Genomic DNA, 72089 nt, shown 5'->3' with positions numbered 1-72089 from the left:
TTAAAAGTCATGTTCCCAAGTTTCTACCACCACCTGCAGGTTCTCTCCCAACTGGGAGGAAGGAAGAGAAGAACAAGAGCAAACAGGGCAATCCTGTAGGAACAAGCTTTGCTTAAGCCTTCTGTTGACATGTCCCCTCCCAAATATCATGCCCCCTGTCCTCATACCTCCAGCTGTCCGATGAAATGGGAGGTGTGGGATTTAGACACCCCTGACCTCTTACCCTGAAGCCTGGCTTCCTGGACCCTTGCCTCACTAGAAACTCAAAGCCAAGCAATAGCTTTCTCATTCTACCTACTATCTGGCCACAGGACAATGTAATTTAGCAAGAAACAAAAATGCATTTGTTGCAATATTCTGATGAGCCACCATTCACCTTTCATGCCACAGCGGTCACATGCAAAAGGGGTCTCTGATCCTTTCAGGTTTTCTGGGGAGCTGGGGATTGCAGAGCTAAAGAACAGGAAGGGGTTAATTAGGCCAGGAATGAAGGGATAGGGAACAGAAGGTGCAGGTGGCAGAGGACAGGTTGTCCTTCAACATCCCCGCTATACCACAGACCAGTCCTCAGGTCGAATGTGTCAAATATTGGGGCTTCTACTCAATCAGAATACAGAGAGTGACTGTCTCAGGGAGCAACAACAGGTATCCAGGACACACTTGCAGACTTGATGTTTGAAATTTGTGCTCAAAGTGGCTGCACCTCAGCTTGTAGGCACTACCACCCTTCAGGCCCTCAGCAGGACAGGCTTCCTTCCTATGTCCAGGCCAGGAATCATGGGGTCATCATGCACAAAGGCACCAAGTCAGACCATCATCTTTTCCCTCCAACCTGGTGCCCTTGCACTGACCTCAGCAGAGACCACACCGTAGTTGTATCATCAGTAGACATTCTCCTCAAACAGAAGGTCTCAAGGACACCTCAGAAGACAATAGAGGGAAACACATTCCCCAAGTGACCTTCCTCTACCATGTCCTATACAGTGACAGGCATGAGAGGGGCTTTCTGAATGATATCCTTTAGTCTTAGGGGAAAGCACATTCAGTATGGTCCCATGGTCAGGCAAAGGAAATCCTGCTGGCTAATGTCTTGGTGTGTTTTTTTTTTTTATTTCCTGTAGGTTCTTGGAAGTCCAATGTCAAATTGTAAGCTTAGAAGCAGCTGCACCTGACAATCACATTCTGTTCCAGAAACAGCAGGTTCCGACCCTCAGTCCTAGATAAAAATCCTATCACTTCTGATAGCCACTTGTCAACTCAGGTGCTTGAGAATGCAGCCACAAAATGCACCCAATGACCTCCAATCTGGATCTCTGGTCTAAATCTCTCTCCTAAGATCCATATTCAGATATGTACCTTTGGCATCCCAAACCTAACGTGGTGAGAGCTGCACTTATACCAGAAGGGGTTAAAGAGACTTCACAGATGAGAAAGTCTTTAGACTGGGGCCTTGGAGGAAAATAAGAGACAGAAATAGGAAAAAGGATGTAGAGAAAGTGGGAATACATGTGAAATAAACTAAATGGTAGAGTCCCTGAAGATGGGTTGAATATAGCAGTGGGGGGGGGGGATAATACAGGAAAATTCAAAAGGATCCAGACACATATTTAAAGTACTAACTATTTTTTTGAATAAGTAATACATATAAGTATTCAAACCTCATGGTTCATTGAGTAAAATACTCATAAGAGTCTAACCTCAGTGGTGGCGGACAATTGGCCTTAGACTGCTCTGGTCCAGCCTAGCAAACCTTAAAAGCAGAAATTCTCTTTGCTTCCTTATTTGCTTCAGTTCCATGAAGATAACCACAACCAAGAATAAGACTCAAGATTACTTATATGAATCCAAAAATATCCAGAACCAGAAAAATAACACTCACAATGCCTGGCATTTAGTCAAAAACACCAGGCATAGAAAGAATATGGCTTATGATGAAGAACAAGTAAACCAAAACTAACCCAGAACTGTCACAGATATTAAAGTTAGTGACAAGAACATAAAGGCCTATAAACAGTTACTATAACTACGTTCAAAAACCAGAAGAAAAGTTTAACACAAAAATAGAAGTAGAAACACAGAGTAATTTTTAAAAGGACCATGGAGAAAAAAAAACTTCTAGTGATGAAAACTATAATATCTGAGAGGAAAAATGGGTCACATGAGATTAACAAAAGGTTAGACACCAAAGTAGAAAAGAGAAAAGAATTTGAAGACATAGCAATAGAAAATACTCAAAATGAAATGCAGAAAATACTCAAAAAGTGAACAACACCATGAACGGGGAACAACTTCCAGTGACCTAAAAGATATCTGAGGCCCCAAATCAAGAGGATATTGAGATGTAGTGGCACCCCCTCTTCCCAAAAAAATCTTAACTGGGCTTCTGCAGAAATCTTCACCATGGCTGATTTTAGGACTGTCATCAAAAGAATCTCTACAAAAGAGTTCAATGTAGATAAACTTCCTATTTTCATGTTGCCCTATTTTACTTAGCTGCTGTCCTGGAAGAAATTGGGACTCCAGGTGCTGGACACCCCTTACTAGTTTTTTCACAAACATTTATCCAGCATGGTTGTTTGTAGAAATATGCAAACAAGACCTCTGGCCTTGAGTTGGATTTCACAGAGATGTCTACGTTTCTAAGATAAGAGAAGTTACCAAATGGGCTCCATGGTAATAACTCGCAGGGGGAGGAAAGAGAGAGGAGAAGAAGCTCTCCTTCTCAGGTGTTGTCCTTGAAGGGTTAACTTGCCCAGAACAGTGAAAGAATAAGCTGCTTTTATGTGAACTTCTGCAGACTGTGAACTTCTGAGCCCCTCCCTTTACATGCTGGGCATAAAATTCCAAAACTACTTGAACTCGGGGTTCAGGGGATTGATTGACTACAGCAAAAGCTGTGCCCTCTGAACCTGGCTGCAGCCAAATAAAACTGTTTCCTGCTGTCCTGGGTGCCTTGCCTCGTCTGTCCCTACAACAGAAGGGGGTAGACAGAAAAAAAAAAGTTTGAAAAAACAATGGCCAACTTTTTTCCAAAATTTAATGAGAACTATAAGCTCACAGATCCAAGAAACTCGACAAGTTCCAAAAAACATTAATACACACAGGAATATTATAATCATAATGTTCACAACTAGAAAATCTTAAATATAGCCAAAGGAAAATGATATGAAACACAGAAAGAACACTCACTGAACTTTGGAAAAAAAGCTCAGAGGGACAAAATCCCTATTCTGGGTAGTGCAGGAAGATGATGAGTCTCCTTTTTCCCCCACTTCCCATCTAGGGCTACATTATTCCCTGCAAGGAACAGGTTATTGATATTTCTCATTCTCCTCACCCTAAATCTGTGTTAAAGAAGCTCTAACGAATGCAAATGTGGTTAAGTTCTCTAGGGATCTCTTATTCCACCACTCCCTGTTCATAGGGTAGAAGCTCTACCCAAGTGCAGCTGGCTGAGAATAGTGGACCCAGTTGTCCTCAACCCAGTTTGCTCTAGGGCAGAAGTTCAAAACCAGGAAAAGCAAACCAAGACGACCAGAGACTACTGCCTAATGCCCATCACTCTAAACGCAGAGAGGAATATTACTCGAAGAGCAATGAGCCAGTGTCCTGACTCTGGCATCAGAGCACTGGCACAGAGCTTCTTTTCAAAGACAGAGAAATAAGTAACAAGAACAGAGCTCTATAGTTCTCCCCAGTATAACCAACTTCATTGAGAATGTAGCATGGGAAAGTTTGAGCCTAAAGGCACTGTCGAAGACAGATTTGAGACAATTGAGATTCATGGAGAGTAATTAAGAGGAGGTTAAAAGCCATAGCATAATACCTTTATCAATATAGTAGACTATATTATCTATATTAATAGAGTTGCTATAATATATTACCTAAAATGTCCAATATTTCACAAAAGAAGTAAAGAAACAGGAAATTGTGGTACACACCAGAGAGAGAATGAGCAAGCAAAAAAAACTACTCTTCCTTTGAGGGGTCCCAGATGTCAAAGTTAGCAAAGATATCAAAGAGACTATTATAGATACATTGAAAAACCAAAGGAACCATATTTAAAGAATTAAAAGAAAATACCATCACAGTGACTTACTAAATACAGAATATTAATGAAGAGACAGATATTATAAATAATTGTTTAAGATAAAGAATCCAGGGCTGGGGATGTGGCTCAAGTGGTAGCGCGCTGGCCTGGAATGCGTGCGGCCCGGGTTCGATCCTCAGCACCACATACAAACAAAGATGTTGTGTCTGCCGAAAACTGAAATAAATAAATAAATTTTAAAAAAAAAAAGATAAAGAATCCAATGGACAATTATCAAGAATACAAGTAACAATAAATGTTGGTGAACATGTGTGGAAAAATATACACTCGTACATTGCTGGAGGGACTGCAAATTGGTGCAATCAGTCTGGAAAGCAGTATAAAGATTCCTCAGAAAACTTGGAATGGAACCACCATTTGACCCAGGTATATCACTACTCGGTAATTCCCAAAGGACTTAAAATCAGCATACTACAGTGACGCAGCCACATCAATGTTTACTAGCAGATCAATTTACAAGAGATAAGCTATGGAACCAACTTAGGTGCCCTTCAAAAGATGAATGGGTAAAGAAATGTGGTACTATATACACAATGGAATATTACTCAGTCATAAAAAGAATGACTTTATGACTTCTGCCAGTAAATGGATGAAACTGGAGACTATCCAGTTTCCAGATTATCCAGACTATCCAGAAATAAGCCAATCCCAAAAAAATAAAGGCCAAATATACTATCTGATATGCAGATGCTAACACACAATAAGGAGAGAAGAAGAAAAATTCAACAGATTAGACAAAAGGGAATGAAGGGAAGGGAGGGGAAATAGGAATAAGAAAGACAGTAGGATGAATGGGACATCTCTTTCCTATGTTCATATGTGAATACATGAGTAGTGAAACTCCACATCATGTACAACCACAAGGATGAGATCCTACTTAGAATAAGTTATACTCCATGTATGTACAATGTCAATATATGCTCTACTGTCATGTATATCTAAATAGAACAAATTTTTTAAAATAATCCAGTGGAAACTCTGGAATTGAAAATTACCATAACTAAAATGAGATTTTCAATAGAAATTTAGTAGCATAGGTGAATTGGCAGAGGAGAAATATCAGTGAGCTTGAAAATATATCAGTATAGTTTATGCAATCTGAAGAACATAAAGAAAAATGAAGAGAGCATCAGGAAAATGTGGGACACCATTAAATACATTTAAAAAACTTGGAATATCAGAAGGAAATGATGGAGGTGAAGTTACAAAAATAATTATTTGGAGAAATAATGACTAAAACTCCCCAGGTTTGATGAAAAACACTAATCTACACATACAAGAAGTTCAACAGACTTCACGTGAAATAAAAGTTCAACAGACTTCACGTGAAATAAAAGTTCAACAGACTTCACGTGAAATAAAAGCTAAGAAAACCATACTTAGACACATCATAAGCAAATTGTCAAAAAACAAAGAGAAAATATTGAAAGGAACAAGTGAAAAAATGACTTGTTCTGGACAAGGGAATTCCCTACAAGATCAACAGTAGTGAGGTCTCATCAGAAACCATGGAGGTCAGGAGACTAGGGGATGACCTGTGCATAGTACAGGGGAGAAACTGCTAATCAATTAAAACCATTTTTCAAAACTGAAGATGAGAAACAGACATTCTAAGATGAACAAAACCAAGTTAATTCATTGCCAGCAGACCCACCTTACAAAAAATGCATGCAGGAAGTTCTTCAGGCTAAAAGGAAGTGATAGCAGGAAATAATCTCAATACACAGAAAAAAAAAAAATCAAAGAATTCCAGGCGAGGTACTCACAGAGAAAATGATGAAACACATCCTAAGTACTATTATATTTCTTCTCTTAGCTAATGAAAAAAATTGCAAAAATATCTATAAAATTGAATTGTCAGACCTGTAGCAAAAGGAATGTATAGTAGTTCCCCCTGCTTGGACACATAAGAGGATAAGACCACCAGGGAATACCTAAAACCAGCAATACTACCAAAGTCTATACATATATGATACTTTTTCTAAGTATCTATGATAAAGTTGAATCTATAAATTAGGCAAAGAAAGAGATTAACAATGATAACCAAAAATAGAATGATACACTGTAATAAAAATAGAACAATACACTGTAATAAAAGTAATGTGAATGTGGTCTTAAAATAACCTATTGTACTAGGCTCATGTTTTTTCTTCTGATGACGTAGGACAATACTTAAATGAAGAACTTTTTTACTTCTTTTCAGCATATCTGAATTGCCATTATCACTACTCCTGCACTTTGGGGCCACTAGGAAGTAAAATAAGGATTACTTGAACACAAGCATTGCAAAACCAGGACAGTTGGTCTGATAACCTAAAGGACTACTATTATAGATTGGATCTGGAATGTCCCCCAGATGCTCACATGTTGAAGGCTTGGTTCTCCAGTGCAGCAATGTTCAGAGGTGAGGCTTTGGGGGAGTGATTGGATCATAGGACTCTAACCACATCAATGGATTAGTCCACTGATGGGTTCATAGCTAAATGGGATACTGGGAGGTTGTGGAAACTGTATGAGGTAGGTCCTAATTGAAGAGAGTGGGTCCTTGGAGGCATGCCATTGAGGACTATTTATCTTGCCCCTGGTCCATGCATCAGTCTGTCCCTCTGCTTTCCAGCTGCCATGATACAAGCAGTTTTGCCCTGCCAGACTCTCCCTACCATGATGTTCTGCCTCACCACAGACCCAGAATTAACAGAGCCACGTGACCATGGACTGAAATCTCTGAAATTATGAGCCAAAATAAATATTTCCTTCTTTAAGTTGTTTCCCTCGTATATGTTATCACAGCCATAGAAAGCTGACTCATACAACTACTGAGAGACTCATGGGCTGGTAGTGTATATAGTATGGAGACGCTGTGCAAAGGGACGATTTGTGTCCCAGGCAGGAATGAGCAGGATGGCCCAAGATTTCATCACAATACTCAGAATGGTACCTAATTTAAAACTCATTAATGGTTTTCCTGGAATTTTCCATGTCATTTTCAAACTGTGGTTGTCCACATGTAACTGCAATGAAGTATAGGAAGTGAAACCTCAAATGAGGGAGGACTACTGTAATATATTTGGCAATAACCATGTAAAGGAAGGGTAGAAATCAAACTATAGTGGTATAAGGAAATGAGAACAGATAATAACTCCAATCCATGTGGGTAAATGAAAAGAACCAGAAGTAGTACATCATAATATTACTATTTTTTAAAGCCTCTGTAAAAATATTGTATTCCCCTTTCATATCAGTTATTGCAGGGATAGGTATTTTATAGGTGGGTTTACAAGAACAGTGACATCATTAAAGTGCTTTGCCCCAGCATTCCAAGGAACTTGGCCTATGCACAAGAAAACAGTTTCTACAGATAACACAAGTTTCCTCTAGTTTCCAGTGCAGGAAAGAGAGACAGTCCGTGTTCTTCAAGATAATACTTACTCTGGACATTCTGTTCCAGGTCCACTTTCATCTTTTCCTTGACTTGGCTAGGTTCTTGTGAATAGAAAGAGGTGTTTCAGGGACAAGACATTTTACTGTCATTCTTTTTGGGGGATGATACCCATGTCAGTTGCTCTTCTGGCTCCCCCAGTTTCTTGAGTGTTTTCATTCCCACTTTTCTCTGATATTTTGTTCCCACTCCATCAGCAACTAGTGTCTGCAGACAATTCTGAATGTTTACATCCACTTCTGCCTCAAGTTCTCTCTAGGACAGAACTCTGATCCACCCATGCCTTAAAAAAAAAAAAAAAAAAAAAGCTGTTCTGTGCCAATGCCCATCACAAAATGCTGAATATTCATCCCCTGGGGGGGATGTATTTCATGATGGTAAGGGTCAAATTTCTACTTTGTGTTAGAGAAAAGTATAGTTTCCTTATGATTTTTCCATGTCTAGTTATTGCTTTGAAATTTAAAAATAACTGAGTTAAAAAGAGGAAGAGATGAACTCATAAGTGGTCATCCGCATCACCTTCTGAAAGTCACTTTCCTGTACATCTCAGACACTCTGAATGTCCATGCGCCAGGCATGTGTCAGTCCTTCCAGGTTCAGAGATCATCAGACCCAGGCCCCACTGTGTTCCTTGCAGGAAGCTCATATCCCTGTCCAGTTGGAGCCTGGGGACGCTGGGGGAAAGTATCTCCATGATGGGGGGGTTTTGCAAGCAGACCTGCCCAGAATGACTACAAAGGGAAGGGCCAAAATGAAGAAGATTCAAGGAGGAAGAAAACTGGGGTCTGCAGGGCCTGGATAGCCATAAGCACCAGGCAGGAGCAGGAACCAGGGCAAAATGCACAGAGCAGGAAGGTACAGATATCAGCACCTCACCAGGTTGGCACCAGAAATCCAGAACATCTAAGAAAGGAGTGTCCCAGTCACCCTATGACACGTGGGTGAGCTGGAAGCAGGGGACTGCTGAGGCCAGGGCACAAGCAAGGAGCCCAGCCAGGTCCTTCAGAGTCACAAATCTCCCTCCACCGCTGCTGCCACCTTCTCCTTCCCAGAAAAGGAAAGGAGCGCTTATCGCACAGGATGTGTGTCTACTTCTCTGACCATGACCCCAGCACGGACCTACCATGAGCCAATGTTCTGAGCTCTCCTCGAGAACTAATTCAGACCATGTTTTCCCATCCCAGGCAGTGACTTTTCTAAAAGTATCATGATATATTTAATGATGTGACAAGTTGGGCTGGGGAAGTGGCTCAAGCGGTAGCGCGCTCGCCTGGCATGCGTGCGGCCCGGGTTCGATCCTCAGCACCACATACAAATAAAGATGTTGTGTCCGCCGAAAAACTAAAAATAAATATTAAAATTCTGTCTCTCTCTTTCTCTCTCTCTCTCTCTCTCTCTCTCTCTCTCTCTCTCTCTCTCTCTCTCTCTCCTTCCATCTTGAGAGAGAGAGACTTGTCACGTCTCTGGCCTACCCGAGGCCCCAGTTTCCACCTCCCCATCCACAGCTTATCCGGGCATTGAATCAACTATCCATCAGCAAAATGCCCTTCAGTCTCCAACAATCTTGTGTTCTTTCACCTTAAAATATTAGCAGCTGCTTTACAGATGGAGGTCAGCTCTGCCACTTCTCAGACAAGTTAGAAGATCTAGTTGGAAATGATGACTGAGGAGGAATAGCAGGCCCCCAATAAGCCAGAGTGGCCAAGAGCATCCCATCTGATCCTACTTTGGGGCCTTTGTCCCCCTAGGATATAGGGTCCCTGCAGAAGTCACAGGTCCATCCACCATACTGGAGGGGAGCAGGCCCTCAAAGGGATCCCCAGACCAATCACGCCAACCCTTGATGTACAGTAGTCAAGTCGTGACCACCAGCCCACACATACAGGTTCCCGAGCCAGGGAGCAGCGGGCTTATTTACATCCGTAAATGGGGCTGCTGGACAGCCTGGATATTCTGATCTCAGCCAGTACATTCTGTCCCTTGAGGAAGGTCTAGAGGAAGCTGACACTGTTCTTCAAGTTGATTGTGGAGTCCAGGGAACAGGTAGGGCAGAGGCCATGGCCAGAATCCCTGAGTGCTTGCTGAATCTCTCAGGGAGAGTCCTGCCAAGTAGACAGTGTCTGCTGGCTCACATAGTCTGGCTTGCCTGAGATCTTTTGCCTTGAAACCTAACAGAGACTACTCTGCTTGCTTCCCACAATGAGGACACACCCTTCTATTTCTAGTTTGCTTGGAGTTTTGTTTTCCACATCAACTTGAACTCTCTCTCCTTTAGCCTGTGAATGGGCTGATTTACAGGGATTGAATTTTTAATGTAAAACCAGCCATGCATTCTGAGAATCAAACCTACTTGTTAACCTGTATTCTCCTTCCTATTCGTTGCCAGATTCAATTTGCTAATATTTTATTAAAGACTTTTACGTATATGTATATGACAATCGGTCTATAACTTCCTTGTAATTTCCTTGTCAGGTTTTGGTATTAGACTTATGGTGATCCCATAAAGTAGATTAGAAAGCATTTCTTCCTCGTCCATTGTATTAGTTTGTTTAATACTGGCATGATTTCTTCCTTAAATGTTTGACAGAATTTATCAATGAAAGCCTCTAACTCAGAATCTTCTTTCTTGGAAGATTTTTTAATAAGAATTCAATTTATTTAATAGTTATTGGGCTATCATGATCTACTACTTCTTTGTCTATTTTGATAAACTGTTTTTCTTTTTTTATTAGTTGCTCAAGACAATACAATGACATATCATACATTTGATTCAAATAGGGTATGAATTCTCATTTTTCCACATGTACAGATTGCAGGATCATATTGGTTACACAGCCATATGTATACATACAGCAATCCTAGTGTCAGTTGTATTCTGCTGCCCTCCCTATCCCCCCTCCCCTCCCCTCCCATCACCTCTCTCTACCCATTCTACTGTGACACTTATCTCTCTCTCTCTTTTTTTTTCCTTCCTTCCCCCTCACACCATCGTATATGTATTTTGTGTAACCATGAGGGTCTCCTTCCATCTTCCGTGCAACTCTCCTTCTCCCTCTCATTCCCTCCCACCTCTTTTCCTTGTTTCGTGGTAATCTTCTTCTCATGCTCTTCCTCCCTATCCCATTTTGAGTCACCCCCCTTATATCAGAGAAGACATTCGGCATTTGTTTTTTAGGGATTGGCTAACTTCGCTTAGCATAATCTGCTCTAATGCCATCCATTTCCCTGAAAATGCCATTATTTTGTTATTTTTTAGTGCTGAGTAATATTCCATTGTGTATAAATGCCACATTTTTAATCCATTCATCTGTTGAAGGGCATCTAGATTGGTTCCACAATCTAGCTATTGTGAATTGTGCTGCTATGAACATTGATGTGGCTGTGTCCCTGTAGTATGCTCTTTTTAGGTCTTTTGGGTATAGTCCGAGAAGGGGAATAGCTGGGTCAAATGGTGGTTCCATTCCCAGCTTCCCAAGGAATCGCCATACTGCTCTCCAAATTGGCTGCACCAATTTGCAGTCCCACCAGCAATGTACAAGTGTACCTTTTCCCCACATCCTCGCCAGCACTTGTTGTTGTTTGACTTCATAATGGCTGCCAATCTTACTGGAGTGAGATGGTATCTTAGGGTGGTTTTAATCTGCATTTCTCTGATTGCTAGAGATGGTGAGCATTTTTTCATGTACTTGTTGATTGATTGTATGTCCTCCTCTGTGAAGTGTCTGTTTAGATCCTTGGCCCATTTGTTGATTGGGTTATTTGTTTTTTGTTGTTTAACTTTTTGAGTTCTTTGTATACTCTGGATATTAGGGCTCTATCTGAAGTGTGAGGGGTAAAAATTTGTTCACAGGATGTAGGCTCCCTATTTACCTCACTTATTGTTTCTCTTGCTGAGAAAAAAACTTTTTAGTTTGAATACGTCCCATTTGTTGATTCTTCATTTTAACTCTTGTGCTATAGGTGTCCTATTAAGGAATTTGGAGCCCAACCCCACGAGATGGAGATTAGGGCCAACTTTTTCTTCTATTAGACGCAGAGTCTCTGGTTTGATTCCTAGATCCTTGATCCATTTTGAGTTAACTTTTGTGCATGGTGAGAGATAGGGATTCAATTTCATTTTTTTGCATATGGATTTCCAGTTCTCCCAGCACCATTTGTTGAAGATGCTACCCTTTCTCCATTGTATGCTTTTAGCACCTTTGTCTAATATAAGGTAGTTGTAATTTTGTGGATTGGTCTCTGTGTCCTCTATTCTGTACCATTGGTCCACCTGCCTGTTTTGGTACCAGTACCATGCTGTTTTTGTTACTATTTCTCTGTAGTATAGTTTAAAATCTAGTATCCCTATACCACCTGTTTCACTCTTCCTGCTTAGAATTGCTTTAGCTATTCTGGATCTTTTATTTCTCCAGATGAATTTCATGATTGCTTTTTCTAGGGTGGTAGCTCAGTAGTAGAGTGCTCGCCTAGCATGCATGAGGCACTGGGTTCGATCCTCAGCACCACATAAAAATAAAAAATAAATAAATAAAATAAAGATATAAACTGTTTTTCAAGGAATTTGTCCATTGAATCTAGATTTTTTAATTAATTGGCACAAATTTATTCATAATATTGCTGTATTATCCTTCTAATGTCTGTGGGATCTATCATGATGTCTTTTTTTAATTGATATTGTATATATTTATGAGGTAACATGATATTTTGAAATATGTATACATCGTGGAATAGCTAAATCAAGTTAATTAACAGATCCATCACCTCACATACTTAAACATATATTTGTGGTGAGAGTACTTAAAATCTACTCATTTAGCAATTTTCAAGTATATAAGACGTTGTTTTTTTTTGTTGTTTTTTTTTTGTTTTTTTTTTGTTGTTGTTCAACATCATTAGTTTTTAGTAGTCACAAATCAAAATCATTGAAATATCTAAGACGTTGTTATTAACTATTGTTACCATATTATACAACATATCTTTTGAGCTTATCCTTCCTATATAACTTAAATTTTATCTTTTCACTAATATCTCCTCAGTGTACCCTTCTCTACAGCCTCTGGTACCCACCATTTTACTTTCTGTTTTCTAAGAAATTCTATATATAAATAAGATCACGTGGTGTCTGACTTTCTGAGCCTGGTTTATTTCCCTTAGCATAATGTCCTCCAAATTCATCCATGTTATTATAAATGGCACAACTTACTTTTTATGACTGAATTTTCTTTATCTACTTGTCTGTTGATGGACACTTAGATTGATTCCATTTTTCTGGCTTCTGTGAATAATGTTTCAATGAACACAGGTATGCAGATCTCTCTCTGACATGCCAATTTCATTTCCTTTGGAGATATATATGTATATATACACACACATTGCTTTATTATCATATATATATATATATATATGTACATTCTGTTATATATATATATATGTGATTGCTGGATCATATAGTAGTTCTGTTTTTAACTTTTTGAGGAACTTCCATATGGTTTTCCATAACAGCTCTACTAATTTACATTCCTAACAATAGTAGAGCAGCGTTCCCCATGCTCCCTATGTTCACCACACTTGTTATCTCTTGTCTTCTTTATAATAGTCATTTGACATCTGTGAGACATCTCATGGTGGTTATAAATTTAATTTATCCAATCATTAGTGATGTTGAGAATTTTTTTCATATACCTATTGGTCATTGGTCATTTGTGTGTGTTTTTTTAAGATATGTTATTTGGGTTCTTTGTCCTCTTTTTTTTTTTTTGCTTTTTTTAATTACTTCTAATCGGTTATACATGACAGTAGAAAGCTCCTCAATTCATTGTACACAAATGGAGAAGAAATTTTTCACTTTTCTGATTGTACATGAAGTAGAGTCACCATTAGTGTAATCACACATGCACCTAAGGTAATGATGACCATCTCATTCCAACATCTTTCCTACCCCCTTGCCCTATGCCCACTCCCTGTTGTCCCATTCAAAGTTCTTCCACTCATCCATGCCCCCTCCATTATGGATTAGCATCCACTTTTCAGAGAAAACCTTCAGTCTCTTGTTTTTTGGGATTGTCTTCACCCATTTTTTAATCAAGATATTTCTTTTCTTGTTATTGAGTCATTTAAGTTCTTTGTTTACTTGGTATTCCTCTTGGCATCAATAACTTTTAGGGTTTGTTTATTTTTTTTCTTTTCATCAATCATACTAGGGTTTTGTCAATTTAATTAATCTTTCCAGACAGCCAGCTTTTAACTTTGTTGATTTCCTCTCTTTAAAATTTCCTTTCTTGGGGCTGGGGATGTGGCTCAAGCGGTAGCGCGCTCGCCTGGCATGCATGCGGCCCGGGTTCGATCCTCAGCACCACATACCAACAAAGATGTTGTGTCCGCCGAAAACTAAAAAATAAATATTAAAAAAAAAAATTCAAAAAAAAATAAATAAATAAAATTTCCTTTCTTGGGCTGGGGCTGTAGCTCAGTGGCAGAGCACTTGCCTAGCACGTGTGAGGCACTGGGTTCAATCCTCAGCATCACATAAAAAATAAATAAAATAAAGGCATACATTCTAGCTATAATACAAAAAATTAAATAAATAACTAAAATAAAAATTAAATTTCCTTTCTTCTACTTATTTTGGGTTTATTTTGGTTTTTTCCCCTAGCTTCTAAACATGGAATCATCATTTATCAAAAATTGTACTTCTTTCTTAACATAAGCACTCAACACTACTAATTTTCACTAAAGACTTCTATGCACATCACACAAATTCTAATATATTGTGGTTTCATTTTTGTAAAATTGAGACTAAGAATTACCCTGTGGTTTTTCTTTGACTCATGGGTTATTAAAACATTTCTTCTCATGTACATTAAACAGGGATGAGAGGTGGGAGGGAAAGGGAGTGAGAAGGGAAATCGCATGGAAATGGAAGGCGATCCTCAGGGTTATACATAAGGACATATAAGAGGAAAGGAGGGGTAAGACAAGATAATACAAATCAAAGAAATGATTTACAGTAGAAGGGGTAGAGAGAGAAAAGGGGAGGGGAGGGGAGGGGAGGGGAGGGGGGATAGTAGAGAATAGGACAGACAGCAGAATACATCAGACACTAGAAAGGCAATTTGTCAATCAATGGAAGGGTAACTGATGTGATTCAGCAATCTGTATATGGGGTATAATTGGGAGTTCATAACCCACTTGAATCAAATTGTGAAATATGATGTATTAAGAACTATGTAATGTTTTGAACGACCAACAATAAAAAAAAAACATTTCTTCTCAATTTCTAAGCATTTGGGGGATTTTCTATGTATTTTACTGTTATTGTTACTTTCATGTGGGCACTGTCTCACTCTAAATTTTTGAAATGTATTGAGTTTTTTATTGATTTAAAAAAATGACAGTGGAATTCATTACAATTCTTATTACACATATATACCCCAATTTTTCATATCTCTGTTTGTACATAAAGTATGTTGACACCCAATTTGCGTCTTCATACCTGTAATTTGGATAATGATGTCTGAGATTTTTTTTTTTATCCTCAGGAAGAAAGTCTTACCTTTGTGAAGATGCCAAATGTCCTTGCAAATACATTTCTTCAGTTTCTGGGTATAGTGGTCTATAAATATCAATTAGGTCACCCTGATTGATGGTTAAGTTGAAATGTTCTATAGTTTTACTGATTCACTGGTCTAGTTGTTTGGGTCATAAATGAAAGAAGGGTGTTAAACTGCCAAACTACAGGACTCAAAATCTCTCCCCCAAACAATACAAAATAAGTCAACTTCATCTTGGCTGAGAATGTAGCTCAGTGATAGAATCCTTGCCTAGCAGGTAGGAGGCCCTGGTTAGAACCTTAGTACCACAAAAAACAATTAAGATGAAATTTATACAATACAATATAACTCTACTACAAAACATTTAGCAAACCTGTACCCTTTTTTATATTTATTACCTCAGATATTTTGTCATAAAGATGGAAAACTAACATAGGTAGATAGGTGATAAATATTAGATGTTATATCAAGTTTGTTTACTGTTATGCAAAACCTGTATATTCCTACATTTTGTTTGTGTTTAGTTGATTTTGATTTCTGAGTAAGATCTGCTCAAATCTCCCTTAATTTTTATTAACTGGGTGATTTATCTTCATGTCTTGGCTCATTCCTGCTCTGCATCCTTTGAAGCTATGATGTCATATGCAGCTGCTTCTCTGCATATTCCAGTTGCACCCATCATCCAAGGGCTGGCTGAAATACCACTTCCTCTGTGGGCTCAAGAGCACAGAGCGAAACCTAAACCCGTCCTTCTGGACACCCTTTCTTCACATACCTCTTTATGGATTGACCTCATTCTCTCTTTAAGCTGAGAAGGGATCCCTTAAGAAAAAAATGTGGTATCTTAGTGGAACCCTCTCCCTACAATTCTAGGCCCTATTTTTAAAAAGGCATTTATTTCCCAAATATCTTATTGCCATACCTATGTCTATTTGGTGCTGATCCCTTTATTGTGAATTCAGTCTTCCCATTGTAAAATTAAAACAATGCTCCTAGAGCAAAGTAAATCTCTGTAACAAAGAGGCTCCATGAATGTGCCATATTGTGGGCACAGTGCCCAAGTTCACTGTAAGAGCAACGATGTGCTTGTTGCATCCTGTCTTGATTGTTCCCCCATGAAGAACTGGTGCAGCTGTGGAACAGAGTCCCTTTCACAGCCTTCTGGACTGAAATACTCAGGGGAAAAAAAAACATGCAGCGTAGATGCTTAAGCTGAAAGAACAGCTTTCTCTCCATTTGGATCCATCAACATTTACTAATGTTTGATTTGAAGCAAAACCACAGAGGGGTTGGTGGGTGGAGGGGGGTGTTGGGAGAGGATTGGTGTCGAAATGGGCCCAGAGCTCAATCCAACACAATCCTAGCTTGAATGCATTTAAGTTTACAAATGTGTGTGAGGCTTCCTTGCAGCGGGCTGACTCAGGGTGGGGTTCAGCATATTTTGGTGGATTTTATTCCAGAATAGGACTAGGGGTATAGCTTGGTGGTAGAGCACTTGCCTAGCAGGCATGAGGCCCTGGGTTCAATCCCTAGCACCACAAAAATAAGTAAATAAATGTTTTAGCTTTGCACCAGTGTCACTGTGACCAAAATACCCCAAAAAAAATTAGAGGAGGAAAAATTTATTGGGGGCTTACAGTTTCAGACTTCTCAGACCATAAATGGATGACTCCATTGCTCCAGACCCATGTGAGGCAGAACATCATGGTGGAAGGGAATAGTAGAGAAAAGTTGCTCAGCTCATGGCAGCTAAGAAGCAGAGAGAGGCAAGTGGGGAAGGAGCTATAGGGAAGATGAACCTCTTCAGGGCACCCCATCTCCTCTAACCACATCCCACCTGCCTAAAGTTACCACTGAGTCCCTTCAAATTAGGATGGACTTATTATGTTACAGTTCTCACAATCCAATCATTTGACCTCCAAACATTCCTCCATTAACATAGGAGGTTTGAGGGAAATACCTCATATCCAAACTACAAGAAATAAATCAGAAATATCCTATAATGGATGTATGTTTCATTCACTGGGAGACCTAAAGGAATGTCCCAGGCAGCCTGGGGTTTGCACCACCACATGCCAGGTGCACAATCATGTTAGTGTGTTGAGGAAGACTGCCTTCGGTCAAGGGAGGAACAAGGACCAGGGCCCTCTTCTTATCCTTGATTTTGTGTTTCATGCCCTATCATAGACAAGGAAGAGAAAATCAAAATTAGAAACCCTAATTGTGGACAAGTATGACTTGTCTCAGGTGCCCATGATCTGCCTGGCAGCTCCTTACCATGTTCCTGACACCCACAGCCCCAAAGTCCCAAGGATCAGCTCTGTACGGGAGCATAGTTTGAGAGAGAGCTCTCAGATAAAGCAACCACTGAGGATTCCAACAGAAAGAGTGTGTGACCTGATAGAGAAGAGCAAGAAGGGCCAGTTCCCAAAATCATTCAGGCCACCTCACCAATCCACGCTAAGACCTGAGGCTAAAGCAGCCCAGTCCCCTGACCTCCCTAATGCAGGATCCCTTCAGGGGGATCAGGAGGGTCATCCACATAGCACCAGGACATACTTGGTGCCAGGGACATCAGAATCACCAAGACTGGCCTTTTTTGGTCTTTTCATCCATCTTCCTGGACAGTTCCTTCAGAAGACTTCTTGCCCTCTATGTTCATATCCAGATTCAGTACATTTTTCTCTAGTAAATGTTTCTTTGTTTTCCATGTAGCCTCAGGACAATTTTCAGAGACTTTAAATGTTTGTTTGTTTGTTTGTTTGTTGTTTCTGATTTGCACCAATTATGGTTGTTGGTTCACGAAGCTTCTCACTTCCTTTTGGAAGATATTTTCAATATTAGTTTATGATCTATAGTTTTACTTCCTTTATACTGGAAGAAAACCCAGGACCTCTTAAAGTCCTGCTAACCCACTGGGCCTAGTCATAAAACTTCATTCAATTTTATCAATTGAAAAATTTAAAAATCAATTTAATCAATCACTGCGTCCCCATGATGAACAAGGACATAGAGAGGAGTGGTCACTCTGGGAGAATGTCACTGACCATGTCCTCAGACAGGACCTCTGTTTGGACTTGAAGCTTGTTTCAGAGCATGCTGGGCCTCCAGAAGCAGGCCAGCAAGACATGCCTTTTCCTTCTCCATTCTGCACAATCACCCTTCAAGTGTGATACTGAGTCCTTGCTATCCTATCCACAATGCAGCTGCTCAGCCCACAAGCTGCCCAGTGTCCCCCAGGATATCCCCCAGGTGCCATAAGTGACTGCCAGAACTTGCAAGACTTGGGCCTGTCTGTTCTGGAAATCTCCCCTCTGGCCACGTGACTTCTGCAAACCCTTTCACAAGCCATTCCCTGAATGGTCAGCCTCAAAAGGCTGGAGTCAGGCTGCTACCACAGGAACCTCAGCAACAGGACTAACAGTCCCTCCAGAAGACATCCAGGCCAACGATAAGGGTTGCCACCCTCTGGCAGCTGCCCTGTTCTCCTAATCTGGTTTGCCAAGTGGTCAGGGGTGAGGTGGCCAGAGGGAAGTCTCATCTTCCATTGACAGTCCTTTCCAACCCCCGAAAGTACCTTCCCCAAGTCCACTGCAAAGATCTGGTGGCTGATTTTTCTCTCCCACCACCTCTCAGAATTTGCATTTCAATTTCATGCCTAGAGCTTCATTTGGGAAGATGTGTTTTAATATTAGTTTATATTCTATATTTTTATTTCCTTGATAATGGAAAAAATTCCAGGGTCTCTTATAGTTAGGCCAACCCACTGGGCTTAGTCATCAAATTTCATACAGCTGGGCATGGTGGCACACACCTACAATCCCAGCAGCTCAGGAGGCTGAGGCAGGAGGATAGTGAGTTCAAAGCTAGTCTCAGCAAAAGCAAGGTGCTAAGCAACTCAGTGAGATCCTGTCTCTAAATAAAATACATAAAAGGGTTGGGGATGTGGCTCAAGGGTCGAGTGCCCTTGAGTTCAATCCCAGTACAAAAAAAAAATTCATACAATTCTATCAATTGAAAAATTCAAAATTTATTTAATCAATCACTGCCCTCCCACTATGAGTAAGGTTATAAGGAGGAGTGGTCACCCTGGGAGAATGTTCGTGACCATGTTCTTCGACAGGACCTCTGTATGGACTTGAAGTCTGAACCAATTTGCAGAAAGGTTCTGAAATCAAAATGGGGCTGAAGAGGGGCAAACTACACAACAGCCTCACAAAAGAGGCCACCCTTCAGTGCCCTGAATAATGTACCTTTGCAAAGACTTCATCCCCTAACCACCCCTTCTCCCCTTTCTAGCTCCCTCCCTACTTATCCTTTCATTCCCAAATCTGCTCACACAGCCCAGGCTCCAACCATGCCAAGTTCTTGTATGTCACTGGGCTTTCACTCATGATGCTTTCAAAAGGGAAAACTACTCATTTTTAATGACCCTCTTCCAAAATCTCCTCCAGGAACCTTCTCCCAAATCCCCAGATGGACCCCCACTCTCTGTGCACACTGCATTCAGGGCTGGCGTATCTGCCTCCCCTACAAGTGAAGGGACTCTTGGGGGCTGGATTGTGCCTCATAGGTCTTGGTCTTCCCCATGGCTCTAAACACAGCAGTGCAAAAACCTCGGCTGACTGAAGTTACTAAAGACACACCCAACCATAAAAAAACTTTCAGACAAGACCTCAGAGATTTCAAAGATTTTTAGAGATTTTGGATATCAGCCACTAACTCTTTAAATACCCTGAAATAAAGTCAGAAATGCCAGACTTAGGGAGACTCTTTACTCAAAAATAGCAGACAGCAGCAGACAGAGAACATTAGCATGTAGACTTCCCTTTCAGGGTTCCTTACTCTTCAGGGAGCCCCATGGGAAGAAAGCCCCCCCACCCAGCCCCAGCATAGAAGGAAGGCCCTGTCCCCACAGCCCCACTCTACCCACACCAGCTTCAGAACCAAAACAGAGAAACAGGCAGATCTGCAGGTTGCACGTGGCTCCTGGGGATCCCCAGTCTCTCTCACTCCTCAGTCTTTCTAGCAGTGGATCTGTCTGGGCTCCCCACCAGGAGGGACTCAGGGTTCCACAGCACATAACATCTGCCAAATGCTCTCACCTACCCTTTCTATATGGGTATGGTCGGGGGCCAGGGTTGGGCAGGAGATGGGGTCAGGGTCACAGCTGAAGAGGAGTTAGGTCCAGGGCTGAGGCTGACATGGGGAGTCTGAGAGGAAATGGCTAGAGACAAGGTGACCTAGCACAGGGGAGTGAAGGGTTCAGCAGAGGATGATTTCCAGGCCCAGCACACAAGTCCTGGGTTTGTCACTTTCTTTCACTGGCCCAAGGAAGAGTGAAGAGCTTGAGAGGGCAGCCTGAGTCCCAGTCAGGCAACAGGCCAGTCACCAGGGACTATCAGTCAGAATGGAGTGGGATGCAGCCAGAGCAGACCAGACAGTAACGGCATCCATCCACCAGCTCTCGCAGCCCCAGGAACATTCTTCCAGCTTGTCTGACATGGTCTTCTGACTAATGGGCTCTCACAGGAGCTGGTCAGTGCGTTTGCTGCGCCACACCACCAGGCCAGCCATGGCCACAGTCAACAGGACAGGCACCACGATCAGTGGGATGAGCACCTCATCTGGGGGGTCTTCCCAGTGGGTCCTGTCCACTGTGCAGTTGGAAAAGAACTGCCGGTGGATGCCAGTGATGAAGCCCTGGGCCAGTGGATTGGGCCAGTAACAGCCCACAACAATAGTCTCCACCTCAGTGCAGTTGGTGAAACTCTCGTAGTACCTGCAAAGGCAGAAAGTGAGATCACAATGCTCCCCAGGCCCCCTCATGCCTGCCCTGACCCCAGGCCAACAGGACAGGTGGGAAATGTTCCAGGCCCCGTCCTACTTGGACAGCAACTCAAAGTGTGGCCTTGGAAGCCACTTCCATACTCCCAGCTACCTGGGTCATCTATATCTAGGCCCTTCTGTCTGTGTCTCCTGCCCCCTTGAGGACTTGAGCTCCTAGAACCCAAGGTTTGGGCCCAGCCCCCAACACCCAGCACCACCCTAGTCTGCCCAGAGGACATGCCAATTGCTGCTTTTCCAGGGCCAAAAGGTACCTGGGCCACAGCCACATGGACCTGCAAGGCCCTCATCATCCAGGGACACCCTGGGATCCAAAAGTAGGGTCTGTCTGAGGCCAGGGCCAGTAGCCTTCTCATCAAGTTCAACTTGCTCTCATATACCAAGTGGCAACTGGGAGTATCAGACCTGTGAGACCCAGCCACCTGGGTCTCCTGCTGAGAAGCTGCCTTTCTCTGCCCCCCCACCTGGCAGGAAACATGCATCTCCAGGGGGTTCCCTGTTCATGTGATCAAACATGGTGTTATGCTTTAAATGTGAGGTATTCCCCCCAAAAGCTCACATGTGAGACAATGCAAGAGGGTTCAGAGGGGAAATAATTGGGTTGTGAGAGCCTTAACCCAATCGGGGAATTAATCACTTGATGGGATTACTTGAGTGAGAACTGAAGGCAGGTAGGGTATGGCTGGAGGAAGTGGGGCACTAGAGGGATATGCCTTTGGGATATGTATTTGTATCTGCCGAGGGGAGTCTCTCTGCTTTCTGATTAACATGTGAGCTGCTTCCTTCTGCCACACTCTTCTACTGTGATGTTCAGCCTCACCTGGAGCCCCAAGGAATGGAGCCGGACTTCTATGGACTGAGACCTCAAATAAACTTTTCTTCCTCTAAAATTGTTCTGACCAGGTCTTTTAGTCACAGCAACGAAAAAGCTGACTAAAATACATGGGAATGGCTCTCAGCAAACCACCCATGATGAACCTTGCCTATCCAGTAGGCAGATTCTAGTCAGTTCTTGAGGGTGACTAAGGACCATGGCTCACTGGACCTAGAGTTCAGCCTGGTGTATATAAGGATTTTCCAATAGCCACCTGACTTGGAATTTGGTAAGCAGCCTCTGAAGGTGGTGACCATCCTGCTGTTAGGATCTTCAGGGCTGACAATGGCAGCCATCCATTCAAGATGCTCTGGAGGAAGCTGGGTGGACACCTGCCAAGAGCCGGCAGCTCCCACACAGAGCAGCACTTTCCCACGCCTGTGCTGCAGATGCACCACAGACACAGGAGAAGGAGGGTCCTGGCTCAACTTTCCCAGGGGGTCAGGCAACAGGAGGCCCACCTCCTCCTTTCTGTACTGTTCCAAGAGAGAGTGGCTGACCTGTCCCATCAACAGGAAGGGGCCTCTTCCTGCAAGGAGCTTCCTGCACAGAACAACATCCGAGTCTGCATCTCACAAAGGTCCCTCCTGAGCTACTCTTTCTTAGGCAGTGTGGAGAAACCTGGGTTGAGTCACCCAACCAGACTCCTGACTGATTCCACCAGGCTCCTGACTCATCCCAGGCTGAGTTACAGCACCAAGGCTGAAACACAAGCCATACACTTGTGCCTTCCTAGGTAACCCTCTGGAGCCTCAGACATAATGCAGCCCCTGGATGTGCCCAGGCTCTAGGAGCACCTCAACAGCCAGGTCCATGGGCAAATCCTTTGACACCCCCCCACAGAAGTCCCAATTTCCACTGCCCACCCACTCTGCTCCACCATGTGATTTGGGACAGGAAAATCATCTAACACTACTCTGAAAAAATCCTTTCTCTCGAAAGTGCCTGGCATCTTGATGTGATGAGAACAACATTCTGTAACTCTCAGGACTCCAGATCTGTCCATGGAACTGCTGCCCAGAAATACTGCCAACGACAACTGCCCGCAAACCTATGGGAGCATCTGCGAACCAGGCCTGTGGGTGGGCAGGGCCCTGGGCAGCTAGTGGACAGAGTGTGTAGGTGGGTTTGTGGTGAGCTGTGGGTAGGGCAAAGGACAGAGCCATGGGAGGGACTGAGGGCCAGGGCAGGGTGTAGGTGGGGCCATGAGCAGTGTGGGTCAGGGTACCAGACCTCTCAGGGCACTCACACTATGAACTCAGACAGGTTGCACCACTTCCAGACGTCCACCTTTTGCATCATGTCTGCGAAGGCCTTCCCACACAGAGGCAGCCGTTCCAGCATCCGGGTCTCATTGCAGCCGCACACTCGGGCACACCCACCTGGGAAGAGGACAGCATGAGAATTCAACTGGCTAACACGGGGGGTGCCCCAGGGACTCTGGCAAGCACAACCTCTCGCAGCACCTCCTGATGTCCCCTCATAGGCGAGCAACTCTTCTCTCTGCCCTGATCTCCTCTCTCCCAAAAAGGAGACCCACCCAGGAGGCAAGTCTGCCTCTTCATCACTGCAATGATGCAGGGAGCAAGCAGCAGTGAGAGTCCTCCCGAGGTGAGGAGGGGTCCTAGGCACATCAGTAATGGCCAGGAGGCTCCAGCTCCAACCTAGGCATGGTGGATACCTGTAACAGTTCTGAGAAGGGATCTGAGATATGGGGACCACCCCATGGCCTGTAGAAGCAGCAGAGTTCTGAGCTCATAAGGACCACCAACCCTGTACAAGCCCGACTCTGATTTAAGGAGACCTGAGTCTGAGGCAGCTCCTTACCCCAGGATTTTCCAGTTGGCCTTCCCAGCATCTTCCCAAAAAATATCTCATCCCCTCCAACTTTGCAAATTCAACCCACACTTTCCATCAGGAACATCCTCTCTTCCACTATGCAGGGACCTCCTATCCCCCAGGACCCATCCCACATCATGGTCATCCCACTTCCTGGTGAAGGACCTACCAGCTCCTAAACTTCCTTCACCTTCACCCAACCCTTTCTTTGCACGTTATCATATAATCAAAGGAGAGTCCACGTGTATGTGCCCTGGAGTGTGTGTGTGTGTGTGTGTGTGTGTGTGTGTGTGTGTGGCCCTGCTGTCTGTGTCCTGGCAACCAGTGTTGGGTTATAGGAGAGACCGTGGAAGGGAGCAGGAAAGAGACTCCAGACTGGAATGGGATAGATCTACCTCACACAGCCTCACTGCTTAGGAGCTCTACCTCAGTTTCCCCATCTCTAAAGAGGGAAACAGGCCCATGAGGCTGTTGAGTTTGCTAAATTAAGTGCTGTGCCCACAGAAGACCCATCTTTTTGAAGCCTTTGTTACTGGTGGTTCTGTAAATTTCTCACTGCTTTCCCCTCCTTTAGCAAAAACCTGTCAGGGGAATGAATGAATGTTACTTTCCCAGAAGGCAAGTATGTCAAGATCCTGTATTCTCTGTTTTGTAGCTCAACTGGGCACCAAAAGGGTGTTTGATAAATCACCTCTATATGGAAATGGGGGATACAGCCCAGATCATATTCTGTACAGCAACCTACTCCATCAGACCACAGTACCCCAGCCACCACAAAGGAGGCCACATCCCTCCCCATTTTCATGCCAGGGAAAGTTCTGGGACCCCCTAAGTTCTAGTACAAAGGCTTGGGACCACAGGTAGGGTTGAGGTGTTGGGCTCACAGACTTGAGGGAACTGGAATGCTCACCTCACCTCCACCCACAAGAGGAAGATTGCACAGGGGTCATCGTGAGTGAAAAACAACAGGCAGACAGGTACCAGTGGATATACCAGAGGGCCTGTGTGGGAATGCCCTTTCTGTCCATGGGAGCTTCCCTAACACCCACCACATCCCAAGACCCCAAGGAACCACAAGGTGGGGCAGGAGGGTATGCACACAGGCCTGGCTCAGCTGTGGGCCCCTGCCACCTGCAGGCAGACAGTGGGACAGAGACTGGCTGCATTTCCCCAGCACAGCCTATTGGCTTAGGGCTCGGCATCCTCTCTCTTCCAGAACACACAGCATCTTGGCCCTCTGTGTTTTCTTGCATCTAGATGCTCATCATCCCCATGTTCACCTGTCCCACCAGCACATCTGCAGGCTCAGCTCATGTAATAGCCCAGATATGTCCATGTCTACATATCTGTGTGTTTGTGACTGTATGTCTATGTGTGTCTATGTATCTGTGTTTGTGTGTCTGTGTATGTGTGTGTCTGCATAGGTCTGTGTGTATCTGTGTGTCCATGTGTTTGTGTCTATGTGTCTGTGTGTCTGAGCCCATGTGCATTTGTATATGTGTCTCTATGTGTCCATGTGTCTCTGTGTGTATCTATGTGTATGTCTGTGTGTCTTTGTGTGCATGTCTATATGTGTATCTGTGACTACATGTCTGTGTGTGTGTGTGCCAGAGTGTGTATCTGTGTACATGTCTGTTGTGTCTGTGTGTGTGTGTGTGTGTGCACGTGCACATGGTGTGTTTCTCCTCTATCCTCAGCTCAAGTGTGGCCCTGGGAGATTCCTGGCAGTGTTTACTCAGTAAATAAAAGGAGCCCAGGGCTGGGGTGTGGCTCAGTGGCAGAGCACTTGCCTTGCACATGTGAGGCACTGGGTTCAATCCTCAGCACTACATAAAAATAAATAAACAAAATAAAGATACTGTGTCCATCTATAACTAAAAAATTAAAAATATATATTTTAAAAAAGGAGCCCAGGATCCCAGTGGTCAAAGCAAAGTGAACTGTGGACAAAGTAGCTGATGCCCAGCAGAGAAATCAGTGCCCTGGACAGTCAGTCCTGCCCCTTTTTTCCTCCCCACATTTCACTGGCAGGAGCGGATAGAGAATGGCTTTCCCCCACCCACCAGTGGTCAGTGAAGTCCACACTGAAGTCACAGGAGTATGACCCAGCTGGTGTCACACAGTCACCTCAAAGTGTGTCTTTTTTTCCATAAAAACAAGATCAAAGAGGCCACATCATCCAACCAAAATCCTACACTTGTTACAGGCAGCCTGGATGACCCTGAGATCTGGCCATGACCCACAGCTTCTGCTGGATGCCATCTACAGCAGCAATATGGAATTGTTTAAAGCCTATCCAAGCCTCAACGTATCCTTATGTCCAGGTATATGGCAGCTCTGTAGACCCACTTCCTGCTGACAACAACCAAAAGCCCTGGATAAAATATAAATAGTATACTCATAAAATCATCAAAATGACGAGATGGGAAGAATCGTCAAGCCAAAGACTAGATGGAGTGGAACCCAGAACCATGGGATTGTTTTTGCCCTGAATGTGTCTGCCCAATCTAGAAAATGGGACAGATGAAGCCCGAGATGGAGGTGTAATGGAAGGCCCCCAGTAACTGACATCTAGCAGGAAATTAGCTAGAAATAACTTCACCTTCAGCCAACTTGGAGGAGTAGTACCTGGGCATGGGCAGAAAAGGAGGAACCCCCTCTGAGAAGATACAACGCAGACCAACCTTCTTGTGGATTCACAGCCCACATTCACATGACCTGGATCTACCCAGGGAAAACCCAACTTACACGTCGTCTTAAACTAATCATGGACAGGATCCAGCAGAAGCAAATTCAGGCCCTTTCTAGAGGGAGGAACCATGACTGAAGTCCTCATAAAATCACAACCCAGGGCTGGGGATGTGGCTCAAGCGGTAGTGCTCTCGCCTGGCATGCGGGGGGCGCTGGGTTCAATCCTCAGCACCACATAAAAATAAAATAAAGATGTTGTGTCCACCGAAAAAATAAAAAATAAATATTAAAAAATTCTCTCTCTCTCTCTCTCAAAAAAAAAAAATCACAACCCACCTTCCAAGAAAGATGGGTAGCTCACAACTAAGTATTGCCTCAATAAAAAGTGTCATCAAAAAAAATAAATAAAATAAAAATTTAAAAAATAAAATAAAATAAAAAAATAAAAAGTGTCACCAGCAGGTGCAGCCTTCCCATATGTGGCATATATCAAATGGAGAACATTATTTAGGAAAACCTTTACATCTCAGAACAGTGAGCCTGTGATTTAAGCCACAACCTGCTCCCACCGATTCTCAGTTCCAGTTATAAAGGCTCTGCTCCAAGTGGGTACAAATATGGTGGAAGAGGATCCTCTCTATTCCAGCTCCAAGTCTAGGGCTGCTGTTTCACCCTAAAAGGGGCAAATGCATATTCCCCTGAGCTCCATGTCATAGGAGGTCTCTTTATTATGGCAGATGAGGCCAGGATGACAGGTACTCCCTTCCTATCCAGTGGAGGCTCTGCCCCAGGCATGGCAAGCCAATGATACTACCAGCTCACAGGTAGGGCACAGAGTTCGCAATGGGAAAGCAAGCCAAGGAGACCAGGAACTACAATCCAGTGCCTTCTCATAGAACAGAGATGTCACTCTGATAGAAACAGGTTACTGTCTCAACCCCAAGTTCAGTATGGTAGCACCAAGGTCTTGCCCAGAGGTTAAGGACAGATTATCTCCACATCTCTGGCAAAGAGGACTAACTATATTTGGAACAGAGCACCAGCATATACCTAAGGTCATTGTCAAAAAACAAGGGAGTTTTAGTAATAAGGCATTAAGAGAGGCTGGTGGATCCACTATACAAAAACAACAAACGAAATGCTAGACCAAGTGGAAGTTTAACAGAAAGAACCAGGAAAGAACCCTCCTGGAACACCACTCATCCCCACAGGTCCTAAGAGGTGTGCACTGCATGAGCTGCACCGTTCAGGACCCAGCAAGGCAAGATGTGAGGAAGACAGGAAAGCACTCCCCAAGTTATACTCAGATCCACTGGCTGAAGGTAGGGCCTTACTGACTCATGGGGTATAAGCACAACTTCTAACTAAGCACTAGCTGACCTATAAGCCACACTGCTCCAAGGCAGAATCCAAGGAAGCCTGGCAGTTTTTTAAAATGCCATTCATTCCAGATAATCTGTCAGACTGTTCATATGCCCAAGGCTGCACCCCTCCAGAGAGACTGAAGAGGGAACTTTCCAAGGTTCTAGTCTTTGGCAAAACTTGGAGCAAAATTGTAAATTCATTAGACTGTCAACTAACTCTCTGCAAAGCCCAAGAAGTATAAATAGCAAAGTAAGAATAGTGAAGTATAAATAGCAAAGTAAAAAGCATAAATAGTAAAAATTTTGAAAGACATAAAAATATCTTGAGAACAGGAAAAAAGATTCATTCAAGGGAACCCCAACATGATTGACAGCTAGTTTCTTAGAAGAAACCATGGAGCCCAGAAGCAGTGGGGTGACATATTGTGCTTTAAAAAAACTGTCAATCAAGAATTTTATATTCAGGGATCCTAATTAGAATAAGTTATACTCCATGTATGTATAATGTTAAAATACACTCTATTGTCATGTATATCTAAAAAGAACACATCTTTTTTTAAAAAAATAACAGTAATAAATATGGGTAAATGGAAGAAAAATCAATAAAGAGAAGGGAGCAGGGGGAAGGTAAAGAGATAGGAAGGAGAGGTAATCAGATCTGAATTAGAATAAGATATGTTCCATGTGTGTATAATTATGTCAAAATGGATTCTATTATTGTGTACAACTAAAAAGAACCAATAAAAAATTTTCAAAAAAATTATATTCAGCTAAGTATCTTTCCAAAAATTAAAATGAAATAAAGATATTCTCAGAAAAACAAAGCAATAGCATCAATAACAAACTAATGTTACAAGAAATGCTAAAGGAAGTTATAGTCCAGTATAGACTGCTTGCCTAATATGCATGAAGTCCTGGGTTCAATCCCCAGCACCCAATTAAAAAAAAATACCAAAGGAATTTCTTCAGACTGAAAGAGAGTGGCAACTGATAGAAATTTGAATGCAAATGAGGCAGAAAAACAGCACTGGTAAAGACTGGGCCCTTATGAAACACAGGTTAAAGACCTAATTAATCTCTCTGCAGTAAAAGTAGAACAGAAAAACAAAAATGATGTGAAACTTATTTTAAAAATATCTAATAAATTTTAAAATATTGAAATCATACAATGCCTCTGACCACAACAGAATTAAAATCAGAAATCACAAACAGAAAGAAGTTGGGGAAATTCGCAAAAATATAGAAAATAAATAACACATTCCTAAATAACCAATAGATCAAAGAAGATTTCATAACAGGAACTAGGTAATACTTTGATATGAATAAAAATTAAGACACAATATACAAAAACTTAGAAGGATTCAGCTAAAGAAATATTTAGAGGAGAAAATGCAGCAGCAAACATCTACATTAAAAAAAAAAAAAAGACCTCAAATCAATTATGTGACCTTTTACCTTACCACACAGGAGAAAGAACAAACTAAGTCTAAAGAGAACAGAACAAAGGGGGGGAAATAAGATCAGAGGAGAAATTAATGAAGTAGAAAACAGAAAAATAATAAATGAAATCAACAAAAGGAAAGACTGGTTCTTTTAAAAGATCTGCAAATTGCCAGTCGCAGTGGCACACGCCTGTAATCCCAGTGGCTTGGGAGGCTAAGACAGGAGGATGATGAGTTCAAAGCCAGCCTCAACAAAAGTGATGCACTAAGCAAATCAGTGAGACCCTGTCTCTAAATAAAATACAAAATAGGGCTAGAGATGTGGCTCAGCAGACAAGTGCCTCTGAGTTCAACCCCTGATACCAATAAATAAATAAATAAATAAATAAGAAAGATCAGCAAATTGACAAAAACTTCAGCTAGAAAAAAAAGAAACAACAAATTACTAAATCAGGAATGAAAGTCAGATAACACCATATTAGCTACCTTCCAGAAACAACAACAACAAAAATAAAGAATTATAGGCAAATATTAATGAAAACTATATGTCAACAAACTGGCATACATGAAGTGGAAAATTTCCTAGTAAGACATTGTATTGGATCAAACTGTGTCCCCTGGGGGAAAAAAATGTTGAAGTCCTAACCTCCAGCACCTTAGAATGTGACCTTATTTGGAAATAAGTTCTTTGCAGAAATAATACAATTGAAATGAGGCCATTTAAGTAGGCCCTAATCCATACAACTCATATCAATGAAAAGGAGAAATATGAACACAGAGACAAACATGCACCAGGGGAAGATGATGTGAAGACACTCAAGAAGAAGATGGTGATGGGAAGATGGAGTCAGAGATCAGAGTAATGCAACAAATCAAGGAGTGCCTGGGGCCACCAGAAGCTAGGAATAGGCAAGGAAGGAGCACAGTATTGCAAGTCCCTTGAGTTTAGACTCCTAGCTGCCAGAACTCTAAGAAAAGAAATTATGTTATTTTAATCACCCAGTTTATAATGCTTAATGACAGCCCTAGGAAACTATTAAAGACATAAATTACTGAAATTAACTCAAGAATAAATAAAGTCTGAATAGATCTATAGCAAATAAAGAGGCTAAATCAGTAATTTTAAAACTTTCCACAGATCACTTCACTAGTGAATTCTACCAAATATTTAAGGAAGAATTAGTATAAACCATTCACAAACTCTTCAGAAAATAGAATAGGCAACCTTACTTTTCCACATTCCAACTCATTCTACACTGCCAGTTTTATCCTCATGTCAAAGCCAAAGATATCACAAAAAAAGTAAAGCACAGACCAATGTCTCTTAGGGACACAGATGTAAAAATTTTCAACAAACACTAACAGAGTGAATTCTGTAACAGATAAAAAGCACAGTCCCTGTAATATGCTGCTTTTAAGTCCAAGTATAGACTGAGGAGAGGGATAGCTGGGTCAAATGGTGGTTTCAATCCCAATTTTCCAAGAAATCTCAATACTGTTTTCCATATTGACTGCACTGATTTGCAGCCTCACCAGCAATGTATGAATGAACCTTTTTCCCCACATTCTCACCAATACTTATTGTTGTTTGTATTCATAATAGCTGCCATTCTGAAAAAAAAAAAAAGAATAAGAAGGTAGCTGGACACAATGGCACATGCCTGTAATTACAGTAGCTCGGGAGGCCGAGGCAGGAGGATCACGAGTTCTAAGCCAGCCTCAGCTCATCGGGTGCTAAGCAACTCAATGAGATACTGTCTCTAAATGAAAACACAAAATAGGGCTGGGGATGTGGCTTAGTGGTTGAGTGCCCCTGAGTTCAATCCCCAGCACCAAAAAAAAAAAAAAAAAAAAAAAAGCAAATAAGAAGGTAATTCAACATAATGCAGCATATTAATAGAATGAAGGGGGAAAAAACACATGATCATCTCAATTGATGCATAAAAAGCATCTGATAAAAATCAAATGATTTTTCCTTATAAAAATAAAATACACAACAAATTAAGGAAAGAATAGAATGTCCTCAACATGATAAAGACCATATGAAAACCCCAGAGTTAACATCATATTCAGTGGTGAATTTTCCCCTAAAATCAAGAAAAGACAAGGATGTCTGTTTTCACCACTTCTATTAAACATAGTACTGGAAGTTCTATCCAGAGCAATTAGGCAAGAAAAGAAATAAAAGTCATCCAAATTGGAAAGGGAAGTGTAAAACTATCTCCATTCACAAATATCATGATTTTATTTGTAGAAAATGCTAAAGGATCCACACCAAATAAAACTGTTAGAAATAATAAACTAATTCAGCAAAGTTGCAGAATACAAAATCAATACACAAAATAAATTGTATTTATATACATTAACAATCCAAAAAGTAAATTTAAAAATAACTTTATTATAATACAATAAAAAATTAAATTATTGGTTATAAATTTAATTAAAAATGGCAAAATCTATACTTTGTAAACTGTAAAACATTGTAAAGAGAAATTAAGTAAAGGAATGGGATTGTGGCTCAGCGGTAGAGCACTAGTCTAGCACATGCAAGGCCCTGGGTTCAATCCTCAGCATCACATAAAAATAAATAAATAAAATAAAGGTATTGTTTCCAACCACTTCCAAAAAATAAAAAATGTTAAAAATTTTTAAATAAGACCTAAATAAATGGAAAAATAGCCTATGTTCATGAATTGGAACACTTAGTGTTATTAAGATGTCAATATTACCTAAAATAACCCACAAATTTAAAATCACAGCTAGCCCTCTGCAATAAATTGATAAACTCATGCTAAAATTAATATGGAAATACCAGGGACCCAAAATACCCCAAAACAACCTTGAAAAAGAGGAACTTACAGGTACCAATTTCCCAAATTACAACAAAGCTATAGTAATCAACACAGTGTGGTACTGGCATAAGGCTACACCTATAGATCAATGAAATAGAATTGAGAGTCCAGTAATAATCCCATACATTATGACAAATCAATTTTCTACAAGGTCACCAAGACAATTCATTATGGAAAGAACAATCTTTTCAACAATGGTCCTGAAACAACTGGATATATACATACAAAGGAATAAAAAGTTGGACACCTTCTTCACATCATATGTAAAAATTAACTCAAATGGACAACAGACCTATATGTAGAGCTAAACTATGAAAATTTTTAGAAGAAAATACAGGAGTCAGTCTCTGTGTTCTTGTACAACACTGAGCTGTTTCGTGTATGACATCAAAAGAACAAACAACAAAAGAAAAAAAATAAAGGGGCTGCATCAAAGTTTGAAAATGTTTTGCCTCAAAGGAAGCCATCAAAATAGTGAAAAACAACTCACAAAATAGAGAAAAATGCATTAAAATCAAGTCTGATAGGAGACTTGTATATATAATAATATTTAAAGAACTTTAACTACTCCATGATATACAAATGGCCAAAAAGCACATGAAAAGATGATCTATATCATTATCACCAAGGAAACAGAAATCAAAACTACAATGAAATATCACTTTAGATATACAAAAATGAATATAATTTAAAAGACAATAACAAGTTGTTGGGTTAATCAGTAATGAGAACCTGAGAAAGCCTGCCATGAAATAAAATGCCTCTAAAAAGAATACGGCCCCAACTTCCTTAATAAGACTCCTATAGTGCAAGAATTAAAACCAAGAATTAATAAATGAAATGGAATCAAACTAAAAAATTTCTTCTCAGCAAAAGAAACAATCTGTGAGGTGATCAGAGAGCCTACATCTTGGGAGCAAATTTTTACTCCTCTAGGGTATATAAAGAACTCAAAAAGCTAAGCACCAAAAAAACAATTAACCCAATCAACAAATGGGCCAAGGACCTGAACCGATACTTCTCAGAAGAGGAGATACAATCAACAAATATATGAAAAAAAATGTTCATCATCTCTAGCAATTAGAGAAATGCAAATCAAAACTACTCTAAGATATTATCTCACTCCAGTCAGAATGACAGCTATTATGAAGACAAACAACAATAAGTGTTGGTGAGGATGTGGAGAAAAAGGTATACTCATACATTGCTGGTGGGACTGCAAATTGGTGTAGCCAATATGGAAAGCAGTATGGAGATTTCTTGGAAATCTGAGAATGGAACCACCATTTGACCCAGCTATCCCTCTCCTCGGACTGTACCTAAAGGAGTTTAAAACAGCATACTACAGGGACACAGCCACATCAATGTTCATAGCAGCAATATTCACAATAGCTAAACTGTGGAGCCAACCTAGATGCCTTCACTGGATGAATGGATAAGAAAAAATGTGGCATATATACAAAATATAATTTTACTCAGCAATAAAAGAGAATAAAATCTTGGCATTTGCAGGTAAATGGATGGCGATGGAGGAGATAATGCTAAGTGAAGTTAGCAAATCCCAAAAAAACAAATGCCGAATGTTTTCTCTGATATAAGGAGGCTGACTCATAGTGGAGTAGGGAGGGAGAGCATGGGAGGATTAGATGAATTCTAGATAAGGAAGAGGGGAGGGAGGGAATGGGAGGAGGCAGGGGATTAGCAAGTATGAAGACACAAATTATATGCTTTATATACAGAGATATGAAAAACTGTGGTATATATGTGTAATAAGAATTGTAATGCATTTTGCTGTCATATTTTTTAATCAATAAAAAAGAGAATATTTTTTTAAAAAGAATATGGTAATGAGGAAATGGATAGGGGGAGCTGGCCACTTCCCTTATATGCACTTCCTGGGAAAGAATATGAACAGAGTGACCTTGGTTGTAAAGTAAAAGAATGCACTCATAAAACATCTGAAGAAAGCCACTTGCACAGTGGGCATGAAATCCAGCCTACATTTTTTCCCCTGTAGCCCTCCACTGTTTCCTGGCTGGTCACTGCCAAGGAGTGATTAAGTAATAAAATGTCCAAAACCTCTCCACTGAGTCCTCCAAGTTCTCTCTTGGGGATTACTAAATAGGCGTGGATCCTTTACAGGCCTGGAGTAGAACACAAGTGTTGGTGAGAATGTGCAGAAATTGGAATCTTCATGTACTATTGATGAGAAAGCAAAATGATGCAGCCATATTTAAAAATGTTCTAGCAGTTTCTCAAATGTAAACATAGAGTTACGGTGATCTTGCAATCTACTTCTAAATGTATCTCACACATGTTCACACAACAGTTTTTATATAAAGGTTTAAGCGGCATTGTTTGTAGGAGCCCAAAGTGGAAATAGTCCAATGTCCATCAACTAACAAATAAATAAAATGTGGTATACGGACATAGATACAATATAGATAGAACTGCATAATATTATTTGTCCATGAAGTAATGGAAGTTTTTGTCCACAGAGAAAGAAGTACTGACGATGCTAAAACATGAATACCTTAAAAATATTAAGTGAGAGAAGTTAATCACAAAATACTATATCCTGATTCCATTTATATGAAATGTAGAGAACAGGTTAATATATAGAGAAAGAAAAATAGTGATTGCTTAAGGAGAAGGAGGTTCAAATAAATGGCTGCAAATGAATGTGGGAATTATTTGGGGAGGGTGATGAAAATGCCCTAAAATTTATTGTAGTGATGAATGCAAAATTCTATGAACGAACTAAGAGACATTGACTTGTATACTTTAAATGGGCAAATTGTATAGTATATTAATTACATCCCAATAAAGTTGAGGGGTTTTTTACAGTAAAATACAAAATTTTTTCAAACATACAAAAGTTAAAAGAATAACAGTGCCGTGGACCACACCTGTAATCTCAGCAGCTCAGGAGACTGAGGCAAGAGGATCACAAGTTCAAAGCCAGCCTCAGCAATGGCAAGGCGCTAAAAACTCAATAAGACCCTGTCTCTAAATAAAATGCAAAATAGGGCTGGAGATGTGGCTCAGTGGTTGAGTGTTCCTGAGTTCAATCCCCGGTAATAAAAAAAAAAAAAAAGTCAAAAGAAAACACCTAACCACAAATAAGGTTTGGAGTATTCTTCAAGGAGAAAAAAAAAAAACTATATAAGAAGAAGCAAATATAGACATATTCCAAGGAAAGCAGAGCACCAGAAATTGTAACTATGTAATATATAAATTTTGTATCTCAATATTTAAATATATTTAAGGGGGATGTGGCTCAAGCGGTAGCGCGCTCGCCTGGCATGCGTGAGGCCCGGGTTCGATCCTCAGCACCACATACCAACAAAGATGTTGTGTCCGCCCAGAACTAAAGAATAAATATTAAAAATTCTCTCTCTCTCTCTCTCTCTCTCTCTAAAAAAAAAAAAAAAAAAAAAAAAGCATTGTGTTGTGTCCATCTACACCTAAAAAAAAACAAATAAAATTTAAAAAAAAATATTTAAATATATTTAAAAGCTGACTGTGAAAACAAAAATAATAATGTATTGTAGGATTTATGACTTAAGTAAAAGGTATGATAGCAAGTGCTTCAAGTCAGGAGGGAGACATGTCAGATTTTTAGGTTATATACAAATTGATATATGTCACTTAAAGACAGACTGTGATAAGTTAAAGATGCATACCATAAACTCTAAAGCAACCACTAGCCAGGCACAGTGGTGCACATCTATAATCTCAACTACTTGGGAGGCTAAGGAAGGATGATTTCAAGTTCAAGGCCAACCTCAGCAATTTAGTGAGATTCAGTCTCAAAATAAAATGGAAAGGGCTGGGAATGAAGCTCAGTGGTAGATCACCCCCTGGATTCCATCCCAGTAACTACAAAAAACAAATAAATAAAGGTAAAATATAATAAATACAGTAACCGTTAAAGTAACAAAAAAGTTACAACCAATTTGCAATAAATAACTATACACTGTAATTGTTAAAAACAATAAGCCCAAAAGAGAAAAGGAGAAAAAGACTTATAGCATAATGATAAATTTAAATTTAACTATATTGGGCTGGGGATATAGCTCAGTTGGTAGAGTGCTTGCCTTGCATGCATAAGGCCCTGGGTTCAATTCCCAGCACACACAAAAAAAAGGTAAGTTTAACTATATTAATAATCAGTTTCAAAATAAGTTGTCTAAATAATTCACTTAAGAAGCAAAGATTGTCAGATAACATCAAAAAGCAACACTTAATTGTAGGCTGCTTACAGGAATTCTATTTGAAATAAAGACTCAAATAGGTTCAAAGGAAGAAAGTAGGAAAAGATAGACTATGCCACTATAAATCAAAAGAAAGATGGAGCAGCTATACCAGTAGTAGACAAAGAATACTTTGGAGCAAACAATATTACCAGAGATAAAGAGGGTCTTTTCTGGGGCTGAGATTGTGGCTCAATGGTAGCGTGCTCGCCAAGCATGTATGCGGCACTGGGTTCCATCTTCATTCAGCACCACAAAAAAATAAAGAGAGTAGGGCTGGGGTTGTGGCTCGAGTGGTAGCGCGCTCGCCTGGCATGCGTGGGGCACTGGGTTCGATCCTCAGCACCACATACAAAAAACAAAGATGTTGTGTCTACCGAAAAATAAAAAATAAATATTAAAATTCTTTCTCTCTCTCTCTCTTTTAAAAAAAATAAAAACAATAAAGTCCATCAACAACTAAAAAATTTTTTTTAAAAAAAGAGGGTCTTTTTATGACAAAAAAAGGCTTATTCAACAAAAAGACAGCAATCTAAAACATTTATGTATTTAATAAAACAGCATTGCAATACACTAAAAAAACAGAACTGTAAGGAGAATACACAAATTCAAAATTATAGTTGGAGAATTCAATATTCTTCTCTCAATAATTTACAGAACAAATAGACAAAAAAAATCAGGAAGACTTTAGAAAACTTAAGCAGCACCAGAGCAGAGGTGCCCACAGCAACAGGGTGCACACTGTATAGAAGAGGTAAGGTGTGCACAGTTGTTTGGGTAAAAGGGAATGAGAAATGACTTTTAAAAGTGGACCTAAGGCCAGGAGCAGAATGGACAGGTCTTTGGAGTCTATTTAAAGCTTAACAGAAAGGCAGAGTGAGTTTTCATCCACAGCAATCTCCCACTGAGCCCAAACAGGCCTTCAGAGCCTTCATACCATGGAGTCCCAGTCAAGCACTGCCAAGTCCAGGGCTGGCATCCCTTCAAGAGAATCCTGTGTCATCTCTGCAGCAAGAGGGTTTGACAATCTTCTGAAGCTTGACCATCCCACCTACCATCTGCCCAGTCTGGCTGGAAAATAGAGGGTGAGACCTTGTCCACACTCGTCCTCAACTCACTGTGTGACTCTGGGCAGGTCCCTTCACCTTGCTAGCCTATTATCACCTCATTTTTAACAAAGAGTAATTCTGATTCTGGGTGTTTCCACTGGTTAATAATTGTGTACCTACAAAATCTCTGTCAAGGCTTTACACCATCAGAATCCAGCTTTCTATTTCCACCACTGCTCCCCCAGCCTCCAGCTATCCCCCACCCTCCCAGGGGTGCCTACCATTCCTCCTTCATAAATCAGACTGCCTTTATTACAAACCCTTCCTGGGCTCCAGCAGCTGCCCTCTCTGTGCAGGTTGGTGACTCCGGGTTCTATTTTAACGCAGCTTTGGACTCTGAAAAGCTTTGAAGTAAATGATTATCCTGCATTTTGAAAGTAGAATAAAGCTATTCCTCCCTGAGACAGGTGGGGACCACATGAACAAGCCCATCCACAAAGCCCTGAGGCTATGGGACCCAACTCCAGCTCCTCTGGGCACTGCCATCTCTCTGCAAACACACAAGATAGAACAGAGATACCTACTAGGCTGCACACTAGACCCACTCAGGCCACAACTCAGGCCTGTTGTTTGAGAACCTCAGATAAGGACTCAAGAACTCACGTTTGTTAAGCTCCCCTCCAATTGACTCCCATGTTCCCAGACCGATAACGAGTGATGGATGCAACACATCTCCCATCACCTCCTTGGTGACCTTGTGCTGTACAGATTCTGCTCTAGCAGGCCCGGGGTAGGGCCAATGTGCTAATGTCAGAAAAGCTCCAGATGATGCCATGCCTGCAGGTCTGAGGACCACACTCTGAGCAGTAAGGGCAGAGAGGATGGAGAACAGCAGGCAGGAACCAGGCATCCTGAATGTTCACCTGGGCTCTGCCCTTCAGCCTTGACACACTCACTTCCATCTCTAAGCTTCCATGTCTCTACCTGGAAATGGAACCAGAGGCACCCAACTGGTAGCACCTTGTCCCATTTCCTTTCCCCTTCAGCTCTTGAGTCTCCACCTCCCTCAGCACTGACCAGTATACCCCAGGGCCCTGTTCTAAGTGTGTCCCAACCCACCAACCTACAACAACCAGAAGGAACAGGTGCTTAAGACAGGAACAGTGACCTGCGCAGTAAGACATGGTGGGGATCAAGATTCAGAGCCACGTTGACTTCCCACAGAGTTACCTCCAGGTGGACTGTCATCCCTGGTCTGGGCTGACACCCTCACCCAACTCCCATCCTTGATTTGTCAAGCAAGGGTCTATCCCAGGCTTGCCTCCTTGCTCTGGGTGCTCCAAGCTCAATGGTACCTGCTCATCTTCCCCTATTTTCATTTCCTTTTCTTCTCTCCCAGTAGACATTTCAAGTACCTGTGAAGGCTGGGCTGTGTACCAAGTTTCAGGATCCAGATCAGCATCTATCCTGGGAAGAACCTTGGGGAAAAAAATATCTGGCCTCTGTTCCATCCCAGTTAAAAGACAGGAAGACCAAAACCCAAAAGAAAAGCAACTTTCCCAGGACCAAATACAGAGTTAGCCTCTGAGCCAGAGAAGCCTTGAGCAAGTCTCTGCCCCCTGCTCAGCTGCATCTGCCAAGCCTGGTGGTGGAAAGGCAGCTCTGATCCACGTTGGGGCATTAGTGACTGAGAAGCGCAGTTCCCAAGGGCAACATGGAGGCAGACAATGGTGAAGGCAGCCTGTGCTCCTTTCTCCCTAAAGCCTCTTTGTTCCAAAAGCCTCCTTTCCCTGAAGGTCAAGGATGAGCTCCCCACCTCAGGCTTTCACAGTCCACAGGCTATTCCCCATAAGCAGCCCTTGTCCTCATTCCTGGCCTGGCTTCATCAGTCCCTGTTGGGATCCCTCTCAGCACCCTGGGTCAATCTCCTGAGCTCCACCTGCCATCCTAATGGGCACTGGCCAGACAAGTCCCACTTGTCACTCTCTGGTCCTACTCAATCTCCCTTTCCTCTCTCTCCCCTTCCCCTTCCTCCTCTTTATCCTGGAAGTCTGAATGAATCTGAATCCTTATAGGTATTTGCACAGCCAACCCAGATCATGGCTGTATCTGGCAAACCATTTCTCCAACATAGGGCCATATCTGATCTTTGCATGAGCCATGATGCTCTGAAACTGATCTCTGGGACAAGATACCATAAATACCAGTGACCCTTCAGTGACCATCACTCTCCCTGAGCTCTTGTTCTCCCCCTACCCCTAAGGGACTGATCAAAGACCGCACTGATTTTCCTCCACCCCCATGTCAGAACAGGTATTGCCCAGCACCTCCACCATGGACCTATAAACCTCAATTAAGCCATCTAGCTATCTAAGAAGATGAGGGATCTCTTACAATATGCCTGACTCAATTATTACCCTAAATCTTAATGTGCCCCAATTTTCCACGTGCCCCAGACCCTTCACGTGCTCCAGAATTTTGATGTGTTCCAAAACTTACACACCCCAGAACCTCCACATACCCCCAAATCTGCCTGTGCCCCAGAATCTTTGTGTACCCTAGGATTTCCTCATACCCCAGAATCTCTCTGAGCCCCAGAACCTCCATATGCCCTATAACTTCTATATATCCCAGAATCACCATACAACCCAGAAGCTGTATGTATTCCAGGGCCTTTGTATTCCCTGGAATCTCTCTTCCTGAATCCCTGCATGTCGGCACAGCAAGAGCCAGGCCCAGGCAGTTGTGCATGTGCTACTAAGGACCATGTGCAGGCAGGTATCTCAAGCAGATGTTCTGACATAACTTCCTTAACCAAGAGTGCTATGAAGATGCCCTAGGCCCACACAAGACAGGCACATGGGACACTTGTAGTACTCTCCACAGGGGCCCATTCTGACACCATATCTGATACACACAGAGTTTAAGGGGGCCCTTACACAACCCCACAACCCACCCAGTATAACAGTAACAGAGTAAAGACACAGGACCCTGAAACCCCATAAAACTGGGTCACTCCACTCAGGCTACTTGGCTGTGTGTCCTGAGAACCAGTGAAGTTCTCAGGAACTGAATCAAAATAAAAATCCATTTTGGTTAGGTTCATAGGGAAACAAAGAACACAGAGGCCTGTGCATCTTTTGGTCTCAGGGACTTCCAGATGCTGAAGGATGATAAACAGCCAAACAGATGCATTTCCAAGAGAAAAGCCTTTTGTGGTCAGTCATTTTGAAATGAGATCCAGGCGCTCTCATCCTCCTCTGCAGTAACCAGATGACAGCATCAAAGGTGTCTGTGGTCGGCCTTGGACATTGGCCTTAGGAGGCTATGATATATATGATATATGGGAAATTCTGCCCCCAGTACCTTTGATCTGGGTAATTCCATCCTTACCCTTCCACTTCAGTTTCCTTATCTATAAAATGAAAAGTGGGACCAGACGATTTCCAAGACACCTCCAGTGCTAAAAAAAAAATCGATAGCCAACCACCTCCTTGAAGACTTTTAAGTCCCCAAGGCTACTTGCTACCCAGAAGTGTCCTTGGATTGACTCAGCAGAAGTAACATGACCTCAGATGTCACAGTGATGTCATTACTTTTTTTTTTAACGTGTAGATGGACACAACACAATGCCTTTATTTTTATGTGGTGCTGAAGAAGGAACCCAGGTCCTGCCCATACCAGGCAAGCGCTCTACCGCTGAGCCACAATCCCAGCCCATTACTTTCATTAATGACAAAAGGGATGGTACCAAAAAAAAATGATGGTAATATGTCCACACACAGGGACATATACACATACTAGGTGTCCTATGTTCTAGTGCTGAATGTGAGCCCTCATGAGGGACATGTGCTAGGCACAGCCCCTTATTTAAGCATAAATCTTTTCTCTTCATAATCCCATGTCCAGCACAAGAGGATTGGGAAGAATTCAATCAAATCAAACTGATCACCACAGAGCCCTCTACAGGTTGCTATAGCTGCATCCATATTGTAGTCCAAGAAACTGAGGCTTAGGGCCAGTAAGTGTCTTATGATGTTGGAATTATGATGCAGGATTTTCACCCAGACCAAGAAAGTCCGGGCAAGAGCTGGGCACCATAGTAGCTACCTGCTTAGTAGACACCTCCTAGACCCCCCATGACATGTGCAGTGCCAACAGCTTTCTGAATAATGCTTTATAATTCTTAAAGAAACACTGCAAGTCAGCACCCTCCCTGTTCAGAACTGGTCTTCATGACTGGCTGGTCAATAGGAACTATTTATTCAGGCCCTAGTCCCAGCGGTGGGCAGGCCCCCAAACTCCTACTCTGTGCAGCCTAAAGGCAGCTCAGGTCACCAATGTGTCAGGATCCAGAGCACAGATGGTCACCATTCCTGGAAGTTGGGAAACTCAGCTCTTTCCTTCCAGAGGGTAGATTGAATTTTGGTCCCACCTCTGCAAATTACTTATGACCATGAATACATTTTGCCTCTCTCTGACTTTTGCTCAGGCCAGGATAATACCAGGCAGGTCTGTGAGAGGCTGGACCTGGCCCCCACTAGGGAACCTGGCCCTTAGGCAAGGTGGACAGTGGGAACCACCAAAACAGGACAAAAAGGTAGACCTTGGAGACTGGGTCCATAAAAGACCCAGATATATTAAAGAGGAAGATTTTCATAGTTTCTTACTGCACTCCTTTTCAATTTCATGCTGGAGGTGGCCTGGAGAACCTCAGGTTCCCTCAGAATGAACTGGGGATTTTCCTTCCACCTTGAAGATCAAGACTGCAATCAGAGGGTCCTTGCATTGAAGGCCTGCTGAAATCCCAAATCGGTATACTGATTTCTGGAAGTAGTCACATGCCTTCACCCTTTTAACACAAAAATCCACCCCAGCCTGGCTCCAACTCTGGATCATGAGATAAAGCCATTCTGAACAGAGACCTCTTCAATAGAAGGAAAGTCACCCCTAAGCCTGGTGCACCCTTTCCCACCTCACTTATTGAATCCCAGATTTTAAATGCTGGGGAAACAGGCCCACCTTTTCATTTTACAGCCAAGGAGGCTGCAGCCAGAAGAGAAAAGCAGAAAGAACCCAAGAGGCAACAGCCCTGGTGGATAGATCCTGAGTCACTGATACCCAAGCCAGGGCCCTCCCCATCACCAGCTTCCCTCTCGCTTGCCTAGAAGCTCCACCAAAGCCCTTAAATCAGACGCACACACACACACATACACACACACACACACACACATACACACACACACACACATATATATATATATACACATACATTACACACGCATACGTGTAAACGCACCCTCTTGGATAATTTCTTCAGTAAGATTTTTCAAAACAAGTTTTTCATTTAATCGATTCCCATTTTGTAAGCAATGTTTCTCACTGAGTCTGTTTTCTCTCTGGAAAAGAACTCGGGTAGAAGCTGTCAGAAAGGCCAACGCTACCAAGGTCAGGAGTCCTCCAACCCACACACTCTTACAGTGTGCACCAACTCATCAGGATGGGGAACTCACTACCTCCCCCTCAGGTAGGGAGATGGTACCCCAGGCCTGGGACGTCGCAGCAGCCCACAGGAAACCCCGCGCCTCCCCTGCTGCACAGGTCCTTAACCCTCAGATCCTCTGATGTCGGGGAGATCCAGGACCATCCAGCAGAACCTGGGGGCTGCTCTGGGATCACCGCACGTCGCTTCTGAGCTCCAAGGAAGGGGAGGTGCGCAACCTAGGCGCAGCGGGGGAAGGCGAGAGTGTGCGCGGCCCCGCGGCCGTGAGAGGCTGGAGGGCCCCGGGGCCCAATTTCCCCTTACCACAGAGCAGCAGCAGCAGCGGGAAAAGATGCAGCCGCAGCGCTCGCTTCTCCATGGCCAGCGGGACTCCGGACGGCTTGTCCGGGTCTGGGCTCAGTGGAGCGCAAAGGGGTGCGGGGCGGGGCCGCGGGAGCCCACTCCCTCAGGCCACTCCCACAGTCGCGCCCCCAGTCTTCGCCCTGGCCACGCCCCGCTCACGCCTGAAGGAGGAGGTGCAGCCCAAAATGCGCAAAGCACGATCCCTCCGACTGAGGGGCGGGGGAAGGCGAGTGCTCTGGATTCTGGGCTGGAGTCAGAACCAAAGTGAGAACCGGGTGTGGGATTGGACAGGGAAGGAGGAGGTGAAGAAAGGCTGCAATTCAGACCGGGGGCCCTGCAAAGTGGGGACAGACTTCGGGGACAGCCTGGGCAAAGGGTTGGGGTGAAGATGGGATGAGGATGGAGTGTGGACTGATGGAGAATTGGGGGACAGGCTGGTGGGGTCAGACTGGGAAACCACCAGGGGTAGACTTGGGAGGACCTGGAGTGCAGCCTGGCAAAGAGGAGGACAGAATCCTGGGTGGGAACTTGGTAGGGAAGAGCGTTTGTGCAGAGACAGATTGGGAAGTCAAGTCTCCAAGGAACAGGAAAGGGTATGAAGAAGGTTGCTATGCGACTGGGATTGGGGAGGGGGAATGACACATGTGAGCTTTCGAGCCTGAGGCAGTGTGTGAATTTGTGTGCACATGTGAGACTGTGTATAAGGGGGAGTGAGTGTGTGTGGCAGGAGCACACACAAATGGTTAAGCCAGGAATAAACTTGGGGGTATTTCAGCAACTGGCACCCACAAAGTCCTGGCCCTCTCAAGAGCATCAGGGACCCTGAGGACGGGGAGGACCTTTTCCTCTAGCCACAGGTCATTTAGTCATAGGATGGGTCACCTCTGTTACCCTCAGCCCCTACTCTGCACTCTTTTTCCCATGTGGACTTGGGAATGGTCATCTCTCCCACACACAGCTGTGCTGGGTCAGCTCTGCCTCCCCAGGCTAGGTGGGGCAGGGCCCCATTTCTGCCATCTTGTGTTCTTTAGGCTCCTCTCTAACCTATCATAATCCATAATTCTTTATACCAAAGTTCCTTATCCAAATGACTATGTGGTGTCTCTCTTGATCAAACCGTAACTAATACACTATTGTATGTATTCTGAAATTCTTAAATTGTTTTAAACGAAGTTTTCATTGACAATCAAGTAGACTCTAAATGAGGACCTTGTGATCAAATAACATGGTACTTCTACCAAATGAGAGAGACGCATGGCATCTCAGCCTGTATTATTTCTGGATAATACACTTCTGCTGTATGCCCACTTGTCCCTGCTGCAACAGCCAGTTGAGGACTCCAACCTTTTGCTTATTCTGGGTATTAGAATTTAAGAGGATTTGGCTTGATGTTGACTAGAGGAACTATTCCCAGATGCTTGGCTCCCTCTGCTGGAAAGACTTTTAAATGACAGTGCCTCCTCTATCTCCATTATGAGGTGCCTGTGTCCCTCAGATGGTACACAGCAGAGGTCCTGTCTCCAAAGAAGGGGTGATAGGGGAAGATTTTGGGAGAAGTACCGTTGGCCCCCAGATGTTTCTCACTTGCTCCCAATTTAATACATAATTTTCCATCATATATATATATATATATATATGTGTGTGTGTGTGTGTGTGTGTGTGTGTGTGTGTGTATACACTTTTTTCCCCTCAGTACTGGGAATGAACCCAGGGCTTCCCACATACTAAGCAAGCACTCTACCACTGAACTACATTCCCATTCATTTTTTTAAATTTTTATTTTGAAACAGAGTCTCCACTGAGTTCCCCAGGCTAACCTTAAATTTGCCATCTTCTTGCCTCATTCTCCCAAAGAGCATGCACCACCATGCCCAGCTACATTTTAATTTTTAATTGACATATAGTAATTGTGCATGTTTATGGGGTACATTGTAGTATTTCAATACATGTATGTAATGTGCAATAATCAAAGCATGGTAATTGGAGTCTCTGTCACCTAAGACATATATCATTTCTTTGTGTTGGGAACATTCAAAACTCTCTTTACTATGGTTGTTGTCAACCATAGTTATCCTCCTGTGCCAAAGAACATTAGAAGTTAGTCCTCCTATGCAACTGCACCCCTATACTTGTTAACTCTCCTCTTTCAATCTCTTCCTGCCCAGCATCTTTCCCAGACTCTTGTAATCATTGCTCTTTTCTCTACTTTGAGGTCAACTTTTTAACTTCTACCTTTCTATGCCTAACATATTTCACTTAGCATAATATCCTTCAGTTCCATCCATTTTGCTACAAATGATAGAATTTTATGGTTAAATAATATTTCATTGTGTATGTATTTCACATTTTCTTTATACATTCATACATCCATGTACAATTAGATTGATTCCATATCTTGACTACTGCAAATAGTGCTGCAACAAACATTATGAGCATAGATGTCTCTTCAACACAGTGATTTTAATTAATTCCTTTTGGACATATCCTCAGTAAAGGGATTGCTAGATCATACGGTAGTTCTATTTTTAGTTTTAGGGGACCTCCATTTTTTTTCATAATGATTGTACTAATTTCCATTTCATCAACAGTGCCCAAGAGTTCCCCTTTCTCTGCATCCTCACCAGGACTTTTTATTTTTCATCTTTTTGATTATAGTTATTCTGATTGGAATGAGACAATATCTCATTGTGGTTTTGATCTACGTTTTACTGAAGATTAGTGGTGTTGAGCATTTTTTCACCTACTTATTGGCCGTTTGTATATCTTCTTTTGAGAAATGTGTATGTAGGTCATTAGCCTGCTTTTGACTGGATTATTTACTTTTTGATTTTGATTTATTTAAGTACCTTAAATGTCTGCAAATTAATCCCTTATCAGATGAATAGTTTGCAAACATTTTTTTCTATTCTGTAGGTTGTCTCTTCACTCTACTGTTTCCTTTGCTCTATAGAAGTTTTTTAGTTTGATGTAATCTATTTTTTTAATATTTTCCCTTTGTTGTTGATAGATATTTATTTTATTTATTTATACATGGTGCTGAGACTCAAACCCATCTCACACATGCAAGGTAAGTGCACTACCACTGAGCCACAGTCCCAGCCCTTGATGTAATCTCTTCTGGTGCTTTTTGTTTCCTGTGCTTTTGGAGTCATAGCCAAAAAATAATTTGCCCAATGTCCAGAGCATTTTCCCCTATATTTGTTCTATATAGTTTCATAGTTTCAGTTCTTAAATTTAAGTTTTCCATCTATTTTTAGTTGATTTTTATATATGAGAGATAAAGATCTAGTTTCTTTCTTCTGCATATAGAAATCTAGTTTTCCCAGCACTATTTACTTGAGAAGATTGACTTTTCTATAGTCTTGCTGCCTTTGTTGAAAATCAGTTGGCTGTAATTAAGCGGATTTATTTCTGGGTTCTCAATTCTATTCTATTGGTCTGTGTGTCTGTTTTTGTGCCAGTGCCTTGCTGTTTTGCTTACTACCACTTTATTATATGTTTGAAAGCCGGGTATTGTAGTGCCTCCAACTTTGTATTTAGGGACTTTTGTAGTTTTTTACAAATATTAAGAGTGTTTTTCTATTTCTGTAAAGAATGTTTTTGGTATTTAATAGGAATTGCATTGAGTTTGTAGACCACTTTTGTACTATAGACATTTTTAAAATATTTCTTCCATTCCATGAACATTGAACATTTTGAGTGTGTGTGTGTCTTCTTCAATTCCTTTCATTCATGTTTTGTAATTGTCATTCATTTTCTTGGTTAAATTTATTCCCAGGTATTTTTTGGAGATATCATGAGTTGGTTTAATTGCATGATTTCTTTCTCAGAAAGTTTGTAATTGATATATAAAAATGTTTCTGATTTCTCTATATTAGTTTTGTATCCTGCAACCCTAATGAATTCATCTTAACATTTTTCTGTGCATAAATTCGTGTCATTTGCAAATAGGAATAATTTGACTTCCTCCTAAAGAGTAGTTTGACTACTCTTTATTTCTTTCTCTTGTCTCATTGCTCTGGCTAAAACTTCCAATATTATATTGAATAAGAGTGGTGAAAGTGGACAACCTTGTTTTGTCCCTTATCTTAAAGAAAGTTATTTCAAGGCTGGAGTTGTGGCTCAGAGGGAAAGTGCTCACCTGGCATGCGTGAGGCACTGGGTTCAATCCTCAGCACCACATAAAAATAAAATAAAATAAAGAAGGTATTGTGTCCACCTACAACTAAGAAATATTTTTTTAAAAGAAAAGAAAATGATATCTTTCCATTCCGTGTGATATAGGCTATGGGTCATCAAATGTATCCCTTATTGTGTTGTGGTATATTTCTTCTATAACTGATTTCTCAAGGTTTTTTAGCATGAAGCAGTGTTGAATATTAGTAAATGCCTTTTCTGCATCTTTTGAAGTGATCCTATGGTTTTGATCTTTTGTTCTGTTGATGTGATATATGTGTCTATATTCTACTTGATCCTGGTATATAATATTTTCAATGTGCTATTGAATTCAATTTTTTAGTATCTTGTTAAGAATTTTTGCATCTACATTCATCAGGGATACTGGTCTGTAGTTTTTTTGTTTTTTTTTTTTTGTGTGTGTGTGTGTAGTTGTTGTGCCTTTGTCTGGTTTTACTATCCAGGTAATACTGGCCTCATAAAATAATTTTAGAAAGGTTCCCTCCTTTTCAATATTTGGAAATAGTTTGAGAATAAAATGGTATTAGTTCTTCTTTAAAAGTCTGGTAAAATTCAGCAGTGAAACCATCCAATCCTAGGCTCTGCTTTGTTAGGAGACTTTCTTCTACTGAGTCAATCTCATTACTTGGGATTGATCTGTCCAGGTTTTCTGATATCATGCTTCAATTTTAGTAGGTTAGATGGGTTCATAAATTTACCCACTTCTAGGTTTTCTAATTTGGTGTATGGCTGTTCATGGTAGTTCATAGTAGTCCCTAATGATCTTTGGTTTGGTTTGTTTGGTTTGTGGTACTGGGAATTGAACTCAGGGGCATTCTACCTCTGAGCTACGTTTCCAGCCCTTCTTTTTTAATTTTATTTTGAGAAAAGATCTCACAAAGTTACCCAGACTGGCCTCTATCTTGCAATCCTCCCACCTCAGCCTCCCAAGCAGCCAAAATTACAGACATGCACTGCAGTATCTGTTGTAATGCCTCCTTTCTCATCTCTGATTTTATTTATTTGGGTCTTCCCTTTTTTCTTGTTAGTCTAACTAAAAACTTCTCTATTTTGTTTATCTTTTTTAAAAAACACCTATGTTTCATTGATCTTTCATATTTTTTAATCTCGATTTTGTTTTTGTTTTGTTTTCTGTTCTAATCTTTGTTATTCCTTTTCTTCTACTAATTTTGGTTTGGTTTGTTATTTCTTTTCTAGGTCCCTGAGTTACATCATTTGTCTCTTTATTTGTAATCCTTTTGTAAGTTTATAAACTTTCCTCTTAGTACTGCTTTTGTTGTATCTCATAGGTTGTGGCATGTTGTGTTTCATTTTATTTGTGTCAGCATTTTTTTATTTTCCTTTTGATTTCTTCACCAATTCATTTGTCATTAAAAAGAAATTTTTAAATTTCCATGTATTTGTACAATTTCTAAAGTTCTTCTTGTTGATTTCTAGTTTTATTCTATTGTGATGGGAAAAAATTCATCTTTGATTCATTGAGACTTATTTTATGCCATACTATATGTTCTATCCTAGAGAATATTACATATGCTGATGAGAAGAATGCATAGTCTGCAGCTGTTGGATGAAATGCTCTGTAAATTCCATTTGGTCTATAGTATAGTTTAACTCCAATGGTTCTTTGTTTTGTTGTTGTTTCGTATTGTTTTGTTTCGTTGGTCTGGATGATCTGTCCATTGACAAAAATGAGGCTTTGAAGTCCCCAAATTTTACTATATTAGATTCTAGGTAAATGTAGTACTGCACACCTGTAATCCCAGCCACTTGGAGGGCTGAGACAGGAAGATTGCACGTTTGAGACCAGCCTGAACAACTTAGTGAGACCCTGTCTCAAAATGAAATAAGAAGGGCTGGGGATATGGCTCAAGCGGTAGCACGCTCGCCTGGCATGCGTGTGGCCCGGGTTCGATCCTCAGCACCACATACAAACAAAGATGTTGTGTCTGCCAAAAACTGAAAAATAAATATTAAAACTCTCTCTCTCTCTCTCTCTCTCTCTCTCTCTCTCTCTCTCTCTCTCTTTCTCTCTCTCTCTCTCTCTTTAAAAAAAATGAAATAAGAAGAACTGGGGATGTAGCTCAGTGGTAGGAAACTTTCCCTGCAAATGCAAAGCCATGGGTTCAGTACCCAGTACCAAAAAAAAAAAAAAAACCTATTATTGTATTAAGTCCATCTCTCCTTTGAACTGTAATAATGTTTGATTTATTTAATTGGGTGCTCTAGCATTGAGTGCACGTGTATTGCAACTATGTAACTCTAGTTGAATTCATCCTTTAATCATTACAAAATAACCTTTTTGTCTCTTTTTGTGTCTTTTATTTATTTTATCTGGAGTAAATAATATAACTACCTCTGCTTGTATTCATTTTCTGTTGGCATGATCGTCTTTTTTCATCCTTTCACTTTCAGTCTATGCATACCTTTACTGGTGAAGGGAGATTCTTGAAGGCAGCATATCTCCAGGTCTAGTTTGTTTGTCCATTCAGCCAGGCTCTATTTGTGTGTATGTATGTGTGTATATGTGTGTTTCTCAAAATCAAACCAGGACTTCCTGCATACTAGGCATGTGTTCTCACTGAGGTATCTCCCAGTCCTTCTCCTTTCTTATTTGCAGAAAGGGTCCCATTACATTACCCAGGCTGGCCTTGAACTTGCAATCCTTCTGCCTCAGTCTTCTGAGTTACTGGAATTACAGGTGTGTGCCACTATGCTCAATTCAATCTATATCTTTTGACTGGGTATTTTAATCTCTTTGTATTTGGGGTTATTACTGTTAAGTAAAGACATATTCCTATCATTGTCGTTTTTTTAGTTGCCTTATACATCCTTTCTTTCTTCCTCTTTTATTCATCTTCATGGCATGATGGTTTTCTGAAAAAGTAAATTTTGATTCTCTTCTCATTCTCTTTCATGCATCTTGCTGTTATTGAGTTGTATGCTTTCCTGTGTTTTCATGATGGTACTTATTTTCTTTTGCTTCTAGTATAGGACTCCCTTAATCATTTCTTGTAAGGCCAACCTGGTAGGGAATAATTCTCTCCATTTTTGTTTGTTTTGAGAAGTCTTCATTTCTTCTTAATTTCTGAAGGATAACTTCTGGTTATTGAATTCTTAGTTTGCAGGGTTTTTTTATTTTTAAGGACATCCCATTCTCTCCTGGCCCTTAAAGTTTCTACTACCGAGGAGTCTGCTGTTAATTCAATGGATATTCCCTTAAATTTGACTTGACCTTTTTCTCTTGTCATGGGACAGCATGCCTCATAATGCAGGGGAGTGCCTATCGATGTCTGAAAGCTGTAGGAAGGTCAACCACAGCTGTGGGCCCAATGGAGCACCTATCAGTGTCCAAGGACAGTATGAATGACTGTATGGGACCTCCTGGGACTGACCTGAATAATAATCCATTGTACACATATGCCACATTCTGCTTATTCATTCCTTTTAAAGTGAACAAGGCAAGTTTACTTTCACTTGATTTAATTTTTATAAGATCTCAGAAAAATGTTTTGAGATAGATACACCAAAATGTCATCTGTGGTCCTTTATGGATCTGGAAATACATTTTTATTTGTCCTTTTTAGTTATACATGCCAGTAGAATGTATTTTGACATATTATACATACATAGAGTACAATTTCCCATTCTTCTGGTTGTACATGATGTGAAATTACATTGGCCATGTATTCATATATGCACATAGGAAGGTAATGTCCAATTCATTCTTCTATCTTTCCTATTCCCATTCCCCCTCCCTTCCCTTCACTCCCCTTTGTCTAATCCAAAGTTCTTCTATTCTTCCCTTACCCCCCACACCTTATTGTGAGGTAGCATCTGCGTATCAGAGAGAACATTCAGCTTTGGTTTTTGGGAATTGGCTTATTTCACTTAGCATGATATTCTCCAGTTCCATTCATTTATTTGCCATAATTAGTTTATCTTTATGTCTGAGTAATATTCCATTGTGTGTACATACCACATTTTCTTTATCCATTTATCTGTTGAAGGGCATCTAAGCTGGTTCCATAGTTTAGCTATTGTAAATTGAACTGCTGTAAACGTTGGTGTGGCAGCATCATTAGAGTATGCTGATTTTAAGTCCTTTGGGTGTTGGATCTGGAAAGACTTAAGTTGATCTTTAACTTATGTTCTTTTTGCTGTTGTCATTTCTGTACATGTGTGTGATAACAGTTTGAGTATGTGTGTTTTGTGTATGTGCATACATGTGGGTGTTGTGTGGTTCTTACCTACATATATGTGATTTGTGTGCACATGTTAAAAGTCTATGACGTGTGTGTATGGTGTATGGGTATGTGTGAATGAGTGGATGTTTGTATGTGTTTTATGTAGAGTGTGTGATTGTGATATGTGTGTAGTGAGAATGTCTATGAATGTGGTATGTCATGTGAGAGTACACATATATGAGGCATGTGTGACCACGTTCAGGCAGAGATTCATTGACCCTAGGTGGACAAAATTAGCACAGCTATTTCCCAGAGCATAACCTCGTTTTCCCTACATGCAACCTGACCCTACTCCAACCAGGTAACATGTGTAAAGGGTTAGTAATAGCACCAAGGCCAGTTTGTGGCCCTAAACACACCCTTTATTTCTTAAATCTTTAATGAGGGTCGCCACGGGCATCGGCGGAGCCACTTTCCCTTCGCACCTCACCCCAGGACATGGTCCTGCACTTGCTGACTTTGTTTTCAGGGTAATCCTGGCCTTATAAAGTGAGTTAAGAAGTATTCCCAGAGATCCAACATAGCAGCGGGCGCGGAGAGATCAAGTCTCTGACCTCTTCAGCTGCGAGGGCATAGGGAGTCGTAAAATGTCTAAATGCTGTTTGCTCAGGATCACTAGGCAATGCTGAGCTGACGTGGATCTGGAGCGAACAGTTTGGGCCTCTCAGAACACACACCGAGCCCGGATCAGCTGCATTCAAGCTCCGGTTCGCCTGCTTCTCGTGACTCAGCACTAATGATCCCGCTGAAATAACTGGTCGGCCCTTCTGAACTTACAGAGGTAAAAGCCAACCGAGCCTTCATAGGCAGTGGCCACAGGATTGAAACAGGGCTTGGGAGAGACAGTCAGGACCCACCCGTTGCATTGGTCACCCGGCAAAGGGAACGAACAGTCACCATTTGCATGGGATACCACCATGGCAGAGAACTGACATCACAGGCGGAGGAGATAACTTCATTGAAACCAGCGGCGACAGGTGTGTAATCCCCTAGCCATCCCTCTCCACACAGCGGGGAAACCTTAAGGGCCCCTCCCAGCTCTCCCGTGAGCACGATAGCCAGACCGAGGGAATCAGGAGTGGCACGGGACTCACGGCGAGGAACTCCTGGCTACCGCTCCCACCAATGCTGACAACTGAGGTCTCTTGCACCAGCTACCGGGGGCATAGCTATTGGAGGGCAAGCAAATTCGCTGGGGGTTCTCAGCCCCAAGCTCTACAAACTTAGGGTCTGAGGGAGGCAAACAGGGAGAGTGTGCCCAGGCGTTCATGAAAACACGGCTCCCAGGAGCAGCAGACCTGGCGTGCAGCCAGTATTGTGGTGAGCGTCACAAGTGAGCAGGGCCTGGCTTGAGGAAACACAATAGAAGGCCCTAGACACTCAGGATTGGAGACCCACCCAGTCTGGGAGGAAGAGCTGCTGCACAGTGATTGGTTCCCGCCTATTGAGAGGAGAAGCTTGGCCCAGTGGGCACAGCTCCACCTACTGGAAGAGAAGTTAATCGAACTCTATGACTGCATTTATTATTTTTTTTTTAATTTGAGAGTTTTTTTTTCTTTCATTTTCATTTTTTGTTATTGTTATTGTTCTTTAACTTTTTTAATGTTTTTAATTTTTTTTAATTTTTTAATTTTATTATTATTATTATTTTAAATCTTAATTTTCATTTTTTATTATCATTATTTTTTTAATTTTCTTTCTTTCATTATTTTCTATTTTTTTCTCTTTTGTCTTTTCATTTCTTTTAAATTTTCTTATTCCCCCTTCCTTGAATTCTACCTGCCTACTCTCATTCTCTTTAGTGACTTCTTCCCTTCCCTTCTAATATCTTTCCTCCAAAGCATCAAATAAATTCATAAGAGTAAACAGTAACTCAGCAGTCAAACAGAACAAGAAGTAACATGAGCAGCATAAAAAAGCAAGGAAGAAAAAGAGTACAAACAATGAAGGACAGCCTAAATATTCAGGAGTACCTAGAGTCATCAGAAAAATGGTCATATAAAGAACTCAAGGAATACCTTAGACAGATGGAATGGAACCTTAAAGAGGATACGAGACAACAAATCCAAACAGTGAAAGAACACATTGAAAATGAATTACATAAACAAATAAAAGAAGAAGTTAAGCATCTTTATCAGGAGATAGAGATTATTAAAAAATCAAACAATAATTCTAGAAATGAAGGAAACCATAAACCAAATTAAAAACTCAATTGAGAGTATCACTAACAGAGTGGAGCAAGTAGAAGCCAGAACGTCAGATAATGAAGACAAAATATATCATCTTGAAAAGAGTCTAGCCAACTCAGAAAGGCTGGTAAAAAATCACGAGAAAAACATCCAAGAGATATGGGATAACATAAAAAAACAAACTTACGAGTCATCGGGATAGAGGAAGGTACAGAGATTGAAACCAAGGGAATGAGTAACCTGCTGAATGAAATAATTACAGAAAACTTTCCAGAAATAAAAAAGAAAACGGATATACAAATTGTAGATGCATACAGGACACCGAGCACACAAAATCACAGTAGACCAACACCAAGACACATTGTTATGAAGATATCCAATATACAGAACAAAGAGAAAATATTAAAAGCTACAAGAGAAAGGAGGCAGATTACATTCAGGAGTAAACAAATAAGGTTAACAACGGATTTTTCATCACAGACACTGAAAGAGAAGATCCTGGAACAATGTATTTCAAACACTAAAAGACAATGGATACCAACCAAGAATTCTGTATCCAGCAAAATTAAGCTTCAGGTACGACAATGAAATAAAAATCTTTCATGAAGAACAAAAGCTAAAAGAATTTGCAGCCAGAAAACCAGCATTGCAAAGCGTCTTGAGCAAAACACTACACGAGGAAGCAATGAAAAAACAATAACCAAAACCATCAGTGGGAAGTGCCTCGGTAAAGACAGAGGACAGGGGGAAAGATAATCATGGAGAAACAAACTAAATTTTAAAAAAAGATAAATAATCAAACATGGCTGGAAGTACAAACCATATATCAATAGTAACTCTAAACGTTAATGGCTTAAACTCTCCAATACAGCAACATAGGCTGGTAACATGGATTAAAAAAAACAGATCCAACAATATGCTGCCTCCAGGAGACACATCTGATTGGAAAATACATACACAGGCTGAAGGTGAAAGGTTGGGAAAAAATATACCACGCACACGGTTCTTGTAAGCAAGCAGGGGTGGCCATCCTCATATTGAATAAAATCGACTTCAAGACTAAGTTAATCAAAAGGGATAAGGAAGGACATTATATACTGTTAAAAGGAACCATTCACCAACAAGACATAACAATTATCAATATTTATGCACCAAATAATGGTGCTGCGACGTTCATAAAACAAATTCTCCTCAAGTTCAATAATCAAATAGACCACAACACAATAATTATGGGTGACTTCAACAAACCTCTCTCACCATTGGACAGATCCTCCAGACAAAAGTTGAATAAAGAAACTATAGAACTCAATATCACAATCAATAGCCTAGACTTAACTGACATATATAGAATATATCAACCATCATCAAGTGGATATACTTTTTTCTCAGCAGCACATGGACCTTCTCAAAAATAGACCATATATTATGCCATAGGCAACCCTCAGTAAATATAAAGGGGTGGAGATAATACCATGCATTTTTTCTGATCATAATGGAATGAAACTGGAAGTCAATGATAAAAGAAGGAAGGAAAAATCCTACATCACATGAAAAATGAACAATATGTTACTGAATGATCAATGGGTTACAGAAGACATAAAGGAGGAAATCAAAAAATTCTTAGAGATAAATGAAAATACGGACACAACATATAGGAATCTATGAGACACAATGAAAGCAGTTTTAAGAGGGAAATTCATCGCCTGGAGGTCATTCCTCAAAAAAAAAAAAAAAGGAAAAACCAACAAATAAATGAGCTCACACTTCATCTCAAAGCCCTAGAAAAGGAAGAGCAAAACAACAGCAAATGTAGCAGAAGGCAAGAAATAATTAAAATCAGAGTGGAAATCAATGAAATTGAAACAAAAGAAACTATTGAAAAAATTAACAAAAGTAAAAGTTGGTTCTTCGAAAAAATAAATAAGATAGACAGACCCTTAGCCATTCTAATGAAGAGAGGAAGAGAGAGAACTCAAATTACTAACATACGGGATGAAAAAGGCAATATCACAACAGATGCTACAGAAATACAGAAGACAATTAGAAATTATTTTGAAAACCTATATTCCCATAAAATAGAAGATAGTGAAGACATCGATAAATTTCTTAAGTCATATGATTTGCCCAGACTGAGTCAGGAGGATACACACAATTTAAACAGACCAATATCAATGGATGAAATAGAAGAAGCAATCAAAAGACTACCAACCAAGAAAAGCCTAGGACTGGATGGGTATACAGCGGAGTTTTACAAAACCTTTAAAGAAGAATTAATACCAATACTTTTCAAGCTATTTCAGGAAATAGAAAAAGAGGGTGCTCTGCCAAATTCATTCTATGAGGCCAACATCACCCTGATTCTGAAACCAGACAAAGACACCTCAAAGAAAGAAAACTACAGACCAATATCTCTGATGAACCTAGATGCAAAAATCCTCAATAAAATTCTGGCAAATCGGATACAAAGGCACATCAAAAAAATTGTGCACCATGATCAAGTAGGATTCATCCCTGGAATGCAAGGATGGTTCAATATACAGAAATCAATAAATGTTATTCACCACATCAATAGACTTAAAGATAAGAACCATATGATCATCTCGATAGACGCAGAAAAAGCATTCGACAAAGTACAGCATCCCTTTATGTTCAAAACATTAGAAAAACTAGGGATAACAGGAACTTTCCTCGACATTGTAAAAGCAATCTATGCTAAGCCTCAGGCTAGCATCATTCTGAATGGAGAAAAATTGAAAGCATTCCCTCTTGGGGCTGGGGATGTGGCTCAAGTGGTAGTGCTCTCACCTGGCATGCAAGCGGCCCGGGTTCGATCCTCAGCACCACATACAAAAAAGATGTTGTGTCCACTGAGAACTAAAAAAATAAATAAATATTTAAAAAAAAAAAAAGAAAGCATTCCCTCTAAAATCTGGAACAAGACAGGGATGCCCTCTATCACCACTTCTATTCAATATAGTTCTCGAAACACTGGCCAGAGCAATTACACAGACGAAAGAAATTAAAGGCATAAAAATAGGAAAAGAAGAACTTAAATTATCACTATTTGCAGGTGACATGATTCTATACCTAGCAGACCAAAAAGGGTCTACAAAGAAACTATTAGAGCTAATAAATGAATTCAGCAAAGTGGCAGGATATAAAATCAACATGCATAAATCAAAGGCATTCCTGTATATCAGCGACAAATCCTCTGAAATGGAAATGAGGACAACCACTCCATTCACAATATCCTCAAAAAAAAATAAAATACTTGGGAATCAACCTAACCAAAGAGGTGAAAGACTTATACAATGAAAACTACAGAACCCTAAAGAGAGAGATAGAAGAAGATCTTAGAAGATGGAAAAATGTACCCTGTTCATGGATAGGCAGAACTAACATCATCAAAATGGCGATATTACCCAACGTTCTCTACAGGTTTAATGCGATGCCAATCAAAATCCCAATGGCATTTCTTGTAGGAATAGATAAAGCAATCATGAAATTCATATGGAAAAATAAAAGACCCAATTCTAAGCAGGAAGTGTGAATTAGGCAGTATAGCGATACCAGATTTCAAACTATATTACAGAGCAATAGTAACAAAAACATCATGGTACTGGTACCAAAACAGGCGGGTGGACCAATGGTACAGAATAGAGAACACAGAGACTAATCCACAAAGCTACAACTATCTTATATTTGATAAAGGGGCTAAAAGCATGCAATGGAGGAAGGATAGCATCTTCAACAAATGGTGTTGGGAAAATTGGAAATCCATATGCAACAAAATGAAACTGAATCCCTATCTCTCGCCATGCACAAAAGTTAACTCAAAGTGGATCAAGGAGATTGATATCAAATCAGAGACTCTGCGTCTGATAGAAGAAAAAGTTGGCTCCGATCTACATATTGTGGGGTCAGGCTCCAAATTCCTTAATAGGACACCCATAGCACAAGAGTTAATAACAAAAATCAACAAATGGGACTTACTTAAACTGAAAAGTTTTTTCTCAGCAAGAGAAACAATAAGTGAGGTAAATAGGGAGCCTACATCATGGGAACAAATTTTTACTCCTCACACTTCAGATAGAGCCCTAATATCCAGAGTATACAAAGAACTCAAAAAATTAGACAATAAGACAACAAATAACCCAATCAACAAATGGGCCAAGGACCTGAACAGACACTTCTCAGAGGAGGACATACAATCAATCAACAAGTACATGAAAAAATGCTCACCATCTCTAGCAGTCAGAGAAATGCAAATCAAAACCACCCTAAGATACCATCTCACTCCAGTAAGATTGGCAGCCACTATGAAGTCAAACAACAACAAGTGCTGGCGAGGATGTGGGGAAAAGGGTACTCTTGTACATTGCTGGTGGGACTGCAAACTGGTGCTGCCAATTTGGAAAGCAGTATGGAGATTCCTGGGAAAGCTGGGAATGGAATCACCATTTGACCCAGTTATTGCCCTTTTCGGACTATTCCCTGAAGACCTTAAAAGAGCGTACTACAGGGATACTGCCACATCGATGTTCATAGCAGCACAATTCACAATTGCTAGCCTGTGGAACCAACCCAGATGCCCTTAAATAGATGAATGGATAAAAAAATGTGGCATTTATACACCATGGAGTATTACGCAGCACTAAAAAAATGACAAAATCATGGAATTTGCAGGGAAATGGATGGCACTAGAGCAGATTATGCTTAATGAGGCTAGCCAATCCCTAAAAAACAAATACCAAATGTCTTCTTTGATATAAAGAGAGCAACTAAGAACAGAGCAGGGAGGAAGAGCAGGAAGAAAAGATTAACATTAAACAGAGACATGAGTCGGGAGGAAAAGGGAGAGAAAAGGGTAATTGCATGGAAATAGAGGGAGACCTTCATTGTTATACAAAATTACATATAAGAGGTTGTGAGGGGAATGGGAAAATAAACAAGGAGAGAAATGAATTACAGTAGATGGGATAGAAAGAGAAGATGGGGGGAGGGGGGATAGTAGAGGATAGGAAATGTAGCAGAATACAACAGTTACTAGTATGGCATTATGTAAAAATGTGGATGTGTAACCCATGTGATTCTGCAATCTGTATTTGGGGTAAAAATGGGAGTTCATAACTCACTTGAAGCTAATGTATGAAATATGATATGTCAAGAGCTTTGTAAGGTTTTGAACAACTAATAAAAAAAGTAGAATGATGTTGGCCTGAGGCTTAGCATAGATAGCCTTTATGACATTGAGATATGTTCCTATTATCTCTAGTTTTTCATGTTTTGAACATGAAGTGGTGCTGTATTTTGTCAAACACTTTTTCTGTGTCTATTGAGATGATCATATGATTCTTATCTTAAGTCTATTGATGTGATGAATTACATTTATTGATTTCCGTATGCAGCCCTGGGATGAATCCCTTGATCGTGGTGCATGGTCTTTTTGATATGTTTTTGTATTAAATTTGCCAGAATTTTATTGAGAATTTTTGCATGTATGTTCATTAGAGATATTGGTTTGATGTGTCTTTTTGATGTGTTTTTGCCTGCTTTTGGAATCAGGGTGATATTAGGCCTCATAGAACGAGTTTGGAAGTGCTCCCTCTTTTGCTATTTTCTGAAATAAACTGAAGAGTATTGGTATTAGTTCTTACTTAAAGGTCTTGTAGAATTTGGCTGTGTATCCATCTGGTCCTGGGCTTTTCTTGGTTAGTAGACTTCTGATGGCATCTTCTATTTCATCTCTTGAAATTGATCTGTTTAAATTGTGTATATCATCTTCATTCAATTTGAGCAGATTATATGACTCTAGAAATTTGTTGATACCTTCGATATTTTCTATTTTATTAGAGTACAAGTTTTCAAAATAATTTCTAATTATCTTCTGTATTTCTGTAGTATCAGTTGTGATATTTCCTTTTTCATCACGTATGTTAGTAATTTGAGTTTTTCTCCTCTACATTAGCATGGCTAAGGGTCTATAAATTTTATTAATTTTTTACCAACTTTTTGTTTTAACAATTTTTTCAATTTTTTGTTTGTTTCAATTTTTATTGATTTAAGCTCTGATTTTAATTATTTCCTGTCTTCTATTGCTTTGGGTGTTTATTTGTTCTTATTTTTCTAGGGCTTTGAGATGTAATGTTAAGTCATTTATTTGCTGACTTTTTCTTCCTTTAAGGAATGAACTCCATGCAATGAACTTTCCTCTAAGAATTGCTTTCATAGTGTCCCAGAGATTTTGATATGTTATATCTATGTTCTCATTCACCTCTAAAATTTTTTTAGTCTGCTCCTTGATGTCTTCTACAACCCATTGTTCATTTAGTAGCATATTATTTAGTCTCCAGGTGTTGAAGTAGCTTTAATTTCTTATTTTATGATTGATTTCTAATTTTATTCCATCATGATATGATAGAATACAGGGTAGTATCTCTTTTTTTAATATTTGCTAAGAGTTGCTTTGTGGCATAATATATGGTCTATTGTAGAAAAGGATCCACGCCCTGTAAGAAGAAAGTGTATTCTTTTGTGAAGTATGAAATATTCTATATATGTAAGTTAAGTCTGAGTTATTGATTGTATTATTAAATTATATAATTTATTTGTTCAGCTTTTGTTTGGATGATCTACCTAGTGATGAAAGAGATGAATTAAAGTCACTCAAAATTATTGTGTTGTGGTGTATTTGACACTTGAACTTGAAAAGAGTTTGTTTGATGAATGTAGATGCTCCATTGTTTTGGGACATATATATTTATAATTGTTAAGTCTTGTTGGTGTATGGTTCCCTTGAACAGTTTGTCATGTTCTTCTTTATCTTTTTTGATTGACTTTAGCTTGAAGTCTATGTTATTTGATATGAGGATGGAAATCCCTGCTTGCTTCCGCAGTTCATGTGAGTGATATAATTTTTCCCACCTTTCATCTTCAGTCTGTGGATGTCTTTTGCTATGAGATGAGTCTCGTGGAGGCAGTATATTGTTGGGTCTTTTTTTTTTTTTAATCCAATCTGCTAGTCTATGTCTTTTAATTAGTGATTTTAGGCTATTAACATTCAGGATTATTATTGTGACATGATTTGTTTTCCCAGCCATTTTTGTTTAGTTTTGGTATTTAACATGACTTGGTTGCTCCTCTGATTAGATTTTCCTTTAGTGTAATACCGCCCTCTGCTGGTTTTCATCATTGTTTTTCATTTTCTCTTCTTGTAATATTTTGCTGAGGATCTTCTTTAGTGCAGGCTTTCTAGTTGTAAATTCTTTTAGCTTTTGTGCCGAAGCCAAGTGCCAATGACTCGGCTTGGCACAGAATCACGAGCCACCACACAGCTCTGTAGGTTCAAACAGCAATTCTTTATTCCGGATCTCACATCAGCCTCCACACACGTTCAGGGGCAGTCTCGTTCTGCCGCACACTTCACCTACTCCACGAGGCTTTTTCCAAAATCCCATTTGAATCTCACGAGAACTCAACGGGAACAAGCAACAGGAACACCCTAATCCCAGCAGCAATAATCTTCAACCTCAACTTCCCTAAAACCCATATTCTTAAACCGGGAAACGCCTTAAACCGGGAACACCCTAAGCCCAAGGACCGGGATACTTCCTCAAACCTGCAGGATACTTCCTCAAACCTGGATCCACCCTCGATCACCTTGAGCAGGGTCATCTTTCTCAAACACACAAGCAAGGTCGCAGCAAATTTCCAAGGCAAGTCCATTTAACATGGGGTACACTGGCAAGGATTACGATGCGTCAATACCTACTTGGTAATGGCCCTCAGCACTTTTGTTTATCATGGAAGGTTTTTATTTCATCATCAAATCTAAAGCTTGGTTTTGCTGGATATAAGATTCTTGGTTGGCAACCATTTTCTTTCAGAGCTTGGTATATGTTGTTCCATGATTTCCTGGCTTTGAGGGTCTGGGTTGAAAAATCTGCTGAGATACAAATTGGTCTCCCTCTATAAGTGATCTGATTCCTCTCTCTTGTGGCTTTTAAGATTCTGTTCTTATTTTGTATGCTAGGCATTTTCATTAGAATGTGCCTTGGTGTAGATCTGTTGTAATTTTGTACAGTTGTTGTCCTGTAAGCCTCTTGTATTTGGTTTTCCAATTCGTTTTTCATGCTTGGGAAATTTTCTGATATTATCTCATAGGAGAGATTGTGCATTCCTTTGGTTTGAAACTCTGTGCCTTCCTCTATCCCAATAACTCTTAGATTTGGTCTTTTGATGCTGTCCCATAATTCTTGGATGTTCATGGTTTCTTACTATCTTCACTGTGTGATCAACTTTATTTCCAGATATATACTTTGACTTCATTTTCTGATGTTCTTTCTTCTATGTGATCTAGTCTGTTGGTTATGCTTTATATTGAATTTTTTATTTGAATTATTGTATCCTTCATTTCAAGGATTTCTGACTAGTTTTTTCTTCAGACTCTCTGTCTCTTTCTTGAAGTAATCTTTTGCTACCTGTGTTTGCTCTCTTATCTCTTGGTTGGAGTAAACAAATTTTGCCTGAATGTGCTCTCTTAGTTCATTCTTTAATTCACAGATCATTTTAATTATGAACCCTCTGAACTCCTTCTCTGACACTTCATCAACTTCACTGTCCATGGGTTCTGTTATTAGAGTATCCTGATTTGTTTGGGACACATTCCTCTCTTGTTTTTTTATGTTGTCTATGTGTCTTCCTTTCTTGCATCATGGATCTGGGATATTACAGTTTCTACACTATGTTCTTGTAGTACCTGTGCAGATTGTCTGCACCTCATCTTGATATTGGGCTTCCACACCCTGCTGGTGACCCTCAATGTATGCTACTGCATCTAAAAGTGGTGGCGGCAATAACCAAGGTAACTTGATTTAATAATTGAGGTGCCCCAAGATGGAAGCAAAGTCTTACAGAAATGGGGCTGAAAGGGTGGACCCCACACTGTCTTTGGGATGTCTGCTCTGAGATGCAGCTGACTCTAGGCCCTGTCTCTTGTCAAAAAGTTAGGGGATACCGCGTGGGGAAGGCTATAGAGATGACTGCAGTGTCCCAAGATGGAAGTGGGTTAGGTTTAGGCTCCCAGGTGTGTGGTGGGGCAAACTCGGACCTATTCTGGATCTGGGTTCTGTGTAAGTTGGCATTGGTGGATCTGGGCCAGGCCTGGGCTTCTGCAGTCGTCTGCTGGTCTGAAGAGGCGGTCCTGTGCCAGAGGTTGGGCTCCAGTGGGTGCCTGCCAATGGAGGGGTGTAGCTGGCCCTACTGTGAGCCTGGATTCCATGTAGCTGGTGTGGGTGTATCTGGGCCACCTAGCTTGACCTCCCATTGTAGTCTCTTCTTTTGTTCTTTGGCATACTATAGTTTTCATTGTAGAGGTCTTTCACCTCTTTCAAGTTGATTCCCAAGTTTTTGTTTTGTTTTGTTTTTTGCTTTTTGTTTTTTGTTTTTGAAGCTATTGTAAATGGGGTGGTTTTTCCTAGTTTCTCTTTCTGAGGATTTGTCACTGATGTACAGAAATAAATGCCTTTTATTTATGGTGTTGATTTTATATCTAGCTACTTTGCTGAATTTATTAGTTCTAGAAGATTTCTGTGGAATGTTTTGGGTTTTCTAGGTAAAGAATCATATCATCTGCAAATAGTAATAATTTGAGTTCTTTTTTTTCTATCTGTATCCCTTTAAATTCTTTCATCTCTCTAAATGCTATGGCTAATTTCAAGGACTATGTTAAATAAAAGTAGTGAAAGAGGACATCCCTGTCTTGTTCCAGTTATTAGAGGGCATGCTTTCAATTTTTCTCCATTTAGAATGATGTTGGCCTGGGGCTTAGCATAGATAGTCTTTACAATGTTGGGGTATGTTCCTGATATTCCTAGTTTTTCTAGCATTTTGAACATGAAGGGGTGCATTTTTTTCTAATGCTTTTTCTGTGTCTATTGAGATGATCCTATTATTCTTATCTTTAAGTCTACTGATGTGATTTATTGATTTCTGTATGTTGAACCAATCTTGCATTCCTGGAATAAACCTTGCTTGATCATGGTGCACTATCTTTTTGATATGTTTTTGTATTCAATTTGCAGAATTTTATTGAAAATTTTTGCATCTATGTTTATTAGAGATATTGGTCTGAAATTCTGTTTCTTTGCTGTGTCTTTGTCTGGTTTTGGAGCCAGAGTAATATTGGCCTCATAGAATGTGTTTGGAAGTGTTCCCTCTTTTATATTTCATGAAATAGTTTGAGAAGCATTGGTGTTAGTTCTTCTTTAAATGTCTTGTAGAACTCAGCTGGGCATCCCTCCAATTCTGGGCTTTTCTTGGTTGGTAGGCTACTGATGGCATCCTCTATTTCCTTGCCTGAAATTAATATTTTTAAATTGTGTATGGAGGGGTTAAGTACAGGAGCATCTATGATGCCAACTGGGCATAGCTCAGGAAGCAGGTGAACATTTCTCATATGAACTACTATGGGAACTTCCTTTACAATGTACAGAAGAATGGCTATATAAATAAGTTAGTTAAGAAAAGAGGTGATGCTGTTTCACACAGTGTCACCTGTTAATTTTTTGTAAAAACAAATTTTAACCATCAACATATCAAAACTTCAGTCTCCCAAATACATCAGAATATACAGTAATGACAGCAAAATTGACAAATTGTGCTTTAGTTGGAGCCAGACCTCTTTACATATTTGGACTAGTCTGTTTTCACCTTTTCTTGCTATATAAATGTTTCTATTTCTGGATTCAGGATGGCGGGCCAGAGGGAGGCAGCATTTTGTGTTGCTCCGTGACCTGGGATGCAAGTAGTGAGAATACTGCTTCTCTGCAAGCAATCTTCCTGCCCCCCTGCACTCATCTAGGGCTCCAGGCCTAGACATCAGAGTAGGTCTCCCAGCTACTCGCCCACAAGGACTACTGGGTACCCCAGGGAGGCCATCAGAGATGGCAGCAGCACTCATGAAGAACTTTCAGCCACACACTCAAGCAGAAAGCATTGTTGCCGCTCCCATGGAGGACACCTGGCAGCTTCCCACGAGTAGGAACTCAGACCGCCACCCCCGTGTGGACCCCCATCTATCTATGTGGGGCTCCCCTGGTCACTTCTGTCTTGGGACTCTGCAGTAGTGGACACAGCCTCCTATGTGCAGTAGCCTGCCTGCACCCAGGAATTTCACACAGGCTCTGAAGTCAGCCCACACCATCCAAAATCATCACCTGGCTCACCCCGGGCAACCCAACACCCCAACTATGAAAGCAGGAGCCTCCATCTTGGGTCACCTTCATCACCATCCCCTACATACCCAGTTTCTAACTCCCCCTCTCTCCAGCAGCCACTAACCTGGCACAGCGACACTCTAATTACCCTCACCATCCTGAGGGTGGAGATACCCTCTAACAACAGAGGACACCACCTATCGGATGAGAAGGGAAGCAGGAAAGATACCAATCGCCAAGAAAAACAAGCCCTGAGTCTTCATTCAAGATTTTTTTCCCTTTTGTTTTCCCCTCTCCCTCTCCTCTCTCCTGCCCTCACATCCCCAACATGTGTCAAGCCAAGTACATTGCATGAATTAGGATATTGAGGACTGGGATGTCTGAATAGTATATTTGAGTTGTGTTGCACATCCCTTTTATTTTTTTATTTTTAATTTTTTTTCTTTCTCTTTTCTCCCACCAATTTCTGCTATTTTAACATTTTTTATTTTTCTTGATATATATGTGTGTTTGTTTTATATACTCCACTGTCTTCCGGCTTTCTTGTCTGATCTATATAGCCACTAGGTATTGTCTTCACTTTTTATTTTTGTAAATTAAGATAAAAGATGAATCAAAAGTTTCCAGCTCAAGTTAGGTGAAATCAAAGAAGAGAAAAAAGTGGATTATATAGCAAATAGTTCTCTGACACTTGCAAGTTCTAAAACCATTGATAACATTTTGTCAAAATTAATTTTACTAAAATTTGTATTAAATGATATAATGAATATTAAATAATTTGATTTCTATTAAATTTATTTAAATTAATTTTTAAACTAAATTCAATAAAATTTCAAATATAAATCATTAATTTTATTAAATTAATAAATAAAATCAATTAATAACATGAATTAAATTAATGAAATCAATTTAATTCATAATTAAATTAATAAAATAAATTAAATTAGTGAAATTAATTCATAAAAATTATGATTTACTTTAAATAATCTAATTTATATTGAATTTTATTTGAATGAATTTTAATAAAAATGTTCTTAATGTTTTTACAAATTTCAGGTGTCAGAGAAGCATTTGCTACATAATCTGCTTTCTCACTTCTCTGATAATCACCTGACTTAAGCTAGAAACTTTTGATTTATTTTTTACCTTAATTTACCAAAATAAGAAAGGACTAAACTACTCCTTTGGTAATTTTTCCACCTTTCAAAACTTTGTAATGTTTTATTTCTCTACCCCACTTTTTTCCTTGATCAAATGTTTTTAAAAATGTGTTTATAAGCATTACTGAAGGGCCCAGCAAAGTATTTGAACAGTCCAGATATTTAATGATACATTCTTACAAATTAAAAAAAGATGCATGTGATTATACTTTGGGTCTGACAAATGTCATCTTCCTTCTGGACATATGTAACATCTAGAAAACAAAATGAACGTCAAGTGACTTTTTTATAGAATGAAGTAAAATGGATAGACGTCATAGTATTTGGATTAAAGGAATCTTAGAATTTATCCACTAAACTTCATGTTTAGGCCCTCCCACTGTAATTTTCTTTTAGTAGTTATACAGTGTTTTCTTTTATGAACTAAAGAATTTACAACATTTTGCTACTTCATATTTTGTTTTCATCTAGCCCAAATTCTGAGGTATGTATCTTTTTCATATGGGTTTCATATGGGTTGTATTTTTTCTTCTATTCTGTCTGTTATATAAATGTATCATTTTTATCTTAATATAATTAAATTTAACAAATATAATCCTAAAAAGGGGTTGGAGCTATAGTTATTATTGCTGTTGATTACCTGATAGCATCAGAACAAAATATCACATGAAAAAGAGGACTACGGTAAACAAAGAGAAATTTATTTTAAAACAGTGCTACAGCAAACAAACACACACTAAAAATGGGGAGGGGGAGATAAAATACCTGGAACTTCTATGGATCAACTTTTTTCTTTGTCCCTACAAATACACTGCTTCTTTTTGAAAAGGCCACTTTATAAAAAGAACAAAATGTTTATCTCTTCTCTAAAGTGCTAACTCATCTCTGGCTTTGAATTGCTTTCAAAGGTCCTTTAGTACAAGCCTGATGCTATTGTCTGGCGACACTGGCAATGGTGTAAAAGTGGGCATGAAGTCTGCGATGGGATTCAAAAGGAGATTCCCAGGTCCACCAGGTCCAAGTCCATCTAGGCTAATCAGTGGCACAGCCGCAGAACGCGGTGCCAAGAATGGACTCACAGCCTCTCTTTTACCAGCTCTGAATTCTGCTGCGTCTGTCACACTTCTTGGTACTTTTGCAAGTTCCTTTCTCCTTCCTCTGGAGTCTAGACACTTCATGGCACGAGCAGAAAGTTTTGGTGATGGAATGGATGAATGAGATTCTGTTTCCAGAAATTGGACAAAAAGTTCTGAAAAAGAACTCTTCAGCCCAGGTTGCTCATTTGGTGTCAAAGGTGTGTTGGGGACACATTGGGATCCTCCTGCAAGCCATCCTGTCATCCACTTAGTAACACCACCATCATCTCCACTCAACAACTGCTCCATTTCCTCCTTTTGAATGCCCAGGATGCTTCCCATTAACCTTAACACTTTGGGACGCTGATTTTTCGGTGTCTGGAAATGCCCAATGAACAGGTTTCTCATTAGGGCTTTTCCTTCTGTGCCGTTTTCTGAGTTCATCCATTTCTTTTGGGCATTCTCCAATATTTCTCGTGGGAGCTCACTTTGTTCAATCTGTTCTTCCTTTTGATGTAACTGTTGTGCAGGTCTGGTTGCTGAATCCAACACATAGTTGGCTTCATCCAAGCGTTCCTGTAATAACAATGCCTCTCTTTCTAGATTTTCTGCCTTTTCCTTCCATTCAGTGGTACATTGTCTTTCCTTTTGTAATTCAGCGGAATACAGAGCTTTTTCTTCTTGTTGGGAACGCTCTAGAACCTTTTGCAGGTTAGTGAGTGACAGTGCATACTGCTTTCCTTGTTCCTGGTAGAGCGAAAGCTGCAGTGCGTTCTCATCCCTCTCTTGGGAGAGGAAACGCACCTGTTTCTGCAAGGACTCTACCTGCACACTGGCTTGATGACTTGCATTAGAAGAGGAGAGCAGCTTTTCCTCCAATAGTGTGACTTTCTCTCTCAGGTTCCTCTCTCTCTTCTCTGCAGCCCCAATTTCCCGGCTGTAAGAATCTTCTGATTCTAGAAGATGGCTCCTCAGGCTTTGTACCTCCTGCTTCAAGTGTAATTCTTTGTCACGTAAGCGTTGAACCTCTTGCTCTAATGTCCGGTTTGCCATCTGTTGGTGCTTTAGAGACAAGGTGACTTGGTCTCTCTCCTGCTGAAACAGGATGGTCTTCTTCTGCATGGATTCAAGTGCTTTTAAAAGCTGACTTAAGTCCCCAGCCTTTCCATCTTCTTTTTCCAGTAACAGCTGCTTAAAAGAAAGAGCTTGCTCCTTCATGGACTGGCACTCCTACTCTTGTTCTAGCAGGATCACAGATAACTTCAAGTTGGTCTCTTGTAATGACTGATACTCCATTTCCTTTTCTTGGGATGTTTCTGTCATCTTTTCATTTTCCCCTTTGAGTTGAGAAATGACCATTTCTAAAATTAATGTTCTTTTAGGTTGCTTATTGCTTGCCTCAACAACTCTTTTTCATTCACTTTGTCAGTGAGCTTTTCTTTGGAAGAAAGAAACTGATCACTTTGGGCTTGGATGAAGAGGTCTTTTTCCTTCAGTAAAGTTTTTAACACATCTTGTTCTTCCTTGAGCTGTTTAATTTCGGAATCCATTTCTTCATGTTCTTTGTTTTCTCTGTCTGTGGTAGCAGCAATTGCATCAGACAACCTGTGGTTATTTTCCTGGAGCATCCTAATGGTGGCCTCCTTTTCTTGAAGTGACTGTCTCAGCTCTTCAACCTCTGCTGACTGGGAGGTACGTGATGACGCAGCCAAAGGGCTGGGGTGGAATCATATCAAGTTTTCCTGAATAAGTTTTAGCCTGAAGAGCCTGTTGCGGGATAGCTTGAGTGAGCTTACCAACTTCATCTTCAGACAGCTGATCAATCTGGTTGGTTAAAAATCTACTCTTTTCATTTACAAGTTGAATTTCAAGTTCCTGTTGTTGGATTCCTTTCACTCCTTTTACGGTTTCATGGTTACACAGGTCCTGTTTTTCACTTCCGTTTTCTATATGAAGACTTTTAACTTTTGTTATTTGGAAACTATCAGAATTGTCTGCTGGAGTGTTGTGTGTGTCTTCCTGCAACTGGGCTTTTATTTGTTCACTGGTTTTCTGCACATTCCCAATTTCCTCCTCTTTCTGCTCCATTACAGAAGGCTGCAATTGACTCCATTCCAGCTTCAAGGTTTCACACTGTTCCATTATTTGTTGCTTTTCCACACTGAGCTGCTCTTTTTCTCTCTTCAAGACCTCTGTGTCATTTTGTGCCAAAGATAATTGTTCATTTATGTCTTTTAGTTGATCCTCAAGTTCTTGGATCTTCCTGGCAGACTCTAGTTTTTCAGTTTGTAGAACTTGAATCGTGTTTTGCAAGTCACAGATTTTAGACTCATCAGTTACTGTTGCTCCCGAGTCACCTTGCTGTAACTGATTTTCAAGTTTTTTAATTCTTTCTTCAGAGTCATTTAGTTCCTCTCGATACCGGCGACTCATCTCAGCCAGTTTCTGTTGATGTGCATTCTGCAAAACTGCAATTTCACCTTGATGATTATCAAGGTCTTGATTTCGGTTTTGTTCAAGTAGCTTAATAGTATTTTGTAGTTGGCAGATTTCACTTTGATCTGAATTATGTGTTGCCTGTGCCTGAGCAATAGCACTCAAATGGTCAACTTCAAATTCGAGTCTTGAAACTTGAATTGACAGTCTGTTGATTTCTTGTTGTGCTGAAATGATGTCACTGAAGTCCATGTCATCACCGGGAAAAGCTGAACCATGACTGATGTCATGACCCAATGAAGACGGGGCAGTGGTTGATGGTACACCACCAGCTCCTGAATGCAGTGGTTGGGCAGCTGACTTCAGTTGAAACAACTCATCCTCTAGTACAAACTGTCTTGCTTTCAGTTGCCTGATTTCGACTTCTTTCTGTGCCAGTTCATTTCGGTGATTTGCAGATTGATGTTGGATCCGTAGCTCGGATGCTGCATACCTTTCTTCCAGGTCAGTACAATAGTTTTTAAGTCTTTCATTGTCATATCTGATCATCCATTTGGTATGTTCAATGTTCTTTCTCCAATAACTAGGTAAACCTGCTTCTACGTCCTCGAATTCATCAAGAACCGCGTTCTCGGTGACATTGGACGTTTGGCCAGTGAGGGAAGCCAAGCTGTCCCCCACCTGACCCAAGGAGTGGCCCAAGCTGGAGCCTAGGCCTCTAAACCAGGATGACATCTCCCCAATTTCAGGGAGCCATCAGACCCACTCTGAAAACCACCTCCGTCTCTATCCACCTCTGAAAACCACCTCCGTCTCTATCCACCTCTGAGAACCACCTCCGTCTCTATCCACCTCTGCTCTGAAACTCCTGGAATGCTGGGGGGTCAATTATGACCCAAACACTCAGAATTCCACAAAGGGTGGGGCTCGTGCCAACCATTGCTATCTGCCTAGAAATGCAGAGGCCTGGCCTGGGCTTGCATCAGGGACTCGCCACCAGTGGCCCAGTCACCCCCGTGGTACCTGGGCTCCTTCTCACCACTTTCCACCCTCGGGCTTGGGTGACTTCTAGCCGAGTGATAGCAACTTGCCACAGCTGGCTACCCCTGCTGCCTGGGCGCTGGCTGCCATATCACCCCTACCTCATTCTTAAAGATAAATACTTGAAACTTTCCCACTAAGATCAGGAACAATCAAGGGTATTCTCTCCTACTACTCCTTTTTAACATCTTACTGACTTCCTAGCTAATGCCTCTTGTGTACCAGGTGAGCGCCTTACCACTGAGCCCAAGCCCCAACCATAAAACTGATGTTTTTTTAATGAGTTGAGAGTTCATCTTGGGGGTAGAGCATTTGCCTATCAGGTATGCAGTCCTAGATTTTATCCCCACCACCAAACAAGATGATTTTTTAAGAAAGAAAGATTTCATCAAGATAGTATCAGCCATTATATATAGAGTATACATAAATTATGAAATGTATTGGATACTATTAATCTAAACCACACTGAAGGCAAGAATGTGAATGCAAGCCATCACCAATTACCAGGGGAAGGGCTCATGACTACTGGGCTGAGGAGAGTGAAACTGAAAATCAGAGACTCCTTTTCCACATGCATACCTTGTAAACATAATGTACTTTTGTGATTTGTATAATGAGATGTTCTTGCTCTAATATAGACTTATTTATAAGATTAGGACCTACATGACCCAGACTTATTTATGAGAGTGGGACTTCTAAGTCCTAATCTTATTTATTTACTTACTCTTGAAGCATAGCTTTTAACCTATAATTTTAAAGCAGATGTATACAGGAAATGTTGCTTTCCTATTTTTTCTGAAATATCAGGCTGTCTACTTTACCTGCTAACTTAGGAAAGTCAGTGGAGTGCTGATGCTCTCTTCTCTGTCCTGTGCATCCTGTGGTTACAGGCAGCATGTAGTGTGTACTCTAGTGTCCAGTGGCATGGCACTGCCCTGGCATATAGAGCTGGTCCATCCAAAGCTGAAACCTAGGGGCAGCAAGTAATTTTTTTTTCCAAACATACCCTTCCTTGCTGGGGCTAGGTCCTCCTTACCTGGGTCCCCCTGAGGAGTACCTGAAGCCTGGACAGAGGAGCCTGGATTCTACCCAACTGCTCTAGTGAGTCAGGTCATGCATTTCTTCATACTGCGGCTTCATGGCAGCTTCTATTCTAATAACATTCTGTGCTAGGTTTGGGGTTTGAAAAGCAAGATATGATTATTAATAACAAAGGAATGAAAGGAACAAGATGGGAGATAAAGAACCTGTTAGCCAGAGGACAGTGTACCAGGTGTAGTTCCTCCCAGTGACCTGCTTTCCAACAGCCATCAGGAGGAATTGCCTTGGTTTGTTCTCTCCATGGGTCTGGAGGGAAGCAAGCTCTCCACG

The 72089-nt window shown here is 40.7% G+C and overlaps 1 protein-coding gene and 1 pseudogene across 1 annotated transcript; both read right to left on the bottom strand.

The window, feature by feature from the left end:
* Nucleotides 1–19991: 19991 nt before the first annotated feature.
* Nucleotides 19992–43216, bottom strand: Ramp3 (receptor activity modifying protein 3). The gene is made up of 3 exons (XM_026399487.2): nucleotides 43121–43216; nucleotides 23071–23203; nucleotides 19992–20882 (listed from the first exon to the last, which is right to left on the bottom strand). The coding sequence occupies exons 1-3, from the start codon at nucleotides 43173–43175 to the stop codon at nucleotides 20627–20629; spliced, it is 444 nt and encodes a 147-aa protein (XP_026255272.1). The 5' UTR covers nucleotides 43176–43216; the 3' UTR covers nucleotides 19992–20626.
* Nucleotides 43217–67031: 23815 nt separating this feature from the next.
* Nucleotides 67032–70412, bottom strand: LOC144253719 (thyroid receptor-interacting protein 11 pseudogene; annotated as a pseudogene).
* Nucleotides 70413–72089: the final 1677 nt, after the last annotated feature.

This window comes from Urocitellus parryii, chromosome 3, assembly GCF_045843805.1.
Source record: "Urocitellus parryii isolate mUroPar1 chromosome 3, mUroPar1.hap1, whole genome shotgun sequence".
NCBI classification, from domain to species: domain Eukaryota; kingdom Metazoa; phylum Chordata; class Mammalia; order Rodentia; family Sciuridae; genus Urocitellus; species Urocitellus parryii.
The sequence above is the reverse complement of the archived record's forward strand: the minus strand, read 5'-3'. Positions and strand labels throughout refer to the sequence as shown.

What these genes read in the sequence shown, in the direction of transcription:
- Ramp3 (XM_026399487.2), bottom strand. Translation starts at nt 43,175, where the DNA reads ATGGAGAAGCGAGCGCTGCGGCTGCATCTTTTCCCGCTGCTGCTGCTG. An exon ending in GCTGCTGCTGCTGCTCTGTG is followed by an intron (nt 23,204 to 43,120) that starts GTAAGGGGAAAT and finishes TCCTCTTCCCAG; the next exon opens with GTGGGTGTGCCCGAGTGTGC. An exon ending in AACCTGTCTGAGTTCATAGT is followed by an intron (nt 20,883 to 23,070) that starts GTGAGTGCCCTG and finishes CTGCCTTTGCAG; the next exon opens with GTACTACGAGAGTTTCACCA.